The 72,089-nt window shown below is 45.2% G+C and overlaps 1 pseudogene; it reads right to left on the bottom strand.

Annotated features, from left to right (window-relative positions):
• Nucleotides 1-21,072: 21,072 nt before the first annotated feature.
• LOC115324079 lies at nucleotides 21,073-65,499 on the bottom strand (annotated as a pseudogene).
• Between the last annotated feature and the right edge of the window lie 6,590 nt (nucleotides 65,500-72,089).

The following is a 72,089-nucleotide window of genomic DNA, read 5'->3' as shown; positions in this document are numbered from 1 at the left end:
TTTTACACATGTTCCTAAACACGTTTTTCTGTGCTTGTGTAATGCATTGAAGGAATGCGTTTTATTTTTATTTTCTTGAGCACATCTATTCATGAAGGTTAAAAACCCATGCCAGGCTTTTTTTTTAATTTATAAATATAGGGTGACCCAAGCCGGGCTCTATCTGAAATGGACCGTGAAAATCGACGCCTCCACGTAGCAATCGAAACGTTTTCGTCAAAGGTGTATTTCGCGCGTCGTTTTTTTCTTGTATAATCGCAAAGCGTAGCTGTCTTTCTATAAAAAATGGAGCCAAGAAACTTGACAGGGTCTACGGCGGGCAACGAGGCAGACGACCAAGACCAGTAGCGGGGTGTGTTTCGCCTTCGTATTGTAGATGGCGCTACCTCCTCATCGCGACGGCTTACTGAAATGTACCTTTGGTTAAAGAAAAATACATGCAAACAATAAAAGGAAAACTTAAAGTAAAAAGAGATACGTCTGCTCAACGTCGGCACGTTTGCTGCCAACTGATTTCGTCTGCTTTCTTCAGCTGAACGACTGCACCTTCGGAAGCTGCTCCCGATGCCATCTAGCAATACGAACGCCAAACACGGTCCGCCATTGGACTTGGTCGTCTGCGTGGCCGACGGCTGTAGACCCTGCCAAGTTTCTTTGCCCTATTTTTTTTTACAGAGAGAGAGCTGCACTATGTAACTTTACAAGAAAAACCAACCTGCGAAATGCACCTTTGACGAAAAGTTTAGTGCTATGTGCGGGCATAGATTTTTAGTCGATTTTAGATGGAGCCTGGTGACTTTGGGTCACCCTCTGTACAGTCATTTTATTAGCACATATTTTCCTCAAGGTCACAAACCCATCCCTATTGAAAATAATTCTAAAGGGCCCATCAGCCTTGAAGGATTATGGGACCGCACAGGACTTCAAAACCCTTCAAAAATACCCTTCAGGTATACCCCTCAGAAAAAACCCTCCAGCCCCACAGCCCATCAACCCAAACCCCTTAGCCCATCAACCCTTTAGACGCCCAAATGACTGTGAACCATAGACAAAAATTCAGTTCAAAACATTTTTGAAAATTTATTGCGGACATTGAGTTTTACATGCGTATTAAAACTCAAAAAGACGATAAAAAACAACGCTTGTTCAAACCTGGGCGCAAGCAGCTGTCTACGAAAGAGATCATATCAAATAGGAACAACTGACTTCTTTATCAGAACGAAAAATATATTTCGAAGTACTCACAATGCCGTTGGGTAAATTCCTGATGTACAGTAGTTCAGCTAATAAAACGGAGCAGGCGCACCTCACGTACACATACACAGTCTCAGTAAGCACGTTTAGCGAAAAACACGAACTCGCAAGCAGATCCCGTCACCGTTGAGAAATTCCGAGCACAGTCACGGTTTCGTCCACGATGTCGTCGGGGCGGCGTCTTCGGAGTATTTTTCGCTGGCTGGATTTTTCTGAGGCCGGTCGGACGAAGATGCGCAAGGAACAAGGCGGGACAGCGGCCGTCATCCATCGTCCCAGGACCCACAGTGCTATGATCCCGGTGCGCAGGCACTACATGCGGTGGGACGCTGATCCCGACTGCCAGGCTTGCTGCGAGTAGGCCGACACCGGCCACCATCTCCTTGAATGCGCTGAACACGCTGGTGCTCGAGCGGTGCTGAAAGCGGCCAACGCCGTACTGGGGTTCACCTGCGGAACCAAGAAAGAAACGGCACGGATTAAAACAGACCAAGGGGCGAGCCCTCAAAGCAGTGCTTACCTTTCTGGATGTAGGAAACGGTCCGTTCCAGATCTCCATGGCGGGGAGAAACAAACCGCCCACGAGCGGAAAGAAAATGGCTATAGCGGCCTCCTGACTTCTTCGGCTTCCTCACACCACTCTCTCCCGCCGACCATTGGAGAAGCGTGCTGTCCGGAACTGGCGGTATTGCACCCTCTCCCCATTGCCGGGGGGAGAGAAGCGCAGTGTGTGTGTGTAGGCATTGTAAAAGGGGGGGCGGGGGATTTGAGTTGCCTGTTCGTGTTTTTGGCGACGGCGAAAAAAAGAGGACTTCCGACTCTGGTGAAAAGCATTATAGTTTTGTTTATTTATTTTTTTTTTCTTTTTGGGGACCGTCCCCCGCGGGGAAACCGGTTCCCGGCACGAGTCGCTGCCGCTTCGCCCTCGGACGAAGCGGCAGCGACGCTGCGCTGGGGAGGTCCCAGCGCAGCGTCCCTGAATTAGGACAACGCTCCCTGCTCTCGGCTTGCCCTTTATTATTATTATTAGTGCAACAAGTAATGCTTGTTCGCCTCAAAACGCCGCTCGGCCAACAACACTCGGCCCGCGCCTTGTCAATTCTCCACATGGGGTGATCGAACCCGTAGCCCCCTTGGCGACCGAACACCCGGGCAGTGACAGACGGGTCCAGGAGACCACTCTTATTTGATAGAAGAGCGGTGATAAAAATCTGACTGTACACACCTACGATCGGCATTCCCCAAGTACTTATTTTTTTCCCGGCGCGTACAGTAAGCAGCTATGTTCTAAATTTGCGAAATGTGTTTTCTCCACCTAAGCCGTTGCCCACAGACATCTCAAGAAGCCTGAAGGTTTTCCCGACCCCATTAGAAAAGTTCTTGATAGGCTTTCAGACATTTCAAGGCATTGTAAAGGGGACTTCAGACATTTCAGGAGAGCCTCTGACGGGGCCAACGAACCCACCAGGAAATATCAGTGCACCTTTCAAACATCATAAGAATTCCTGAAGTCCCTTTCACACCCTTTAAAGAATTCCTGAAGTCCCCTCAGAGCGATTTTCAATAGGGGCTGCATGGGCACAAAGCTGCTGACCACCCTGAGTTCGAAAAACACACAAAAAAACTGAAGTTTTTATTATTATTTTTTTTGCGGGGGGGGCTGTCCGGAACTGGCGGACAGCCCCCCCCCCCTTTTTTTTGGGGGGGGGGGCTTTTTTACACATGTTCCTAAACAAGTTTTTCTGTGCTTGTGTAATGCATTGAAGGAATGCGTTTTATTTTTATTTTCTTGAGCACATCTATTCCTGAAGGTTAAAAACCCATGCCAGGCTTTTTTTTAATTTATAAATATAGGGTGACCCAAGCCGGGCTCTATCTGAAATGGACCGTGAAAATCGACGCCTCCACGTAGCAATCGAAACGTTTTCGTCAAAGGTGTATTTCGCGCGTCGTTTTTTTCTTGTATAATCGCAAAGCGTAGCTGTCTTTCTATAAAAAATGGAGCCAAGAAACTTGACAGGGTCTACGGCGGGCAACGAGGCAGACGACCAAGACCAGTAGCGGGGTGTGTTTCGCCTTCGTATTGTAGATGGCGCTACCTCCTCATCGCGACGGCTTACTGAAATGTACCTTTGGTTAAAGAAAAATACATGCAAACAATAAAAGGAAAACTTAAAGTAAAAAGAGATACGTCTGCTCAACGTCGGCACGTTTGCTGCCAACTGATTTCGTCTGCTTTCTTCAGCTGAACGACTGCACCTTCGGAAGCTGCTCCCGATGCCATCTAGCAATACGAACGCCAAACACGGTCCGCCATTGGACTTGGTCGTCTGCGTGGCCGACGGCTGTAGACCCTGCCAAGTTTCTTTGCCCTATTTTTTTACAGAGAGAGAGCTGCACTATGTAACTTTACAAGAAAAACCAACCTGCGAAATGCACCTTTGACGAAAAGTTTAGTGCTATGTGCGGGCATAGATTTTTAGTCGATTTTAGATAGAGCCTGGTGACTTTGGGTCACCCTCTGTACAGTCATTTTATTAGCACATATTAGCCCACGCCAGGTTTCTTTTTTTTTAATTTATAAATATACTAGTCATTTTGCTGCCTCATACTATATGATGGAAGCTTTTTTTTTTTTTTACTAAGGTGTTCGATTTTTTACAGTCCTTTTCATTACACAAGGAAAAAAAAGGACATTAGAAAGAGCTGTCTCTTGGTAGGGTATTTTTTTGCCTAGTATTGCTAGTCATGCTAATTTTTGCAATATGCTAGTCATGTTAAATTTTGGCAAGTACTTCAGTGCCAAGATGGCAGTATTTTCTTTTGTATACTTGTCATGTGCAATTGTTTTTATTTTCAGTGTTTTGTAGTTATCAAATAAATATATTTCCACAATGAAAGTGAATTTTTGTCTACAGATTCCTGGTCTAACTTTTTTCCGTAAAATGATGTTGCCTGTTAAAGCATGCCTGAAAGTTCGAGCATATCCAGCCTTTGCAGGCATCATTACCGTTTAAATTAGGGTTCGACATGATGCTGCTTCTTTGGCAACACGGCTTGCTTTTCCCAAATAAAGGTGCGAGACTTTTCGGATGAACTGCAATATTTACACCTTTTAGCTGTGCATGGGAGTAAAAGGTCTGCAGTATTGAATACCTTTCTGTTCTGAGAAGATGCTTCGTGCAACTTTTCAGACGAGATACCAAGTTGCATATTGCCGCGCGCAGGGCTGAGAAAGCAACGCTCGGTCACGGACCCCCAGAAAGTTCCCGTTTATTCATGTGCCGCACGTAACTTCTATCATTTATCCCCGCTTTTGTTTTCTAGAAAGTGCGTGTTCATTCTCGCCCCGATCACCCGACGCCCGAACCGCTTTCGCCGAATCTTCGAGATAGCGGCGCACTCTAGATAAGAGGCCGCCCGCGACCTTGTCGAGTCAGTCTCGCCCTAGCGCTCGATTCTGCTGACACGCCGACTTCGACGCCCGCGACGCTCTGCTTTCTTCTGTCTCCTTCTTTATTTTTGGCACAAGTTCGCCACATTAAACGTTTATTTATTCCTGTTTATTTCTTGTTTATTAGTCACCACCCGTGACATTTTGGTGGAGGTGCGGGGTACCGCATGCCCGTGCAGCGTTCCCCTCCAAGGGCCCGCAGCACAAGTCCGATTCCCGGCTTGGTGAGAAGACCATTCACCGCGGAACCTGAACCTCGGACCAGCCGCCGCATAAAGGGAGAGGATCCTGAGTACGGTCTGCTGCCGGACAAGCCGAGGCCCAAGACGACGGCGATGGCCAACCAGTCGGAGATCCCGGCCGCTTCTGCCGTCGTATACTTGCCCGTCGCACCCCGGACTCCGACGCCTTTCACCGGGGAGATCCACGAGGACGTTGAAGATTGGCTACAACGTTACGAAAGAGTGGCCCGCCATAACCGATGGACACCGGAGCAGTGCCTTCAGAACGTCTACTTTGCTCTGGAAGGCACGGCACGCACCTGGTTCGAGAACCACGAAGCGTCCATTGCGTCGTGGGAAGAATTCCAGGCCGAGCTGCGACGGACCTTTGCCAACCAGCACCGACGGCAGCGTGCCGAAGAACTCCTGCGAGCGAGAACCCAAGGGCCGACCGAGAGCGTCACAAGCTTCGTCGAAGACGTTCTCCACCTCATGAATCGCGCCGACCCAATCGCTCCTGAAGAGAAAAAGCTGCGAGTTTTGATGCGCGGCGTCAAGGAGAACATCTTCGGTGGCCTTGTGCGGAGCCCGCCTACCACCGTCGAAGCTTTCATCGCCGAAGCAACCAACATCGAGCGCGCGCTTCAGGCACGTGCTTCCCACTTCCAGCGACATCCAGGCGTCGGTGCACCCGCACCGCTTAACGGCGAAAACACTGCGGATACACCGGACATCCGGGAAATGATCCGAGAGGTTGTCCGGGAGGAACTGCGAAAGTTGCTGCCAACTACCAACCGTCCGCCAGCCCTTTCCATCGCCGAGGCTGTCCGAGAAGAAGTGCATCGGGCGCTCCAACCAGAGGTTCCCGTCACCACGGTGGCACCGGAGGAACCCATGTTGAGCTACGCCGCGATGGCCCGACGACCGCCGCAAGCCCCCCGCCAAGCCACGTCGCCACCCCGAAGAGACGCCCCAACGCCGCATTACCCCCGACGACAGGAAGAGCAAGGGCACGTTCACCCAGAGCAACCTGCGCCGAGGAAGACAGACGTCTGGAGGACGGCCGATCGACGCCCACTGTGTTACCACTGCGGGGAAGCTGACCATGTGTACCGCCGATGCCCATACCGACGACTCGGGCTGCGCGGATTCCACCCAAACGACCCGCGCCCCCGGTATGGTGAACGCCCTCGGGAGATCGACGAGTATCTGCGACGACCCCAGTCCCCCGAGCCTGCGTCCCGCCGAGAGTTCCGATCGCCTTCACCACGACGTCCAGCTTCGCCGATGCACCGACCCCGACGTGAAAGCCTGTCGCCCCTCGCTCCACGCCGGGGAAACTAGGCGCGGCAACCCCTGGAGGTGGAGTTGCCGAAGACGACCGACGCCAAGATCCTCCACGAACGTCGGAGGGCCCCCACTCGAACGCTACCGGAGACCGAAACGACGCTCCTGAAACGGTGTCCAACAACCTAAACGTCATCATCGACGGCCACGACGCATCGGCACTGGTGGACACCGGAGCAGACTACTCAGTCTTGAGTGGGAGGCTCTCCCGCCACCTTCGAAAAGTCACGACGCCGTGGGATGGACCGCAGATACGAACCGCCGGAGGACACCTCATCACGCCTGTTGGAAGGTGCACCGCTCGCGTCGAAATTCACGGCGAGACGTGTCCTGTGAAATTCGTCATTCTACAAGACTGTTCCAGAGACGTCATTCTCGGCATGGACTTTTTGTGTGAATACGGCGCCGTCATCGACCTTGGAGAAAACAGATTGACGCTGCGGACACCTGTTCCGCCTTCAGAGAAACTCCAAACTGCGTCAGCCGCCGTCCGAGTCGCTGCCGACCACGTGAATCTGCCGCCGCGATCAAGTGTTGTCGTACCCGTCGTGACCGATGCAGCTACCCGTAGCGAAGTTCTTCTGGAAGGCAACCTCCAGTTGCTCCTGGGAAGAGGAATAGGCGTCGCACGAGGAGTAGCCGAACTTCAGGATGGCCGCACTGTGGTCCTCGTGACGAACTTTCGGAATGAAACGCAACACCTCACAAAAGGTGCAGCCGTTGGCCACGTCGAGGATCTCCGAAACTCCGCCGAAATCGCCGCCATTACTGATGAATCCTCGCCACCTCAGCAAGACGGTACGTCGCCAGCGCAACTCGACATCGACCCTAAGCTTCCGGACCCGAAACGACGGCAGCTGATTAACCTCCTCGCCGAATACCGTGACTGCTTTGCGACGTCGTCGAAGGTACGCCAAACAGCCGTTGCGAAGCACCGCATCATTACCGAGGACGACGCGCGCCCTGTGCATAGATCACCGTACAGAGTCTCCGTTAAAGAAAGGGAGGTGATCCAGGAGCAAGTTCAAGAGATGCTGAACGACGACATAATCCAGCCATCAAGCAGTCCGTGGGCCTCTCCAGTCGTACTGGTTAAGAAGAAGGACGGAACGCTTCGGTTCTGCGTGGACTACCGGCAGCTGAACGCGGTGACGAAGAAAGACGTCTACCCACTCCCCCGAATCGACGACACGTTAGACCGGCTGCGCCACTCTCGATACTTCTCATCGATGGACCTGAAGAGCGGCTACTGGCAGATCGAAGTCGACGAACGGGACCGAGAGAAGACAGCTTTCGTCACGCCAGATGGGCTGTACGAATTCAAGGTGATGCCCTTCGGACTGTGCACGGCTCCAGCAACTTTCCAGCGTGTTATGGACACCGTACTGGCAGGACTGAAGTGGCAGAGCTGTCTGGTCTACCTCGATGACGTCGTGGTGTTTTCCAGCGACTTCGACGAGCACTTACGACGACTCCGAGCTGTTCTTCAAGCCATACGGACCGCTGGACTCACCCTCAAACCGTCAAAGTGTCGGTTCGCCTATGACGAACTGAAGTTTCTAGGTCACGTGGTTAGCAACGAAGGCGTGCGCCCAGACCCTGAGAAGACTCGCGCCGTCGCGTCATTTCCAGCGCCGACAGACAAAAAGGCCGTGCGAAGATTCCTTGGACTTTGCGCCTACTATCGTCGCTTCGTTCGGGATTTCGCACGGATTTCCGCACCGCTCACAAACCTCACGAAGGACGCCGAGAGGTTCGAATGGGCCGAGGAACAGCAGCAGGCATTCGACGAGCTGAAGCGACGACTCCAGACGCCTCCGGTTCTTGGACATTTCGATGAGGATGCGGACACCGAGATTCACACTGACGCAAGTAACGCAGGACTTGGCGCGGTACTAGTTCAAGTACAAGAAGGCACCGAACGAGTCATCGCCTACGCAAGTCGGACACTGTCCAAGGCAGAGAGAAATTACTCCACGACTGAGAAAGAATGCCTTGCGGTCGTCTGGGCAATCACGAAGTTTCGTCCGTACTTGTACGGAAGCCCGTTCCGCGTAGTCACGGACCACCATTCGCTCTGCTGGCTTGCGAACCTCAAGGACCCGTCAGGACGCCTCGCTCGATGGAGCCTCCGGCTACAAGAGTTCAACATGACAGTGGTTTACAAGTCAGGACGCAAGCACAGCGACGCTGACTGCCTGTCCAGGGCCCCTGTCGAGACACCTTCCGGCAGCAGCGACGACGATGATGACGAGTGCTTTCTAGGGGCAGTGAACACCGATGACATGGCACGACGTCAACGAGACGATCCGGAGCTGCGAGCCTTAATCGAGCACCTAGAAGGGCGCGGCGGTACCGTACCCCGTGTTTTCTCACGAGCCGTGTCGACCTTCGCCATTCGACAAGGTGTACTCTACAAAGAGAACTTCGGGGACAACAACTCGCCGTGGCTGCTGGTAATCCCGACCGACCTTCGAGGGGACATCTTTCAAGCATGTCACGACGACCCGACATCCGGACACCTTGGATACAGCCGGACACTGGCCCGCATTCGTGAAAAGTATTACTGGCCCAAGCTCCCCAAGACCGTCCACCTGTACACACGATCATGCCACGAATGCCAGCGACGCAAGAAACCTCCGACGAGGCCGGCCGGACTCCTGCAGCCTATTTCTCCTCCAACTGCACCCTTCCAGCAGATCGGAATGGATCTACTTGGTCCTTTTCCGCCTTCGACGTCGGGGAACCGCTGGATCATCGTCGCCACAGATTATCTCACACGCTACGCCGAAACGAAAGCTCTTCCTTCGGGGACTGCTGTGGAAGTTGCCAAGTTTTTCATTGAGTCCATCGTCCTCCGGCACGGCGCTCCAGAAGTTCTCATTACAGATCGCGGATCATCGTTCATGGCACAACTGACCCAAGAAATCCTCCGACTCAGTCATACCAGCCACCGTCGTACAACTGCGTACCACCCGCAGACCAACGGGCTGACGGAGCGACTCAACAAGACAATCGCCGATATGATCTCTATGTACGTCGACGTAGAGCACAAGACGTGGGACGAGGTGCTGCCCTACGTCACGTTCGCCTACAATACGGCGGTTCAAGAGACCACTGGATTCACCCCTTTCCAGCTGGTACATGGTCGGAAGGTAACGACGATGCTGGACGCCATGCTGCCCCATGAGCCATCTGACAACGAGAGCGACGACGCCCAGGCGGTTGCTCAACGCGCCGAAGAAGTTCGCCAGCTCGCCCGACTCCTGATTCAAGACCAGCAACGCGTCGACGCCGGCCGCTACAACCTTCGTCGCAGGGACGTCCACTTCCAGCCCGGAGATAGGGTGTGGGTATGGACGCCCATCCGTCGCCGCGGCCTCAGTGAGAAATTGCTGAAGCGCTACTTTGGGCCCTACAAGATCATCCGACGCCTCGGCGATCTGAACTACGAAGTTCTACCCGACGGAACGCGCCCATCTGCAAGACGTCAGCCGCGACCCGAGGTGGTGCATGTCGTCCGGCTGAAGCCGTATTACGAACGATAGGACTCTCCACTCTCGTCGACGAGTGAACTGTGGACTGTGAACTCCGGCTAGCAATTCTGGTGTCCTTTTTTTTTTTTTTTGTTTTCCGTTTTTGTGCTGCATCGGGACGATGCACTTTTAAAGGGGGGGATAATGCCGCGCGCAGGGCTGAGAAAGCAACGCTCGGTCACGGACCCCCAGAAAGTTCCCGTTTATTCATGTGCCGCACGTAACTTCTATCATTTATCCCTGCTTTTGTTTTCTAGAAAGTGCGTGTTCATTCTCGCCCCGATCACCCGACGCCCGAACCGCTTTCGCCGAATCTTCGAGATAGCGGCGCACTCTAGATAAGAGGCCGCCCGCGACCTTGTCGAGTCAGTCTCGCCCTAGCGCTCGATTCTGCTGACACGCCGACTTCGACGCCCGCGACGCTCTGCTTTCTTCTGTCTCCTTCTTTATTTTTGGCACAAGTTCGCCACATTAAACGTTTATTTATTCCTGTTTATTTCTTGTTTATTAGTCACCACCCGTGACAATATTCTACCTTTTCTGAATAGGAACCTGTTCAGTGCTGCAAACTTTTCACTCCTATTCACAGCTGAAGGACATCACTACTAGTAAATTTGTCTCTTAAAAGTGTCAAAAGTCATCCACAAAGGGACGAATGTTACTCTCTTGCGTGACAGCAGAGTCCAACGCTGGGGCGAAACTGACTGCGGCTTGCCACGCGGAGCCCCTTTTGTACACGCGTCGGCTTCTCGAAAAATCGACGTAAAAGGTTCGGGCATAGAACATTCTAACCTCGAACATGCAACAGAGTTCTCTAATTTACCAGAACAGTAAATTCCAAGAATAAATAACAGACGTGTCGCGCCCAGGAATCGAACCCTGGCTCTTCGCGTGGGAGTCAAGCACGATAACCGTTAGGCCACGGCCGCGCTGCCCACTTGGCCAGCTACGCGCGCGGCTATATTTGTAAAACATATTGCTGCAAAAATGTTTGGCTGGCAGCGGACAAGTTTTTCCAACGATAGATGTATTATTCATTATGGAAAACTCCGAGTCTGGGAACAGATAAAAGAATGAACAAGCATACACACTGTTTTAAAACACAGCTATATACTGATTTTATTTTGAGATCCTAACATTTATACAAACGTCCACCCTCCCCGAACGTTACCAACCTCCTAGCAACAAGATTTCAATGAACACAAGAAACAACATCCTTTGCCACGGGGTTAATTTGAACGACGTGTTTTTGGTTTGGGGTCACTCTACAAAAAATCCTCAGCGTGTGGTTGGTGGTTGCTCTATTCTGAGATTTTTAACCCGTAACTATAAACATTCATCCTGCAGTTTACTGATACGCTCCTAAACTGTAGACCATGAAGAAAACGCGCAGCTTTTTAATTGTATTCTTGGGACCAACCCAACAATAGGTATTATAACTCTGTCGGGAGCAAATAGTACCTATTTGAAATCCTATTTAGGCTACCTGTGTTTTTCTGCACATTGTGCGTTTGAGTGCGTCTCTTCCAAATATTTCAATCCTTCAACGACCCAAAACGTTCTCCATTCATCAGGGGCCATCATCAAGTAGGCATCTCTTTGAGTCGCCTACCTTGATTTTTTTTAGGGCGCAGCTTTTAGGCCTCCGTTTCCGGCTCGAGCGGCGTCGCCGTCGGCGTAACCGCTCGTTGCATGCAACGTTCACGCAACGTGTTGCATGCAAACGGCGTAACAGCGCGTTGCATACCTGTTACATGCAACCCGCGCATAGCACGTGTGGGGACCCTCTCCCTGGCTCCTCTGCTCTCCGTGACCTTGCCGCTCCCTGCCGCCGTACTGTCGGGCGCTCCTTCGTTCCCCGTGACTTTCCCGTTTCCCGTCGCCGTCCTGTCGCGGAACGTCCGAGCTCTCCGGGAAGAACGGGGCAAGCGCCCACTCACCCAGCGCTGACGTCGGAGGATCGGCTCGCAGCAAGGTTCCCGATTGGACGGTCGGCGGGACAAGGACTTGGGAAGGTCTTAAGAGGGGAACGGAGACAAAGGAAGAGGGCTTGGGGCTGCCGACTTCACAAGGGACCGGTCATGGAGGCGAGCTCGGACGGCGCTGGACGCTGGCGCGGGGAAAGTGCGGGCACTACGTCGAGTGGCGGACTCGACAAACGGATCGGACAGCGACCCTGGACGACGACGTCCCCATGACGCGGTGTGGACGACCACCGCTGGGACTCGGAGAAGCTGCTCGGGCAGCGGACTCTCCCCCGGCCTCGCTGATGACCGTCCCCCGATCCCGAAACCCCCCAAGGCAATGAGTGAGTGATTAAACCCTTTTGCCGAGAGCGAAGTATTGCAGTGTCATATTCATCCGGAGACAGGGTTTGTGGGAATCGGAGCTAGAAGAAGATGCCCGCATAAACTGGCGCCCAACGTGGAGCCTGATTTTTGATCAGGCAGGCATTCCGATTCCTAACCTGCTTCCGGTTGAATAAGGGCACTGTTTCGCGCTCTTTTTGGGGGTCACCTTTGTTGCGGGAGCGCCGCACGAAGTTTCGTTGCGGGCACGCCGCTCGCAGGTTCTGGCATGATCGCCTGCCTGACGAGGAGGCGCGGACCTTGACCGTTGTCTTTAGGGATTAACCCTTTGTCCCAGTTAGTCAGGAATTTACTTATTCCCCGTTGCGAGACACGCCATGAGAAATTGCTGTTCAGCGCACCGTTCGATGCTGGCAGGTTGATCCTGCTACGCAAGAGCGCTCTGTGCGTCGAAATTACCGCACCCCTCGAGGCCTGTAGCGTCGGGCCTCCCCCCACCTACGCCTCCGGCCGTCCGCGTCCGCTGGGTAAGGTGCCGGCTCACGCTTTGGGGGATGTGATGCGCCTAACCGCCTTTGCTCGCGTATCGATGTGATGCTTTGGAACGCTTGTTACCGATCGGACGCGTTAGAGAGGCATCGCTCTGGGTGGACAACGCTCCCATTGCGGATGGCGGTTGCATGGACTGTGTTTGGAAATTATTCCCGCATTGCATTTTGTCCGGGAGGAGACTAGCGTCTCGGTTTGACCGCATGCTAGCTCCCAGTTGGCCTTGCTTGAGCTGTCGGCGCGGTTTTGAGCGTCGTTAATTGACAGCGTTTTAAGGTACGGGATGCGCTCTTGTGGTTCCGGCCAAGATCGCTTTGAACGAGTACCTTGTGGCCAGAGGCTACATTTAGGGGCTGGGCCCACTAAATTGTGCCGGATACGCGATGTCGGGTGCGCAGACATTGGAATGCAGAAAACCACAGAGTTTTCGTGTTCACTTATCAGTGGCTTCGTGTAATGCTCCGTGGAGTCCAGTCTGACGCGATGGGCATGACCCGTGCGTATCTGGTTTTAGAGTCGCGAGGTTGATTCCGTTTAATTGTGCGCACAGTTGGTTCCGGATCCTCACACCGCCATATCGAAGGTTGAGTCTCCCGGCGGGAGTTACTCTTTAATTTCGTTTTCTCCGTTTCCGGAGGAACGGCGGCTAGCGCGCGCTTTGCGCTGCCGCCGGATACAGTACGGCTCTCGGCCGTGGTTGGGTTCGCGTTGGGACGCGAGGGCGTAGAGAGCGTAATTGGTCGTGCAGAGGCCTGGATTAGAGATAAATTATAAATTTAGGGGAGAAAAGACAGCTAGGTGGGGAAAGAGCTGTGCTCGTGCTGTGGAGAGCTGCACGAGGGAAGTGGCGGTCTTGCGAGGATGTGACGAGTGGTTCAGAGTTTTATCCTGTACAGATGCGCGGTTGGCCCGGAAAAACGTACGGTTCACGTCGGCGGGTACGTGCCCGGGAAGCCTAGAAATTATGGCCGCGGCATGGCCGTCGGCGGCCTATAACTGTTGTGCGTTGGGTCAGCCCGTCGCTGTACAAACTGCAGCCTTTGCATGAATGGGTAGCGGGTGTTGGAATGCGGCGGTAAATGCGGTAGACACTTCGACGCTGCGGAAACTGTTTATGCAGAGCAAATATAGTTTATTAGCTCGTCCATCTCCAAGACTGGCCGGTTAGATTATTTGGCATTTCGGTATCGCGCTTGTTGCGCGGAAGTTGAGAGGTGCGCGTGTGGGATACTTGCATTGTTCGAACCCTGCCAGCCCTCACAGTCGCAAGAAGACTTTTCAGTCATGCGGCGCGTTGACTTGGCTGGGGGCGAGCTTTGTGCGTAACCTACTGCGTTTGTATGTGGACTAGGGTGCCTACATGTTCCCCCTCCGCTTTAGGGTGGCGCCAACTTGTTACCCTTTCCCAGATCCTCTCCCACCGCCATTTTGACCCACTTCTTATTTCGCTAAACGTACACAACGTTGAGTTTTCGTAGTTTCGACACACCGGCAACACTGTGAGGCCACTTCCGTTTCCGTTCATAAGAGGAGTCGGACGAGTCGGAGGCTCAGCGGGATGGCGGTCGTCGTGGCTGTCGCTCTCTTTATTCGGGTGTTTCATACTTTGAAGTTGCGAGCAGGAAGTATGCGTTGCGTTTATTGAAACGTGGGTCCCCTCGACAAAATGAAACGCAACAGACCGCCATCGCACGCCGAAACCTCACCGTCGGAACGAGAGCGGTGGGCGCTCCCTAGCCCTAACGAGGATTAGCGGAGTAGCGCGAGCGCACGACTGGCGAGTGTGACAAAATGGTCGACGAAACAGCGGAGGCTGCCATGGTAACGAGGTAGGCAACACTGGTTTGTCGGCAACACGTATCACAAACGTTGTCGCCACCCTAAACAGCGGAGCGGCGGAAACATGTAGGCACCCTAATGTGGACACGTTGCTCGATTCGAGAACGTTGAAGAGTCGCGAGACGCGTTAACGGCGTACCTTTATTGCTCAATCCCGGCCGGCCTTGACATCAGCTGGAAGACTTTTTAGTTATGCGGTGTCGGGGTTTGGCCGGGGGAGAACTCTAACGTGCGTCGATGCGCTTATCGTGGTTGTCGAGCCCGTGCGGGGTTCGGTGCGGACCGCCGTTACGCGCTCGTCGCTCCTGTTGGGTGGTCGCCTCCGAGCAGTCAAGCGGTAACGTCTGGTACATGCCCAAACGTTACGGACATAGCCGTGTAAATAGGCTGTCCAATGAGATCTGCTGTTCGCACGATCCAGGTACTGTTCCCTTTGTACTGGTGTAAGTGGCCGGTACCACGGAACAACGGCCTCTCAGTAAGGTGATTACCCCTTCTGATGAAGGCGTGCTGCGTAGCTTGGCTCTAGCGTGTTTGTAGCTCGGGTAGCGTGAACGCCGAGTGCATGAGTGCCCGTCATGGGTTGTTGGCAGCGTGTTCCTTCTGAGTCGCACCTCGCGAACGGGACTGGATTTGTGACCGTTTCTGTTTTACGGAAGGTTATTCTTAGTTTTTGAGGTTTTGTGCGTTCTTCGCGAGTGTGTTGGAGATTAATATTGTTGTCAGACGTGTGCGGTCCTGACGCTCTGGTAGATTGCTTACTGTTTTAAAACAATGCGGTTGAGTTTGATAGGAGCAAATGTTCTATAGTGGGCGTATGTACGATTTGAGTATACAATGAGTGCTCATACTTTTTAGTTAAGGAATAGTTTTCCTCTTATGTACCTCTTGAACGTGTAGCGTGACGTTCTTGATGATTGCCTGCCCGTTAGTATTGAGATGAAAAGTTTTGTTTTTATTTCGTGGCATGTCCAACGATCGAAAGATTTTGGTTTCGTCTCGCTGTCTGATATAGCGTGCCGCTATTCGTTTTTGCGCATTTCGCTGTCTGTTACATTAGGGACGGAAGCGAACTTTAAGTGCCGGCGTGTTGTGTGTGCCTGAGTGCCCGTCCGTGTTGTGAGCTGTGGTGCTCCGGACCAGTTCGTGGACCGTGCTCCGTCGGTCACGAGCTTCCCAGTGAATCAACGTTCGCCGCTGACCTGCTTGGTTTGATGCCATCATCATCATCGAGGGTTCTCGTCGTCATCGGCGACACTCAGCTGAACGAGCTCCCTGCCCAGGGTCCTGGGGACCACGCAACCTCAAGCCTCCCGGGGTCCGAGCCTTGAGGGAGGGGAGGTGTGGGGACCCTCTCCCTGGCTCCTCCGCTCTCCGTGACCTTGCCGCTCCCTGCCGCCGTGCTGTCTGGCGCTCCTTCGTTCCCCGTGACCTTCCCGTTTCCCGTCGCCGTCCTGTCGCGGAACGTCCGAGCTCTCCGGGATGAACGGGGCAAGCGCCCCCTCACCCAGCGCTGACGTCGGAGGATCGGCTCGCAGCAAGGTTCCCGATTGGACGGTCGGCGGGACAAGGACTTGGGAAGGTCTTAAGAGGGGAACGGAGACAAAGGAAGAGGGCTTGGGGCTGCCGACTTCACAAGGGACCGGTCATGGAGGCGAGTTCGGACGGCGTTGGACGCTGGCGCGGGGAAAGTGCGGGCACTACGTCGAGTGGCGGACTCGACAAACGGACCGGACAGCGACCCTGGACGACGACGTCCATGACGCGGTGTGGACGACCACCGCTGGGACTCGGAGAAGCTGCTCGGGCAGCGGACTCTCCCCCGGCCTCGCTGATGACCGTCCCCCGATCCCTAAACCCCCCAAGACAATGAGTGAGTGATTAAACCCATTTGCCGAGAGCGAAGTATTGCAGTGTCATATTCATCCGGAGACAGGGTTTGTGGAAATCGGAGCTAGAAGAAGCCCGTACATGCAACGCGCTCGCAAAGCTTGCATGCAAAGCGTTGCATGCAAGCGGCGTAACCGCGCGTTGCATAATGAGCAGTTTTCCATAATGACGTCACGAGGGTTACCCTCGTAAGTGTTACGAGGGCTACTCTCACGAGGGTCATGAGGTTACCCTCACGAGGAACACGAGGGTTACCCTCAGGAGGGTCACGAGCGTTACCCTGACGAGGGTTGCGAGGGTTAGTTACCCTAAATAGGGTTACACTCACGAGGGTCACGAGGGTTACTCTCACGAGAGTCACGAGGGTACGTGACCCTCGAGAGGGTGTGAAGAAACTAAATGCTCAATAGGGCGAACTTGTGCCCAAAACAAAAATAGAGAAAGGCTAGCGTCGCAGGCGTTGATGTCTGCAAAACAGCAGGATGGAGCATTGGGCGAGACTGACTGCGGCTCGCCACTCGGAGCCCTTTATGTACATGCGTGGACTTCTGGAATAATCAGCGTAGAAGTTTCGACATGTAGAGAAAATTTAGGCCTCGATCAAGCAACACGATTTTCGAATATACCAGAACACTGAATTGCAGAAATAAAAGATGCGTCGCTCCCAGGAATCGAACACTGGCTTTTCGCGTGGGAGGCAGGCACAATAACCGTTAGGCTACGCGCGCTTTTTTTTTTTTTTTCTTTATTGCCGGGAAAAAGAACACACTCATAGGCACACTAGAACATACACGAGAAACAAATGGCCCGCCTTGCTATGGCAAGCGTCCTGGGGTTTAAATTTTTCGCATGGTTACGAGTACTTCAATTTGCGGAAGCCACTCGGGAACACTTTCACGAGCCTTGACGAGTTCAAGAAAAGAAATAATGCTCTCACGGAAGTACTCCTGTGCTTCTCGTGCGTCACCGTCAGCGTGGCGCAAGGCCATCCGCGACCTCCAAATTCCGTGCAGACACAGTAGCATCACAAGATCAAACGGGACGCCATCATCGTTCTCCACAGATAGATACCTGATCCCGTGGGGCTCGAGCGGTAACTCTTTTTTCAATGTGCGCTGGAGGACGTCCCAAAAAAAGACGCCATCCCAGTACTCTAGGAAGACATGTTCAATCGTCTCCGGTTTCTTACAAAGAAAACAGTGAGAGCCCCACGGGACTAAGAGGCCCTTATCCTCCATCCACGTTTTCACCGGTAGAGTACCGGAGTGCAATTTAAAGAAAAACGTTTTAACACCGGGTGGCGCTAGCATTCTTTTCACCCTTTTTAAAACGTCCTGACCCGGGCTAGCGGAGTACAGAGCTCTGTACATAGGAACAGGAAAAACAATGTCGCAAACATCTTTGTACAATCTTTTGCGTGTCACTTCACTCAAATATCTGTGAGAAAAACGAGTTAATAAAAAACGGCATGACATCACCACTTCTTTAAAGTACCCATGTATACCCCCAGGCAAGTAGGACGAAGAAATCACAAACTCGGGCAAAACCCGGCCCAGCCTTACTTGAAAAACAGTGCGTAAAAAAGGATCGCCAGCATCTCGAAAAAAAAGAAAACGGTTAACTACTTGACGCAAAAAAAGGTGCGACAAGCTGAGTCCGCCCTCGCGGACGCGCCGGAAAAGGTTCATTCTGCTCGTTTGCGCTCACGACGAGCCCCAAATAAAAACTGCAAAAACACGGTGAAGTTTCTGCACGTTCACTCTAGAACAATGCAACACTTGCATTACGTACTGCAGCTTGCTTACAAGAAACAAATTGCAAACTGTGGTGCGCGCGAAAATAGAAAAACCCCAACAACTCCATTTCTCGGCTTTGTCGCGGAGTTCACCAACTTGACTACGCCAGTAAGGCTCGCTATCGCGGTAATATTCGAGAGGTACACCCAAATACTTAGTAGGGGTGGATACCCACCTTATATTCGCAAACATGCTTGGTGTTACACCCCAGTCCCCGTGCCAGAAACCAAGACATTTGTCCCAGTTAACGGCACTTCCACTAACACCGCAAAAGCGCTTAACAGTGTCCACTGCTTCGACGACGCTTTCTAGGTTGGCACAGAACATAGCAATATCGTCCGCATAAGCCAATACACGGACTTCGGATGAATTTAGTCTAAAGCCAGTTATTTTACTATTTTTTATGATACTTAAACAAAATGATTCTATGTAAATGCAGAAAAGCAATGGTGATAACGGGCATCCTTGGCAGACAGATCGCTGTACATGAACACGCTTCCCTACCGACTTATTTACTATTAGCCTAGTAGTACAACCACTGTACGCCATGCGCACACCCTCCCGTATAACTGATCCGACGTTGATATGATCCAAAACAGATAAAAGTACATCATGTGGAACCCGATCGAAAGCTTTCTCCAAATCTACATGCAACATGGCTACGCAACTCTGCATGGCATCGCAACACTCCAAGACTCTCCGCGCTTTATGAATATTAGTAAAAATAGTTCTTCCCTTTATTCCGCAGGTTTGATGAGAACCAACAATTTTAGTTATGACGCTTTGCAGCCTGCTGGCCAAGATCTTCATCAGTATTTTGTAATCAACATTAATTAGACTTATGGGTCGATAGGATGCAACATGCCGAAGTTTAACTGCGTCTTGCGTTTTAGGAATGAGGACGGTATGAGACGTTAAGAAGGAAAGCGGAAGAATGTTAAGGTCGAAAGCTTCGTTGAAGACATTTGCTAAAAAAGGAGACAATATATTTTTGAAAGCTTTATAAAACCCTGCACTTAGTCCGTCCGGCCCCGGGGACTTCCCGGGGTTCGAAGCTTCTATTGTCGTCTTAACGTCCTCGCACGTGATGGGACCTTCTAAAGCTGATTTTGTTGTATCGTCTAAACGCGGCATGCGAAACAAAAATTCACTTTTAAACCCTTCAACATTAACGGGATTGTAAGAAAATAACGTGCTGTAATAATCGAAAAAAGCCCTCTCGATTTCCATACTGTCGCTTGTGACTGTCCCGTCCTTTTCAATTTCTGCAATTTCATTACGACGTGCATGCTTTTTTTTCCATGCCCAGGGCTCGCTTAGTAGGCGCTTCACCCGCTATCAGTCTGACGGCTCTAGCTCGTATCAGGGCACCGCGATAACGTTCCCTATCTAGCAACTCGAGTTTTTCTTTCAAAGATAAAATATCGTCCTTGAACGCACCCGGCAATCTGCATTCCTCTTCCACCATCGCCTGCAAGTTTGAGCGCATTAACTTCTCATTTTTCTTTTCTTCATACTTAATTGCACCAGCTCTTTCCAGGGCAGTCATCTTGATGGCTTGCTTAAATACTTCCCATTTATGGCCATACGCAACTGATTTGTCTTCATTTTTCATTTGTTCTACCGCAGCTTGAACTCGATCCATAAAGTTTTCATCTTTCAGAAGCTTTGCGTTTAATTTCCATAGTTCCCAAATGAACACTTTTTTCAATTCATTTTTACTGCGAATAGAAAACTCAACTAGGCAATGGTCGCTGGATGATACAGGACACACCCGATAATCGCGAAAAAGGGGTATTAAATCTAACGACAGATACGCTCGGTCTAAACGGGCGTGACTGACCCCTTGAAAGTGGGTAAAATTGACGACTCGCCCGTTGCGTAAACAGTCCCCAACATCCTCTAAGCCGAATTCAATAAATAAATTATTTAAACATACTGTACTTGAATCAACATAAGGTGTAGGGCTTGTTTTGTCGCTAGCCGAGCATACGCAATTAAAATCTCCAAGTAAAATAACTAGTCGCTGGCAGTTACAATAGTATCGTACGCCCTCGAAAAATGCCCTCCTCTCCTCAACTCGGGTAGGCGCGTACAAACAGATTACCCGCCATTCAAGGGAAGAAAAATCACACACCACGAGACGTCCCGAGACACAAGTGGTGACGGACTGTCCAACTGCCCCTATGCTCTGGCGTACCAACAGGACACACCCCGCCGAAGTCCCTACGGCGTGGCTCACGCAAACGTCGTAACGGGTAGTGAACGGCCGCACCATGCGCTCGGTCTGGTCCTCCCCATCGACCTTGGTCTCCTGAAGCGCGACAATGTCGAGGTCGTGCTCAACTACAAGGCGGTATAATTGCCGTTGCTTCCTACGGTCCTCGAGCCCTCGTACGTTGAGAGTCGCTAGTCGGACAGGCTTTTCGATAGAGACCATGGGTTAAAAGACCCAGACCAAGCGCACGGTGCTTACCTTCGCAGGTCGACATCGGACGGGGCCGCCCTCCGTCACACCAGTTCACGGTGTCAGCTTGTCACGGCGCCTCGACGCCGAAGATCGAGGCTTCGTTAGGCTACGCGCTCGCTGCCTACTTGGCCAGCTGCGCGCGCGGCAATATCGTGTAGTCGTCATGCAACTATATATACATTGAAATATGTAAATCAAAACAATACCCATATTAGTGTTTGCAAAGCGAAGATTGAAAACAACAATAATATTATTTCTGAATAAAGCATGCATATTTACTTCAAACAAATGTTGGAGACGCCTAGTATATGGGAGCCATATTACATCAAATGGACACATTTGTACATAAATAATTATGTATTTATTTTCTTGTATTACATGAGGAGAGAATATAGATTAACTGAAGGGTCATCTGCAGACAATGACTTTTTTGGCGTTATTGATTCTTCGAAATGTGTTTATTCGTAAACATAATCTACAAAAAGAAAACAAACAGTAACGTGTTTACATTGTGACATAATTAGACAAAATAGTACTTGATAACAACTATAAAAACTATGTATTTTAGTTAATTTTGACATTTCGTTGAGGTGTTTGAGGCTTGTCTAAGTGAGGTATTTTTATTACTGAACTGTAAACAAAGAGTTTGTTCAATAGAAAACACTAAAACGATATTATGTACCACAGGCACAGCCCAAATGGTGTGTGTCGGTATGAAAGCAAGAATAACCGGTAACACATTTGCAACTCTCCCCGCTTATAAAACTTCTACCGATTCGTATTTTTCAATGCATATTCAATACCTCCTTGATTATTAAATTACGGAAGGTTCAACTCCTGACATTTTTTTCTAGTACTTCTCTTTTAAGAACCATCAAAAATTGTGTTATTGTCCCTTAATACGATGAAATATTTTTTTAAGTAGAGGTGTTTCAACTGAATTAACTGGAATGTCTATAAAAAGTCAAAATAAGTACATTAAAGTTTTGTTTGACATTTAGTTGCAACTTTCAACGAAAGTTCGGACACCCAGTCTAGAGAAAGCAATTTCGAATATACAATTGAAAATCGCGCTTTAACGATAATTTTAAAAGACGCATATTCGGTTGATTAAAAACGCCTTTGGAACTTAATGTAAGTATCCTTTTGGTTTTGATTTTAAATGGCCTTTTATAACAGGACTATATATTGTTGGGAGCCTATAATCTTGACAAATTTTCGCGAAACGCCAGTTATGTTAATACAGAATAAGTTCAAGTTAATAGTTTTGTTGGCATGTTAATAATTTGGGTACCTTTAAGATAACAAAATGGTTAAGTACTAATTAAATACAAAATCATGTTAACAAATATGTATAGGTATATTTAGTTGAAAACTAAATCACAAAAAAATGCATAGAATAGTTTTTTCATACCCTTGTAAATGGGAAGGACGTAGTAGTAGTCATAATCAGCCTCCAAATTTTTGTACTGTATGTTACATGTACTGAAATGAATTATTAAGAGATAGTAAACCACGCAATTATCTGCATTAGTATATCCTCCACAATATGAGATATGATAAATACCCCAAGTTAGCGGCTTCACTGCGCTGCCGGCCTTAATCAGTTTTATAAATTATTAATACAAATATTTACATATTCACAGTTACAACTTCCCAAATAAACCATACCTAGTAGCTGAAAAGAGAAGCAACAACAAGCACGCTATTATATGACATGTGACATAAAACTTATTCCCCTCGTTAAATCCAAGACTTCAAATTTTATATAGGTATTTACAATCTACTGAAAAAGAAGAGTCGCAGCAAATCTCACTTCCTATTAACACAGTGTCATATGTCTTGTATAAACTATAGGTGACTTCATGCTCAATTATTAGGTATACCTAATATGCACATTTGCTCTCAGCTATCATCGTCATGTCAGTCGGTGCGTTTTTTATGCTAGGTTTTGTGGATCAAAAACTTGCTTTAACATCTCTTTTCACAATACTTGCAACGTGTATTTCTAGCATCAATTGTTTTCTTGTTTTGTTAGAATATGCAAATAAAATAAAAGTGGCTGCGAGCTTGTGTATAATAAACTATTACCAAAGCAAACATATTTCTTCATGAAGATGTATTATAACCCATTTTGATGGGAATCCCATTGTTTCTTCTTTTATGAAATATTGATATTGCTTACTGTGTGCGGGATGTAAAAATACACACGCACGAAGAATGAATCGAATGTAATAGTGCTGCCGCTGTTATTTGTGCAAACAAAGTGTTCATCGGGGAGCAAAGCAAGTATTACAGCGAAAAAAGTCACTGTTCGTTACACGCCGCCAAAATTGCTCGAGATAGTACAGCTGAGTCCTCGACACAACTTTACCATGCAAGAAGACGAGGAGATTGCGCTAAGGGCTAAATGGAAGACAAAAGAAACTGGCCCACTCTAAAAAAAGTCTGTGAGCCTACTTTCCCGCACAACACTCGCAGAGCCAATCAGCGCAACGTACGGAGGCAGCTCAGCGAGTGACGATGCCGAAACATATGTTTACACCAAAAAAAACGCAGTCTGACTTGTGACATTAAGCAACGCAAAACGTCACGCTCGCATTGCTTAATGTCACAACTCAGACTGCGTTTTTTGGTCTAAACATATGTTTCGGCATTGTCATTCGCCGAGCTGCCTCCGTAAGTTGCGCTGATTGGTTCTCCGAGTGTTGCGCGTGAAAGTAGACGCACAGACGTTTCTTAGAGTGTGGCACTACGTGGAGCGAGGTTTCGTCTGCTTCTTGCGCAGGGGTTTCAGTGGCGTCAAAACGGCGAGATCTGACTGACTTTGTTTGGAAGGATAGTGGGTAGACCTCAATCCTAGCTGCATGACAAGCTTCCTTGAGGTCTACCCACATACTTCTAAGCAGAGCCAATCAGAGATCGCAGTTCTGACGTCACCACAACCCCTGGGCAAGGAGCAGACGAACATGCGCTTCGCATAGCAGAGCAGTACAAAAGAAGTCAACCAAAGTCGGACTGATAAATGTGGGAAACAAGATTAAAAAAAATCTTAAAAAAACATTCGAGCGCTATTCCACTAATGAATACAGAAGTTGAATTTGAGTGAAAAACAAGGCGATAAGTATTTCGAGTTAATTAGTAGACGTACATCACTAGTTACCTTTACTAAATCGCCACTTTTTTACCGTAATTAAGTGAAGAAACAAATGAGCTCTAAATAATACATTAGGGTCCTTTTTTATGCTTTGGAGTAAAATCTACACCAGGTGCGTTAGAAAGTCGTGATCAGAAACTAAGAGGGCGTCTCCAGTTATTAATATTGATTACTTACTCCAACAACAGATTTCGTTGATTCTTGTTCAGGCTCTTCCAGTTAGAAGGAAGGCTGTAAGATCAAAATGCTTTTGAGTCATATTCATTTAACGTGACTATTGCGTCTGTTTAAATAATGAAAAACTGTCTCGTGGACTATAATAATCACGTGGCAAGTATTAGTCGCGGTTGAGTAAGCATTCGGTATTCGTCGACCGCATGAAGGGCTTAGTTGCCCCGAGCGAATTAGAACGCTATCAACAAATATTAATCAAGCGTTGCGACTAGTTTAGCCAGTGTTCAGCGAGTGATTAGCTGCTCAGCGCCATGGACAATTCCCATTATTGCCAACAGTCAGAGCTAATGAAGCACTTACGGTGTTGAAACACCAGTGGACCCAACAAGAAAAAGGATTGTAGCACCAAACATATGGGAAATGCACATACTGATCAAGCTTCAGCGCACGAGTCACTTATCTTTTCCAGTCAGCTTCGCTTCTTACTCCTGAATAGATAATAACCCTTTAGCGCCGACCAAGTATGTGCTCTCAAATATTATTTTTTCGGTAACTTTATAATCGCTACTTATTCGTTTAGCAAGCGAATATTGGATGCGCCACTAACTTTGAAACGCTTCAGCCACGCCTGGTGAATACGGCTGCTATTGTCATTAGACGTCGAATCATTGTAGAAGGTAGGAAGCTTGTGCTGATGGAGGGATAACTGAAGCAGCTCCCTGTTGTTCTCCCCTTGTCTGTGATTATAGTGTTTACACCAGTTAGCTTAACCAACTAGTGCATTTATAAAGACGAAAATCTTGCCTACATTTTTTGTTTTAAATTATAAACCAACCTTCAAGTGAAAATAAGCTAAAAATTACAGCTTTGTGTAAATCATCGCTTCTTTAGTGACGGAGAAGAGAAGCCAGCTAGTCGTATTTACAAAGGGTTCCTTCGAAAAATAAAATAAACATACATGACGTACATAGTATACGCTTTATATTACAACACTCATTTTGAAATAGTTTAACGTGTGTTTTATAATCATAACAAATATTTTTGCTGGCCGGGTGCAGCAAGCAGCGCCCGCTCCTGAAATTCTAGAAGATTAGCGCTTACTCTACCTCAGGACGTAACTTTTATCATTTCGTCTTAGGTTCTTATTCTCTAAAGTTCCCGTTTATTCTCCCCCCCCCCCCCCCCCCCCAACACTCAATGCTCGAACTTTCGGGGCCGAAGTTTGGCGGTGCCGACGAGCAGCCCATGACCTTCTCGAGTCAGAAGAATAAACGCGAATCTTCTAAAATTTCGTGACCGGGCGCCGCTTGCTCGGCCCTGCTCGCGGCATTATCTCGCCGTCGATGATCCCCCCCCCCCCCCCCCCCCCCATCAACCTCAGTGCCACGGAATGACGAAAGCTAAGGTACCTTTTTGCCGAATAAAGCGACTGCTTTTTCGACGACGACGAAAGTGCGCCAAAAACATTTGCGAAACATCGCATCGTTACCAACGACAATGCGTTCCCTGTGCGTAGACCGCCCTATCGAGTCTCCCCTAAAACAAAAAGAGGCGATTCATGAACACGCGTGGGCCTCTCCAGTCGTGCTGGTGAAAAAGAAGGACGGAACACTTCGATTCTGCATAGATTGCCGGCGGCTCAACGCGGTGACGAAGAAAGAGGTGTATCCGCTCCACGGCATCGACAACCCCCTGCACCGGCTGCGCCACTTCTCGTCGATGGACTTGAAGAGTGGCTACTGGCAGATCGAAGTTGACGAACGGGACCAAGAGAAGACTGCTTTTGTCACGACCAATGGACTGCACGAGTTCAAGGTGATGCCCTTCGGACTGTGCATGGCGCCAGCAACTGTCCAGCGTGTCATGGACACCGTACTGGCAGGTCTCAAGTGGTAGAGCTGTATCATTTACCTTGACGACGTTGTGGTATTCTCTTCCAAATTCGACGAGCACTTTCGACGCCTTCGGGCCGTTCGTCAGGCAATCAAGACCGCCGGACTGACGCTCAAGCCGACGAAGTGCTGGTTCGCCTACGGGGAACCGAAGTTTCTAGGCCACGTTGTGAGCAACGAATGTGTTCGTGCTGACCTTGAGAAGACTCGCGCCGTAGCGGCATTTCAACCGCCCACCGACAAGAAGGCCGTCCGAAAATTCCTTAGACTTTGCGCGTACTACCAGCGATTCGTTCGGGATTTCAAAATAATTTCTGCGCCGCTCACGCGCCTCATGAATGACGCCATAAACTTCGAATGGGGTGGAGAATAAGAACAGGCGCTCGGCAAGCTAAAGCGACGACTCCAGTCGCCGCCGATTCTCCGCCACTTCGACCAATCAGCCGAAATGGAAGTTCACACGGACGCCAACAATACAGGACTTGGAGCGGTGCTGGTTGAGCGACAAGAGGGTGCAGAGCGCGTGATCGCATACGCTAGTTGGACACTGTGGAACGTGGAGAGCAATTACTAGTCGACCGAGTAGGAATCTCTGACCGTCGCCTGGGCCATCACATAATTCCGCCCGTACTTGGACGTGAGTGATTTTCGAGTGGTCACCGATAACACCACTCTCCGCGCTGGTTAGCGAGCCTGACTAGAGAAGGTCACTGGCAGCTCCTTATCTAGTCTGCGTCGGCACCGCGAATATTAAGCCCGGAAGGTTCAAACATCGAGCGTTCAAGCGAGAATGAACAGGCATTTTCGAGAACAAGAAACTAAGATGAAATGATAAAAGTTATGCCCTGAGTAAGAATAAACGCGAATCTCTTTGAATTTCGTTACCGCGGGCGGGCTTGCTCGGCCCTGAGCGCAGCAAAATTTGTATCAGAATCGCCTTGTGTGATTTTGCGCCATAAACGTCATTCATATTGTCAATATTACGAAGTAACAAAACGATGCATAACTGAGAAACCTAAAATTTAATCGGGCGCGCTTGTTCCAAAAACAAAAGGAATTACTGGTATCACGGGAGTCCATGTTGGCATAGCCGTTCGTTCAAGCGCTAGAGAAAAGATTCCTCGATGCAGCGCGCTGCGGATGCTTTTCTGCACACCCTATTATACTCAAGAAGGTTGTAAACTAAAACACACGATGACTGTGCAAAGACACTGAAACATTCTAGTGAAGTAACGAACAGAAAAACAAAACTAGACTAGCAAACAAGGGTTATCCACGTGAGAGCCGCGTGTGCAGTCAACTTGGACGCGCACAATTCTCTTCTTCTTTATTGCACTTGGTACTCCTATCAAAGCCGAATCATTTAAGGGCAAATCAAGCAAACAAAAACTGCAACAACAGTAGTTGTTTTCTTGCATCATGCAGGTTGCGACAAAATGAAGTTCGCATTTTAGTCGGGCAGCCCCTCGAAGTTAATACCCTTGAGGTAGCGAAGTTCTGTAAGATTCAAAATAGTGTTTCAGAAGTTTCTCTCTCAGACTGGAGCGCCAAAACAGACTCCAAACTGACACGCGTTTCTCGTACTAAAAGTGAACGTTTCGACAACAAAACATTGTAATATGAGAGTGGAAATTGTTTTGAACTTGGATTCTGTCCTTTGCAACATGTCGGACTCCCCTCGCGCGTTGAGAAATCAATTGACCATCGTGGTTGGCGTCGTCGATCGGCTTGTGCGGTAGCATTGCGTCGAGCATCGTGGTTACTCTCCTACCGCGAACCAGCTGTAACGGCGTCATTCCAGTAGTTTCCTAAACAACCGTGTTGTTCGCGAAAGGTAACCTACGGCACCATTTCATATCACGCATTGTGCTCTACGACTATTTGCACCGCAATTATGTCAGGGATCGTCTTGTTTAGTCCCCCAGTCAATCGTTTAGACTGCGAATAGTTTGCGGTTGTCCCTCAATTGCCGGTGTGGCTCAAATGAAGAACCTATTGCCTGTTCTGAGCCATGCAATCTAAAAAATGCTGTAGCCACGACACCCCTTGTCGCAATACATCCGCAAACTTTAGCACAGCCGCCTCGGTGACTCCGAGGCGGGAGCTCCGGCCTACGGATCCACAGGTAGCGGGTTCGAATCCCGGCCAAGGTGCCCGCAATATGACGGAGGCTTATTGCGGAGAAGGCGTCGTGTAACCGAGCTTTCGTTTGCACGTCAAAAGATCCCCAGGTGGTCCAAATTAATCCTCAGTCCTCCGCTGGGGCGTGCCAGATGCCCGTCGTACGTTTAGCACGTAAAACCCCCAAATTTGACTTTTTTGCAAACTAGAGTTTGACGTACAAAGCACTGATGACGTCGAAATGACGGCCCTAACATTTATGAAATATAATATCTCGGCGTACAACGTTCCCCTAACCTATCATGGAACCTTCATTTTGAGGGTACCATTAGCAAAGCGTCTAAAACTCTAGGATTTCTTTAACGTTCCTTCTACCTGGCTCAAAAAAAAGCAACTAAACTTCTTGCGTAAACCTCTCTCCTAAGATCAGAGTTGAAGTACGCGTCCATTATTTGGCACCCTTATCACATCTATTTAACCAGTAATATTGGGGCATTTGAAAATAAAGCCGCCAGGTTCATAGCTAAGGATTACTCCCGATATTCAAGTGTGACTAACAAAAAACATTCGCTCAACCTTTCGCCACTTCATTGTCGAAGTCCTATTGCGCGCATGTCTTTCTTCCATAAGCTATGCCATCGTTCATCTGCTCTCAGAGATTCATACATTCAGCCCCCTCATCATGTCTCAACCCGCTTAGATCACCCCTTCAAAGTACACCCCGTTTTTGCTCGCAACAACCTATTCAAAAATTTTCCCCTCCTCTTCACTGTCTCCGATTGGAACAGCCTACCCAGAGATATTGTGTCGATCACCTCAGCCCAGAAGGTTACAAAGTCCCTAACCAATGTATAATAATGCATGTCGTTTTTGCTTGCCTAGTTTTCTGTAAGCGTTTTGTGTGTGTGTGTGTGTGTTTGTAAGTATATGTTGCGCTAACCTCATCATTTTTTTTTGTCACTAAGTGCACTCACTACCTTTGTCGATAACCCCCCCCCCACACACACACACACACTTTGTGTAATGTCCGAAAGGGTTCTTAGAGTAAAAAAAAGTGTCGGTCGGTCAGTCCGTAGCCACTAAATGACGTTGAAGAAGAGGCAACCGGTGCCAGGGATCAAACCCCGGTTACCGGTGTCGAAACCGAGTGCGCTGCTCACGGAGCTATGGACTCAGCACGCTGGAGCGGGAGGACCAGAAACAAGGTGTGTGATAAAGCGCGAGGAGCGGAGATTGGTGGAAAGGGAAAGAAAAAGAGTAGCAGAAGCAGGCGGTGCAGAAAGAACACGGGAACGATGAGGAGTAGAAAAGGCAGAAAAGCGCGCTTCCCCACTTTAAACACCGAGAAAATTCAACGCAAAGCATATGTACGAAAGAGAAGCGCGCCTAGCGTCGCAAGGAGACAATAGTGTAACGTAATATGTTTTTATACAAAACCCTGAACTAAGTACCAACTAAACTAAGAGCCCCACCCACCTCAGGCTCTGAAAAACTAAGGGTAATCTTGCCCTAGGCACTACCCACCTTATAAAGCTAACAGTTTTAAACGTATTCGGCAGGATGATCAAATATGCAGTCACTTTTTTTCCGCCACTGCAGTGTCCATGACTCGAAGAAACTTTGCTGGTGCAGTGAAGTCACAATTCAATCACATTGAACTCGCAGAATTTTTTATAATAATGAAGGTTGTCTTCTCTCGGTCTCGCTTGTCTACTTCGATGCGCAAGCATACACACTTCTGATTTACCTACTTAAAAGAACAAGAGTGGCGGAGTCCAATAAGGAAGGGTGTCGTCGATACAAGCGGTTAGTGTGCGTGAGGTGCTGGGTCCGTAGCTCCTGCGTGCTAAGTCCATAGCTCCGCCCTTTTTGGTAATCTTATTGAGTCGCTTGTAGTATACCTCAAAATTGCAGCATTATTTGACCTACACATCTGGGACAGCCGACAAGCTGTTGGAAGGCTGAATGAAGCCGTTGTTCCGCATCTCTTGTACCTGCTCCTGGATTACTTCCCTCTCTTTAACAAAAATCGTAATGCGTTTCTCGGACTGGGTACGCATCATCATTAGTGATTATCCGGTGTTTAGTGAGTGTCGTCTGGAGAACCCACGATGAAATCGTGAAGCAGTGAAGAAGTCGTGCAACTCGTTAATTCGCTTAATGAGCTCGTGCCTTTACTGTGATGACAGCATCGGGTCAATGTCAATCTCCAATAGTAAAACCCTTTTCATTCCCTGTACACAGGACGCTTCTGCTACTGCGATCTCTTCGGTTACGTTACTGAACGTTATTCCAAGAATAACGTTCCTCGACTAGTTCTACAGCACGATTCACATCAACGGATACGTCTCGCCCATGATTTCTGCGTGAGCACCATGCACCTGCCTATGGCGTTACTACATGACCACCGGCAGATTTGCTTTGTATACCATCCCACCGCATCGTCACCTTCCGAAAACATCAAAAGAGCTTCCCACATAAAACCGAATAATCCGCAGTGGTGTCGATGAGCGCCCTTTACGTCGTGGCCGTCGATGACAACCTTGAGATAGTTCGACACCGTTGCAGATTCGCCGCTCCGATGCGTGCTGTAGGCATGTAGCTCTCAAACTTAGAGAACGCCCATGAGGAGCGAAATGGTATATTTTTTTCGGATACCTTCCGGTTGTGCGTTATCAGGCTTTTTCGTGTTGCTCGTGGATGCTAATTGGTAGATCTACAAAGGTGGATATAAATTTGTGAATAAAGAGCAAGAAAGCTACACGAAAAGCATTGTTAGAGTTTTAATATAACACTCAACGCACGACCTCTATTTTTTATTTTATATTTTTACATCGGAGCTGTTAAGGGCTCGTTTCCCCAGTATCGTGTCAGTCAGCAAACAAATGATGACACGAAACTTTGGACAGCTACCGTCATCTGAGAGCGACGGCGGCAACCAGACAAACGGTTTTCCGGTTCTCTGGTTGCCGCCGTCGCTCATAGATGGCGTAACCTCTCCAGCCTTTCCACTGTGGCTTGCCGACTTGCGACCGGCCATTACTTCATTCCCACCCTAGTGCAGCTTCGCTGGTCTTCTTTCTTCACCAGAGCGGAGAGGCTGAAACTTATTTAAAGGCATTGTTCTCGCGGATAGACGCATGCTGACACACACTAGTAAGATAACGTGGCTGGGCCATGATCGAATGCTGCGGTGCGACTTTATGCTCATTCCAAGCATTACATGGTCGGGTCTTACAAACGTGCTCGAAAACCCTGGCCGAAAAAAACAGCTTCGGTACATCCTCGGTGATTTTGGTTTATGGAGGTCCGCTTCTGTTCCTTCACATAAGTTTTGTTTATGGTTCTCTAAAAAATGCCTTGCCGCACCATCATGTGGAAGATAAATGCTCTGGAGCCGCTGTTTTCCTGGCCATGCTTTTTAGCGTGCCAAACGTTCATTTTGGTAGAGCTAGTCGTTAACATTCACGGCGGGCGACAGGCCTCAGGCAGGTTCAGGACAGAGTATACAACAAAAGGAGTTTGGTTTGGTCATGTCTGAGAGAAAAAATAAATCGAGTAGGCTTTTCCCTGAACGGGGCGGCTGGATCCAGTTTCTGGTTCCTCAAAGACTTATCTTCCTGCCTCACTTCAAACTAAACTTGGCTGACGTCGTTTCAATGCGTACGCTGCATTAAGTGCAACACCCGCACCTCCACCAGAATTCAGCGGATGACAAATGACAAAATGATGAATAACTTTAAAAAAATGGATTGAGCTTGTTTGAAAAGGTAATAATATACTAACTTGCTTCGTGGGTTTTGTGTCAGCGTGAAAGCGGGATCGAGCGTTCACGTAAGATTGCCTCGACGCAGCGCGCTTCAGCTACTCTGAATAAAGCCGTGCACTAGACCTTTTGTAATCTTCAATAGACAGAAGTCTAATTTGCGAAACGCCCTGCCTGTACTCTTACGAACTACTTATTTGGTTTAGATCACAAAACATATAACAACTGCCTGAGAAACATCACTCGCCAATTGCTGTCTTATGTTACAAAATAGTGATAACAAAAATTGAAACTCAGCATGCTTTCACGAAGTAATTTCTAAGAAATTTTCTGCTACAATGTTTTCAGCGCGATTACTTTAAAAATAAAATAAATAATTCTGATTAAATTGCAAAAATAAATTGCATACAACGGGATTCTAAAAAACACTGCTCCACTCTATTAAATTGGCTGCGCTGATTCAAATAGCTTTTTTGTAAAAGGCGTTACCGGAAAAAAATATATCATCATCACTGAATGTGTATCCGGCTTGGTGATATTAAATAAGGAAATAATCGTCACGTTGAGACTAATTATTATGCAATCTCTTGACTAATATTAGCCGACTCCAATACGCATGCAGGCAATAAAGACGGTATTCATCTGCCGGTATCCTTTTTGTTTAAAAAAGATCCGCGAATTAAATTCGAACACCCTGTATGTTACAAGCTTTTGAAGTGTCATCATCATGAGTGAACCAGCTTTGTCGTAGAACCCGAGTTGATATTGTCACGGGTGGTGAGTCGTGACCAATAAACAAGAAATAAACAGAAATAAATAAACGTTTAATGTGGCGAACTTGTGCCAAAAATAAAGAAGGAAACAGAAGAAAGCAGAGCGTCGCGGGCGTCGAAGTCGGCGTGTCAGCAGAATCGAGCGCTGGGGCGAGACTGACCCGACAAGGTCGCGGGCGGCCTCTTATCTAGAGTGCGTCGCTATCTCGAAGATTCGGCGAAAGCGCTTCGAGCGTCGCGTGATCGGGTGAGAATGAACACGCACTTTCTAGAAAACAAAAGCAGGAATAAATGATAGAAGTTACATGCGGTACATGAATAAACGAGAACTTTCTGGAGGTCCGTGACCGAGCGTTGCTTTCTCAGCCCTGGGCGCGGCAATATAGTTTTTTTTTTTTTTTTCACAATAAAGAAAATTGAACCGATAAAACAAGTGATCGTCATTTAGTAAAATGAAATTACGAGTGTTGATGAATCTCGTTTACTCACCTGGTTTTAACCATCCTAAATAAGAAATTGCCGCTTTTCTTAGTGTCCACTAACTTGTATTGCATAATAGCGGGAACAAGATCCTAGCACAAATCCTTGTGTTTTGAATAGCCTTGATATAAAACAATGCAAAGGGTTATATTGGGCTTACTTATATGTTTTATGGCACTTAGTATTGACTAAGCGTTTTGTAGCGTCAGGCGTAAATTCGAAGTCTAGATAAGGACGTGCTTCAATCATTATATTTTAAAGTGAGCTCTAAAACAAATAAACAGGTAATTACGACGCCCCAGATACAAAACTGCATTATCAACATTTCAGGTGTATTTAAAAAATATCCGGGCTGTGTAGGCGCCGAATAATTATAACGGCTTAACCAGGTATTTCATGTTGAAAACATACTATTAAAGAAACTAGTGGCCTTTAATTTTGTTTGCATCAAAATATTAGACCAAAGGAATGCCTGTGCGTGCTTTTCATAGCTAGTAAAGAACAACTCATGCACTTGAGCACATGGATAGGTTGCAGTGCGGGAAAACAGTCCAAATATGTGTGCACAAAGTTAACCGCACAACACATTAAACACCTTAACACCCACAAAACGTTTAAACCTTAAGCATTTTTTTCACTAGAATTACGTTGTTACTTTTTAATAACGGTTTACCTTAACTAGATAGTTTCAGACTTCACTGTTAGTTCATAGATGGTAATTAAAAAAAATTATTTCTTTATTAAATGCTAACTACAGCGTTTTGAATGTGGTCATCAAACTGAGGACTTATTAACAAAATTAAAAAAATAAAATATCCTAGAAAACAGATCAACAGGTTTTTTTTTGAAATTTATACTAATCTATAGATAAAAAGCTGCTGCAAGTGTGGCGGACCTTTCTGCGTTGTATTGTCGCGAAATTGCGCTTGCACGAGTGTTTTGTTTACCTTCACTAAGTGTTTACCTTCTCTAAAAGATCGTTCGTCTCCACGCAACGGCTCATGTATTGTACCGGAGTCGGGGCCCCGTATGGGGGCGAACATGGATGCTGTAACGCTACCCTTAGTTCCCAGAACCCCGAGTGGGAGGTGTTTTGATTTATGCATGTCTGCTTTTGGGATCTCTACTTCGGAGGTGGTTTTGCTCAGTGTATAATTTCTCTTCCGTTGTACGAGTTTTCTCTTTTTCTAACTGATCTTTTGAACTTCGTACGAAAGGTGTTTTATCTTGGGTATGTGCTTGGTTTTGTCATGCTAAATTTTGCTTTGCGCTTCGAGCCTTTTGATTGGTGCTAAGGAAACACCTCTTGATTGGTCCTTCCAAAACTTTTTGAGCTGTGAACTGGAGGACCCCAGAAGGCTGCTGAACTATCAAGTTCATCGAGAACCTCGTTCACACCACGTCATCAGCAGGGACATCGACAGCGGCAGCTATAAAGGAGCTCCCTTTGCGACAGCGCGCCAGTGGGCATGGAAGCTCTGCAGCCATGAAGTTGCTCATGTTTTTCGTCCTCCCGCAGGTTAGTAAACAAAAACCTTGCCATTGTTTTAAATCAGACAATGTTTGCCTTGTTATGCTTCCATGCCCCGAAGCTTGTATTGAGTCTTTTAGAGTTCTGCTGCTGTTGTTGTCTGGTGATGTTGAGCGGAACCCAGTTCCCATGTCAAAACCCCAAGAAGAACAATTACTTAGCTTACAAGAAACTGTCGATAAACTTAAAAACAGTCATGCTATACTTCAACAAGAAGTAAACCTTCTAAAAGAAAAACAAAAACAAAGTGAACAGACAGTTTCAATACTTGAAGAGCGACTTAACAAACTCGCGAGTGAACTCGACGCACTAAAGCAGAAGGATACTAGTAGCGCCGCGACTACTGAACCCCAGCTTACTGCAGCCTTAAACGAACTATCTCAGCTAAAAACACGTTGCGATGATGCAGAGGGCAGATCCCGTTGCTGTAATCTTTTATTTTTTGGCATCACCGACGCAGACAAGGAAACATGGGCTCAGTCAGAGTGCTTGGTCACTAGTTTGTGCTCCGAAAAACTAAACGTGAAAGTTGAATCATCTAGGATTGAAAGGGCGCATCGCCTAGGAGCATTCGACCCTCAGAAATGTCGCCCAATAATAGTAAAGTTTTCTTCGTTTAAAGATAAAGATAGCGTTCTTTCATCAGCCCACAAGCTTAAAGGTACTCGCGTAGCCATCAGCGAAGACTTCCCAATTTCTGTCCGGCTCGCACGCCGTCACCTTCTTGATTTTGCAAGGCCAAAAGGCACCCCCTACAGACTGCGTCATGATAAACTTTTTATAAATGATAAGTGCTACGTATTCGATGCCGCTCTTGGCGCCGTTAAAGAAAAAGACACATAGCCACGCCAGCGCTTCTTCTCGTCGCCCTCTAGAAGTCGACCGGCAAAGCACCATGTTATCACTAACATATCTTCAAGTCATTCTATCCTATTTACTAACATTAGAAGCCTAATACCAAAGAGAGACGAAATAATTTCAGTAATCGAAGCGTGTAATGCCGCTTTTGTTGTACTTACAGAGACGTGGCTAAGCCCTGATATATGTGACGTTGAGCTATTTCCCTCGCAACTAAACTTTCGAGTGTATAGATCTGATAGAAAAACTAGAAAAGGAGGGGGCGTACTTTTGGCCATAAAAGACCATATACCATCACGGCTAATACCGCTTACCACTGACCTAGAAGTTGTTTGGGTGTATCTTTGCACAACGCCTTCCGTAATAATGGGTGTGTGTTACAGGCCGCCGGATATTAAAAGAGATTTTGTTATTGAGCTGTATAAATGCCTTTCTGAACTCGCATGTAAATATCCTAACGCTTTAGTTACCCTTTTTGGTGATTTCAATTACCCAAATATTGACTGGTCTTCTATTTGTTCTAGCTGTGCATTTTCTCAAGAGTTTATTGACCTTTGTTTAGATTTTAACCTATCTAATGTTATCACTCAACCCACTAGAATTACCAATCGCTGCAGCAACGTACTCGACCTATGTTTAAGCAATGACCTTTCACTCTCCAGCAACGTCACATACTTACCCAGCATTAGCGACCATCTCGTCATTGAGCTAACATTCTCCATCACTACTCCTAAGAAATCACGTTATTGCAAATTCATTCACGATTATGCGAGAGCCGACTACGCATCTATCAACACCAACCTCGAAGAATTTTATCACATATTCTCAGTCAACTTCGCAGAAAGGACGGTCAATGAAAACTGGATTCTTTTCAAAGATAGACTAACATCCCTAATCAAACGTTTCGTTCCACTCACTCGAATTATATCCGATAACACTAACTCTTGGTACGATAAAACAGTTCATTGTCACTCCAACAGGAAAAAAAGAGCTTATACGAGGGCAAAGGCTCATAACACTAACGCATCTTGGAACGCCTATCACGAATGCGCTAGGGCCTACAAATCCGCGATTCATGATGCCAAATCCAAATTTTATACTCATGACCTCCCCAACATTTTAACCAATAAACCTAAAAAGTTTTGGAAAGTAACTAACCCAGCACTCTCTCTTCCATTACAATTCGTTGACGAGTACGGCCTTCCACTTTCTGACGAACATAGTGCTCTTGAAACTAACAACTTTTTTAGCTCGATCTTTACCAATGAAGACTTGTCAAGTATGCCCAACTTGTGCCAACCCCTTCATCCTCCTATGAATCCTATCATGATCGACCGCTCTGGTGTACTGAAGGCCATTGAACAGCTGAAGGTGTCTTCTAGCTCTGGCGACGACCAAATAAACTCGAAAATATTAATAAATACTAAACACGTCTCTTCAACTTTCCTCTGCGACATTTTCTCGCAGTCTCTTCAACTTTCTGAAATTCCATGCGATTGGAAAATCGCTAACGTCATCCCCGTTTACAAAGCAGGTGATCGCCAACTAATCAACAACTATCGCCCCATCTCGCTCACCAGTGTGTCGTCTAAACGCTTAGAGCATATACTCTATTCTAACATAATAAACTTTCTAGACTCCCACAGCCTTCTTTTCGAGCATCAGCACGGCTTTCGAAAGTCATACTCATGCGAAACGCAACTAACAGCTTTTCTTACTGACGTTCACTCAAACTTTGATTCTAATAAGCAAACTGACACCATATTTATTGATTTCTCCAAGGCATTTGACAGGGTCCCTAATCAACGTCTCTTACTGAAACTTAGAAATATTAATATCCATCCCTCAGTCGTCAAATGGATCTCCGAATTCCTCACAAATCGCACCCAGTACTCATCTATTAACAACACCAAATCTACCACCTGCACTGTAACCTCCGGCGTCCCCCAGGGAACCGTTCTTGGCCCCCTTCTATTTTTAATATACATTAATGATCTCTACCTCAACATCTCCTCTTCAATACGTCTCTTCGCCGACGACTGTGTAATTTATAGACCTATTAATTCAAACCACGATAATCAAATTTTGCAGAATGACCTCGCACTTATAACTCAGTGGTGCCACAAATGGCAAATGACTTTAAACTTTAATAAATGTAAATCTCTATCATTCACCCGCAGTTCACATGTTTCATCCTTTTCTTATCACCTTTCCACTATCCCAGTTGCTACCTGTTCCTCATATAAATACCTAGGCGTTCACCTGACCTCTGATCTGTCATGGACTACTCACATAAATGCTGGCACTGCCGATGCTAACCGTACTCTCGGATTTCTTCGCCGTAACCTCAGACTAGCTACACCTTCAGTAAAACTACTAGCTTATACGACCTTGGTCAGATCTAAACTTGAATTTGCTTCATCCATATGGTCACCATGGCAATCATATCTAACTAACAACCTTGAATCCGTTCAAAACAGAGGTCTTCGTTTTATTTACTCTGACTACTCCCCATACACTAGCATATCAGGATTACGCAAATCAGCTAACCTTGACTTACTTTCTTTACGTCGAAGGGTGTCACGTCTCACTCTTCTTCACAAAATCTTTTACCACAACAACCATCTAAAAGATTCTCTACTATCACCTCCCTACCGTATTTTCCCTCGTTTTGACCACTCATGTAAACTGCGCTCAATTACTTCGTCATCTGTCTCCTATAAAATGTCGACTTTACCATCTGCTATTGACGATTGGAACTCATTACCTGACCTCATTGTAAACATGACTGACACTAACAAGTTTGCTGCAGCCGTTAACCTCTTTCTTTCTGAAATACAAGTATAGGTTACAGCGTGTTTTTTTTATTAAATATTTTTGTTGATGTTTTTATTGTGTTCACTCCCTTGTATAATGCCCCCTGGGGCCCTCAAGGAAAATAAATGATGATGATGATGATGATAAGCGGCCACCGAAGGGCCGTAAGGAACTTGGCACCCAGATACCAAGCCCTGGACATCACCCATCTTCTGGAGGCCAACCTGCACGTCTGACACCCTTTGGCTGTGGAGTCTTCCGCCCGCTAACTCGCAAACTTGGGACCCCTTAGGTCTGTAGAGGAATTCGGCTCGCCCGCCTTTGTGTTGATACTTGTTTGTCGAGTTTGGCTGTGGTCGGGGCACCCGCTGAAGGTGTGTTCGAGGAGGAGGGCAGGGGAAGTCGCCAGAGATAGAAGTATTTCCCCCAAAGTGGAGTTTCTGATGTGTGTATTTAACTTTATGTAAGTTCTTTAATAAATCGTTATTTGGACTAACCGAGCCAAGTGTAAAGGCCTCATTTCTACGCCACAGTATAACGGATGTTTTTCTGGCTTTACAATATTATTCGTGGTGTATGTATGTCTACAGAGCCGGATGTTATTCAACCTTAATGGGTTTCTGGTGTCTCAGCTGTAGACGAGAAATTTCAAAATTTCGCCATGGCAATACAACCGCTAGCCTGGTATTCTTAACATACACCACACGGTAGTGATACACAACCGCACTCCGGTGCGATGCTCCTCCAAAGAAAAAGGGGCAGGGGTGGGGATAAAGCACAAATCCTTGGGTTCTGGTGCGTAAGCTTCCGCTACACCTGCTCCGAGCTGAGATGCGCAACTCCACTCAGCCGCCAATTTCACGGGTTTTTCTATTAAACAAAAATCGTATAGTCTAAAAGCAGCTTGTATAATTAACCTTGTTCCTGATAGATTGATGCGAGATGAACTGAAATAATACAATTCGAACAAAACGATCACCAACTTTTCGAGTATTTGTGATGGAAAAGACTCAAGTCTCAAAATAAGCGCTTCCTGTGTTAAGACGTCAGCCGCTTGTCTTTCACCTTGTTATGAATATTCAGTTTTTCGTCGCCTAACAGATTCCACGTGATGAGTCACAGCATTGGAGAAAAACATTATTCAAGTGATATTTAGTTTTAGCAAAATTATAGCCATTTTCCTTCGTCGAGTGTGGTTAAGGCTGTAATGGAAACACGAAAAACTGGGACGACTAAGAAATCGAAGGTCAACATATGTTGAAACCCGGTGGACTATTCTTATGTTTTCTAAGTCCTGCATAACAGAAACTAAGTTTTTGTCAATCTTTAAAGCGGTCAAACATCCCAAAGTTTCATTGAAAGAAGGTGGTTCTGTTTCTCAAGTATATAATAATTGGATTTAGCCACCTCTGATGTAAATTGAGTTGCGCTGCATGTGGTGTTTGTCGTATGGGGAGCGTCATTGGCCGCAGTTGCGAACTTTTGTAGGCATGCCATATTTCTCAAGAACGAGTATGACGGTTTTCCATGGTTGACCATGTTTTTTGCGTTAGGTATATAGCTTTTTGAAGCCATATATCCACTTAATATATTGAAAAGTATTTAAAATTTTTTTAATGAGAACACCAATAAAATTATGGGTCCAATTTTGAATATTTATTTTTGCCTCTCACTTTGTAAGACAACCATTCCATCAAACAAATTCCTGTGTACAAGTTTTCTTATATCGTTAAGAACGTTATAGCCCATGATAGCCAGATGTAACTACAGAGTTCTAACTCATAAAACTGCATCGAAAATATTGCTATCTAAGAAATGTCAAAATTAGTGTTGTAAACAGTGCATTATCAGAAAGGACCAATTAGGAGTGTGTAAAAGTCTGACATACCCCAATCTGCCACGAGAAAGTCCTCCTAAAACCTCAAATTAAATACTACTGTTTTGAATTATGTGGTTCCCCAGGTACAAACCAAGAGAAATGCCTAACTTGGCCCAAGTTTGGCAACCTTAGGGGCCGACCTTAGGCTGAATAAGCTAGGCACTAGGCAAGAAAATTTCCTTCCTTTGTCTAACTTCGCCAATTTTAAGGGCATAACTTGCGGCTAATAAGGTTTTGCTTCAATCCACTAGTTAAAGTCAAACTACTTTTTTCAGATAAATTAGAGAAATTCAAATTCTGGCTTTTTCTGCTTCGTCGCGTATCTGCCGGAAGGCCGGACACGAACCAAAAAAGGCGAGTAAAGATCGAACAACTAGCAATGAATCCTAGTTCTAGAATTTGCTTGAGAAGCAAGCCCAATGGGGCCAACTAAGATCCCAAACAAACAAGCTGTGAAGCCTAAATATGGCATTTTGATTATTTGGGGCCAAAGTTTCCTGTCTAAAACCGCGAGCCAAACAGTAAAACCAAACTCTGGCTCTCCTCTGGAAATTTAGGTCGGAGGTACCCAGACTCTGAGCAAATATTATCAGGTTAGGTTATACCTTACCCTCTTTTGGCTTTTTGATTACTAAATTGACTTTCGAAAATAAAATGTCAGTCCAAAACACTGTGTTACTTGGTGGTTTTGTTTTAAAGCGTTAGTTAGGTTCAAAGTACTTTTCCCTTGCTCTAAATAACTAGAGAAATGTCGAGTCAGTCTCTTCTCTGGTGTGTTACTTGGTGGTTTTGTTTTAAAGCGTTAGTTAGGTTCAAAGTACTTTTCTCTTACTCTAAATAACTAGAGAAATGTCAAGTCAGTCTTTTCTCTGGTATGCCACACAACTGTCAAAGCGCCGAACATTAGCCAAAGTTCAGGCAATAATCAAACAACCAGTGAGCGAAGCCGTAAAGACTTACTCGACAATTCCAGGCCAAGATACCCAGGCTCTGACAAAACAATATCAAGTTTAATTGTGCATTGCTCTTTCCTGGCCCCAAGAACCTATTTTCACAAGAAAAAAAAATTTGCCCAAAATATTTCTTTAATTGGGTCACAACCCTTCATTTCGTAGCTACTGATCCAAATTGTTCTAAAACTTTTTTTTTGTTTATGTTTCATCTCCATAATAATGGCGTTTATGTCTACTCAAACGCGTACCTCTATCAAAATGCTTCTGAAAGCTGTTATGGGTACTATATATGACAATATTTACATCCCATAAACGTGTTAGCCGATAAATAAAACCAAGATTTATACTGATTTTCTATCAAATGCTCACCTGGTCCAAGGCTTAAGTTATTGTCATAGAGTGTGTCCCTGAAAAAAAACAAAGAAACGTTGCTATTTTCACGTAACAAGATATACCGATAGAACAATAATAATATGTTTCAAAATGTTTTTAATATATACTACGTCTAGAGGCTTGGAACCTAGTTAAGATGATACATACCGCTCTTACTTTTCTCGCGTATGCGCAGGAGAGAAACCTACAGCCGTCTAATAAGAGTCTCAGAGCATTTGCACGCACAGAAGTGCACGCATATACAATAAAAAAAAAGTCCCGCGCCAGTTAATCCCTTCCAGAGCTATGCAGTCACGTCAAATACTTTAGCCCCAATTGTCGCTGTACAAAATATTTTGTATTCATATTTTTATATTATATTATTATATTCCAGAGCTTTGAAGGACTAGCACCACCAAATTTGACCCGCGTAATATAAGCGAAAACCCGAACGAGTCTTTTCTAGGAACCGGAGTACCTCGATAAATGTCACGTAGCAGTGCTGGCAAACTTTTTATATTAAGAGCCACTCGAACAATAAGTAACTTCTGCTTACGTTTTCTTGTGTTACTTCCTTAGTCACCATAGCATCCACGCTTCGTTTAACACGTGTAAAGGTGTTCATTGAATCGACTGCCAGGCTTCATGCATGCCACGAATTTCCCGGTGACTCCCGGTTGCAGCTCGATATAAGTCAATTTTAAGCTCCCATAACGTAAGAGAGCATAACTAAAACAGTTTTGTGCGAACTGGCCTTGTTATCTCAATCACTATTCGAAATATCCGCAGCTGAATATACAGAACGGCTTCACTAAACACTACGAAGTGAGTTCTTATTATATTTATTTCATCCCACACTCACTCCACCACAGACATCTTTTTTTTTATTCAAGTGTAGACCTGCACTTGTGTGCTTGTCTTATGCGCGAGTACGTATTAGCGCGCTCTTTACTTTTGTACGGTTGGACATGTTCCGCGGAGAGTCCATTGCAGTGTCGCAGGGCTCTGTTTATTACTCTGCATTGGGCGGAGCAGAAATAGACCGAGCCGCGGCACAGGACAGGAGGTTGTAGGTTTTGACGGAAACGCTTACAAACCAACGAACTATGATTCGGTGACTTGGAGAAGCAAGTTTCTAAGGCGAGAACGCGTTATAAATGTATAACCAAAACTTCAGTCTAAGTTTATGTGCAGAAAAATATTGCATTTTGTGAGCGTGCAAATGGCATATACTACGACCTCTGCCCCCCCCCCCTTCCCCGGCATTTTTATAAAGGCAAAGAAGATAGCGCGAAAAGTGATACACCGGTTTTTTACAAAATTATATCTTTTTTCTTTGTAAAGAATGCAAATATAACACTTTTACCCTATTATCAGCGATGCAGAAAAACGCGCCATGCCTTGGTTTCAACTCCACTGCCCCTCCGCCACACTTCAAACTATGAACAATAAAGCAACTAGCCCAATCAGCGAGATTTATACAAACTTGACATTATTCCAAAAAGATATTTCAAGCTCAATCAAGACGTGATATGAATTAGAGCTCTTAATCTGTTTTCTCCCGTGTTATGGGATCAAATGACATGATGCTTAGTATTTTACATGTTAGTACACCGAAATAATGAATTTTAATTTTATGTCGCATTCCATACCTCCTCAAAATTTGCGAGTTTCTCCTATTGATATCGGTGTATTTATAATTAACATTAAGAATATTTTGTTTTTCTTTATTTACCGTACTGGGTGATCATTATGTGTTTCCTCATAAGCAGTACCTTTCTTATTAAGTGAGGGAATTGAAAGATGTTACACTCAAATAAGAAATAAAAATCTCCACTTTCATAGGACCACATAACCTCTCAATACAGTCCCCACTGGTGGCGATGCACTTCACCCCTATATACAACCCTCCGCATGCCGTCGTAGATTATTGAGGGTGGCTGTCGACGAGACCAACGCCGCGCCGGGGAAGCGGCAGTTGCTAGATGTCTTGCCTCGTTCACCTTACAGCCACAGCCTCACGCCATCAGAATCTTGGTTATTTTCAAAGCTAAAGTAATATCTGGAGGGTACACGGTTGGAGTTCGACGACGAGGTTACCGATGCAGTGCGACGTTGGTGTCGTGAACTGCCGCCCTCAATCACCTACGACGGCATGCGGAGAGTAGTGCACCGGTAGCGGAAGTGCATCCCCGCCAGTGGCCACCAAACTGGAAAGTTATGTGCTCCTGGGGACAAAATAATCTAAATTTTTATTTGAATATAACACCTTTCAATTCCATGACTGAATAAAAAAGTTACAGCCTAGGAGGCAAAACTTATTGATCACCCCTTATCATTACACGGTGATTCAAAGAGAGGCCAGGCTCGTGAAATCGCCCGCAAAACTCGGTTTCTTAACCTATCGCGCAACGACTTTGTGCAGCATTGCCCACATATGGTGCATTTTTCTTTCTAAAATTTGCAAACAGCGAACTTGCCTGAGGAAAAAGTAAAGAAAGAAAATGTCTTAGTTTCTATGGAAACGCAGCGACGCCACCGGTCTTCAAACAACACAGCGCCGTTTCGCACGGGAGACAAGAGTTAAGTGGGGATAAATGGCGCAACGAACGCCGCCAAAGAACGAACACACGGCACCGAGAGCCGGCGTCTTTACCAGACGGTCTTTTCGACTCAAAAGCGGCGCGCGTTCCGCAGGCGGCGACAGTCGCAGAAACAAAAACAGGCGCGGTAACAACAAGGAACTGCAGTTCCATGTCTGCTAAAGACGCCGGCTCTCGACGTCGTATGCTCGTTCGTTGGCGGCAGTTGGCGTCGCGACCGCTTGCGCCATCTCTCGTCTCCCGTGCGAAACGTACCGTGTTGTTTGAAGACCGATGGCTTCGCTGGGTTTCCATAGGAGCTAAGCCTTTTTCTTTCTTTACTTTTTCCTCGGGTAAGTTCGCTCTTTGCAAATTTTACAAAAAAAAAAAATGCACCATTTGTGGGCAACGCTTCACAAAGTCGTAGCGCGTTAGGTTAAGAAACCGAATTTTCAGGTCGATCTAAGGAGCCTGGCCTCTCCTTGAATCACCCTGTAGATCGAATAAAATAAAGATTAAGAATTTTATAACAAGTCTTTCGCAGAAAGGTACGAAATCAGGGACAGAAAAAAGTGCGAATCTAATTAATCGGTCACAAGTTAGCAAAATTGTCTTCACGTCTTTTTTTTAAATATATATTCTACCGATGTCATATTTTAATGGCATCAATAAAACGTCTGATTCGAATGCTCTACTCACCTTGTAAGAAGACATAGAATGTCAGGATTGTAGGTCTGAGTGAAATATCTTCGGATATAATTTACAACCGTATCAGCGTGCATATATCCGTTTGTCGTCCACGTCCTAATTTGCCTCAGAACTTCATCACGAGGCTAAATAAAAAATTAACGATATGGTTAAGCACATATATACTAAAACCGCCGTAAGTGTGGCGTATGAAAAAAAGAACAGTTTGGTATTTTTGTAATAGCACACTTACGATATTGACGTCTGAAATTTCAAGTGTTATGTTCATGCCCAAATTCTTCTTCAACTTGGCTTCGGCCTGAACAGAAATGTATAACTCAATAGGTTAACTAATATATAAACAAATATAAAATAATTATTAGTTATCGTTTTAATGTTTAAGCTTGTTAATTTGTCATGCATCATATGTTGAACCAACAGAATATATATATATATGTACATATAGATAGATAGATATATGCACTTGTTAATCTTCCCTCACTCCCAATATATATATATATATATATATATATATATATATATATATATATATATATATATATACATATATATATGGTATTCCATGATTATGGTGCGTTTTAGGGAGACGAAATTAAAGAAATAAGCATGTTCATTGTTTAGAGTAAGTCAGGCTATTCCTTGTAGTCTGCCTAATCAACTAATTAATTAAGACCACTTCATGAACTTTTCAAATATTCAATTTAGAGCAAATGATTCTGTGGCAAAGTTGTAAAGCGTCCTCAGAAACATTCAATTCAGCGGTTTTTATCAAGAAACCACTAACACTCTTTATTTTTCAGGACTTTAAAAAAGAGATAGCAAATTATGAAAAGAACGCAAAAAAAACGCGAATATTTCGACAGCACCCTGTCAACAGTGTTCTATTCAACATACGGGTCTAGTTTATTCAAGCCACAGCTGAGAGCACTGCAATACAAGGCTCTCAAGGGCAAAGTCAAATGTTTTGTTTGTTTTGTGTATTTTTTTTTTGTAATTTGCGGAATTTTTTGATGCCCAGAAACACGAACTATGTTAGAAAAGGGTATTAACCGCTGAAAAAACACGAACCGAGACACAAAGACAACGAAAAAAAGCGCACTTTTAACTGAAATATATTCGATAAAGTACACGCTATTATTCCCTACGGGAACGCACACTCATCCATCAATCCCCGCCCAGCTCACGTTTTAAGTACTCATGCTCGTCTGTAGGTAGGGCCAGTGACGTTTCGCTGACGCACTTGTTTCTTCTAGCCCTAATCTCAAAGCCTCGTGTAGTTCGCGTTGCACCCTGTTTTTGCAATTTGCCAAAACTTTTGTACTGTTGAACCGTCTTCTGCAATGAACGGCATGATGCCCTGACAGTGTGGTCCTGGCGGAAGCTGCGTGTTCATGGGCTCTACAATTAACGCATCTGCCTGTTTGCCCTAGATAGCTTAACCCTCTCGTCATCGGAAGTTCATACACGACCACCGTCGTGCAATCTGTGTGCTTGTTCTTATGCTTAGTGTTGCACGGGTCTGTGATCAGCTGGGGATAACTGATTCTTCGGCATAATCGCGACACCTTATTAGGCGCTAAAAACACAACCGGAACAATGCAACACTGAGCCACCTTTTTAAGATTGTGTGTCACGCCGTTCATATATGGAATAAACACCCGCCGTAGAGGTCTTATCTCGCAGAGTGGTTTCTCTGATAACTTAAACTCCGTTATCCAGCTCCCGGCCACCTTGACAAATGAGCTCATTGGGATTCAAGCCCCCCCCTCCCTCCGAAGGCGGTCTACCTAATGCCCCTGAATAAGTAATGTAGCAACGTCTTCTCCCTTTTCCTCTGACGCGCGCATACTTTTATCTTTATGTTTTGCTTCTTTACACCCGCGCGTGCCACGCGTCGACTGTATACCGCCGCCTGGATCGGCCCAAGATAGCAGACAGCCTTCCTACACTTGAGTCACAGCGGAGTCGAAGGCTGAAAGATACGCAAATACATACACACAGGCTAAAAGCGCACTGTCACGGTCCACCAGCCTCGAAGGATGGGCTCAAAGAAAGAGGGTGAAAGCAGTGACGTTGTACAGTCGTCGTTATTTGATGAGCGTCATGAGCTCATAGCATGCACTGCACTCCGACCAGCATGGCATTTCTTCTCCCCTTCTCTGATGCGCACACCTATTATTTTTATGTTTTGCTTGTTTACACCGGCGCATCGACTGTAGCTCCGCCTGGTTTGGCCCAAGATGGCAGGTGGCATTTGTCAAAGGATGTCGCTACTTTTCCGTATAAAGGGGATTAGATCTACCAGTCCTACAAAGCTATCCTGTGCGCCATGAACAGAGGACTTCTTGAGAGAAGCTTTTAAACAAGAGCACGCGAAACCTCTCTTTACGGGCTTTAAATGACAGGAGTCATAAGGAAGAATCTCCTTTTTCGAACTAGGTGCATATACTTCCAGCAAATATGCTCCCCTAAAAAACTAAGCATGAGGTCGAGAAATTGTTTATCCTATCTTTAGGTTTCTCATACGTGAAAAACTATCCGTAGCAATATTAATTAACTATCTTAAGCAGCTCTGTCACCACACAACCTGAGGAACCGATTGTGTATCCGAGGATGAGAAAATCATCAACGTACCTAAATACGTTGTATCTGCCATCACTCTTCATCTATTTCTCCGAGATAGCCTTTCCCCGTCAATCCACACCACAAAGGTTTTGGCAAAATACAAAAACAAAGTGTCACGCGAGCTACACGAGGCTTTTGAGATTACGGCGTGGGGAAACAAGTGCGTCAGCAAAACGTCACTGGCCCTATCTACGAACGAGTATAAGTACTTAAAACGTGAGTTTGGCAGGGGTTCATTGATGACTGTGCGTTCCCTTGGGAATAATAGCGTGTACTTTTTCGAATAATCTTTAGTTGAGAGTATGCTTTTTGTCGTTGTGTCTGTCTCTCGGTCCGTGTTTTTTCAAAGCTTTATATCCTTTGCAGTGTGCCAACTCTTCCATCTATGCACATTATTACTGTGCTAGACGTTCCTTGATAAAAACCACTGAACAGGATGTTTCTGAAGACGCTCTACAACTTTATCAATGAGGCTTCTGATCTAAATTGAATATTTCAAAACTTCATTACTTGGTCTTGATCAAATAGTTAATTCGGCAAAGTAAAAAAAAAATATTCTGACTTGCTCTAACCACTAAATCAAACCTCAAACTCAATCAAACCACACCACTAAACCAAAGAGATATAACGCAGGGGAAGCATTTGCGGAGTTCTGCAGGAACGCTTCAATTGAACCCGTTTCTAGGTTTCGGTTTCTTGTCGTAGCCCGTCTCTGAGCCCGCGGTCCTGATCCCCAGTGCCTGAGAAGCGCGACGCACGCAGGTACGCTCTAGTTCCCCCAATTCTACGAGGGAGCCCAGGGGGTGGCGTCGCGCCACGACCACCAGGGAGCAGGACCGCGGCCGAAAAAATGCGCTTCGATAAAAAACCGAAACCTAGAAACGCGTCCAAACTGGGCGCTTTTTCAGAAGGCCGCAAAATTCTGCCCCTGTTTTATGTCTTCATAGAAAGAGTTCATTTAGTAGTTTTCGATGACGCTGAGCAAGCTTCTGATTGAAACCATATGTCTATTGTTACTAATTAGAAATGTAATTAACGAATTGTTGTTAAACAGCCGACTGATCGTTACGACTAGCCCCTACACTATTTCCCCCTGGCCGTTTAACTCGCCTGCACAAACCGCATGAACGTAAGTTTCACGACTTCATTTAAACGAATTTGTTAATAAAAAAAACTCCCAGTATATATATATATATGAACGAAATTCGGGTTTTTTTGTGGCGGGTTCGAATCCCAGCCGAGGTGTCCGCAATCTGACGGAGGCTTATTGCGGAGGAGGCGCCGTGTAACCGAGCTTTCGGTTGCACGTCAAAAGGTCCCCAGGTGGTCCAAATTAATTCTTAGTCCTCCGCTGGGGCGTGCCAGATGCCTGTCGTTGGTTTGGCACGTAAAAACCCCGAATTTGACTTTAAAATTCGGGTTTTTGGGTGCCTCAGCAACAAAGGCCACAGGGCGCCAGAATTATTACAAATGGAATAGAAAAGACAGATTGATAACAGAGTCAGCGATCAAAACGCAGCAAAAAAAATCTAGAAGAGGTGTATATGGCAATTATTCTTCAAGGACTCATAAACCTTTGTATATGGCATGAGAAGTTCTTCCCCAAGCAAAATGGCCAGATTAAATAGAACATGCTAATGGTAAAACAATGCAAAATGCTTGCGGCGTTCACGATCATATTTTGAGTAGACTAAGAGAATATGTAGAATAGTTCCAGGTTCAGAGAAGAAATCACACTCAAATGCCCCTTCCCCTCTTAGAAGATGTCCATGAGCGACATGCCTAAGTCCAATTCGCAATTTATAATCTCGTAAAAGCGTTTACAATGCCTACAGCTTTTCCATACAGTTAAATTAGCTTTGATGAAGAGACGTTTATTGTGATTGTCAGTTTGCCATTCATCTTGCCAGTTCTTTGTTATCCGCCTTCGTAATTTTGTTCTACAATCAGCAGCTGGTATCGCTAAAATGTTAACGCTGCAATCAGCCGAATCGCTCGTCCTACCTGCTTCGATATGTCGCCTAACCCTGCGGTCTTATTAGGATGCTTCTCGACAACGTATTCGATGTGCACCAAAGCTATCAGTGTTCGAAAAGTCCTACTCGTATATCGGCAACAAGCGATTCTTCAAAGAAGTCAGGAATTCTTGCGGTTTGGTTGGGTTCGGCAAATGACAGCTTGTGCGCCGCATAGTGTTCAAACTTCCAAGGAGCCGTTCCCTCTCGTTTTTGTGTTTGTGTGGTTGTCCTGCTTTGACCGTGTCGACGTATATCACGGATTACGTCTTTAAGTCCGCTATTATTTATGGTAAGTGCGCTGCAACCTACCTGTTGTCAAGGATTAACCGCTCTTCTACGCGTACTCTTTAAGATTATCTATAGAATTATGCAGCGTCTATTCCCGCGGCAGCCGGGAGAATAGTTTCTCCGAAAGTCTACCTTTATATTATAGAACTGCCTCGGTTCTTGTTTTCTTTGCAATATTCTCAGTTGTACAAAAGCTTAGAGTGCCTCTCACATTTCATTGATCGCTTGCACATTTGTACTTGCCTACAGAAGAGGTTGTAATAAACTTCAAGGAGAATTGAAAACAACCTTTTCTGTCTGTTCTCCTGTCCATTTGCAAGCACCTACACGAGCACATTTGTTCTACGTGTTTCCTGGACGTTATAAATAGGTTTATGAGTTTCGGGACGCCTTAAATAAGTTTAAGATAACCAACCTTCCAGACCATACCCATTTAGGGCTAGCGTATAATTTGCCTATCCGAATGGCACGCTCAAACGTGAGGTCACGTTTCAGGTTGAACGGGCACCCGCATGAAACGGCCACCTGTATCAAATGAGCATCGGAAACAAACGGGTACCGTTTTAAACAGGTACCGTTTCAAACGGGTACTCGTATCCCAGAATCACGTTTGATCCAAACGGATTGACAAGTTTGTCACCCATTTGATTCAAACGGGTCGACCAGTTTGCCACCCGTTCGAATTTCAATTTTTTTTTCATAAGGTTGTTTATTCTGAAAGGTGAGTTCATATTGTATATTTTGTATGATGGATTGAACAGGAATGCTTGGCAAAGATTGAATTCGTAAAGAGTGCTGAACACTAAGAAACAACCTGCGCCTGTCAGGAGACCACTTTTTGCTTCTGCATATAGACTAGGCACCCATGACGTACGGAATGCCCCCGTTGCAAGCCGAATACCCTGGTGGTGGATGGGGTCCAACGTCTTGAGAGTTGTTGCTTCGGCTGAACCATACACGATACAGCCATAGTTCAAAGTTGAGCGCACAACTGCTCTGTCAACGCGCAAAAGACGGAAACGGCCGGCACCCCAGGACTTGTGCGAAAGAACTCTCATAATATTTAGCTTTTTTCTGTCACCTCAATTTGAACGACTTAATGTGTGAACCAAAAGTCAGCTCTTTATCAAAGTGACACCGAGAAACATATGTTCGGCTCTAACTGGCAGCACTTCCTCTGCCAAATGCAGCGAGGTGACAGGAGACAGGCCTGTTTTTTGGGACAAACAGACAAAAGTCTTTTCTTTCTAAAACTTTAACCCGTTTTAATCGGCCCATAGTCATCTGCAATTGGCGCTCACAAATGAAGAAATTGCAAGACACAAACGAGATCTCAACGTCGTGGACATATAACAAGTGCACAATATTTGGGAGTATCACCTGTGACAAAGAATTGATTTTCAAAAGAAACAATGCCACACTCAGGGCACAGCCCTGGGGGACACCACTCTCCTGAACAAAAGAAGCAGAAAGTGTAGTTCCTCTACGGGCTTGAACGGTTCTATCTTTTAAAACTTTGGCATTGCAGTTGAACATTCTTCCCTGTATACCAGCGCGTAGAAGATCTTGTAAAATACCATACCGTCAAGTGTCATTGTAAGCCTTCTTGAGATAAAAAAAAACACTGAAAGGTAAGTTGTCTGTTAACAAAAGCTTCTCTGATAAGAGTTTCAAGGCGGACAAGCTGACCAGTTGTAAACCTTGGAGCACGAAAAACACATTGAAAACCACTTAAAAGACTCTTCCTTTCTAGAATAAAAATAGGCCTGTTGTTGACAAGTCTCTTAATAGTCTTTCCCAGACAACCAGTCAACACAATAGGGTTGTAACTAGAGGTTTTATATCTGTTTTTAATGTCTTTAAAAAGGGACTATAATGAATTTTTTCCACTTATTGGGTAGCTGCCCTTCTTTCCATTGGTGATAAAAAATATAAGAAAAAATCAAATGTTGATTCAGAGAGGTGGGTTAGTGAGATTTAATTGACTCTATCAGAACCTGGGGCAGAAGGCTCTGATCATGCACGAACGTAACGTAGCTCAGAAAGTGCAAAAGTTGGTTGTACTCTTCGTTGTTGCTGGCAGCAGCAACACGCCTAACCTTCTGTGCCGTTCCCTTGTGACTTAATATGTTAGTGCTGTAATTTCCACATCCTGATATTCTTTGGAAATGCCTGCTCGAAATGCTAGCTTGCTCTTCCAGCGAGGAGGGGGTATCACCGTCTGGTTACGAAATTAAGGGAATTGAATACTGACGGAAATCCCCGTCTATTTTCCTGACCAAGTACCAGGCGACCTTGACACGTGTGGAACTATTAAAGGAGGAGGCGTAACCAATCCAAGACTTATTTTTTACCTGCTTTCAAACATAGCGTGCTCTCGCACGCCTCTGCTTAAAGAACAAGACATTTCGAGGAGTTGAATATCGATGCAGAATTCATCCGAATTTATTTTGTGTTTCCTTAGCTTCGGGGCACTCATCGTCCCACCAAGGCTTAGGATGTTTAGGCAAAAAGCCTGTCGTTTGGGAAATAGTAACTCACGCTGCCTCTATTAAGATTGTTGTGATAGGGTCGTTTACGTCATCGACAAAAAGCGTTTCAAGGATGTCATGGTAGAAACAGCAGTATTATGAAAAAGCTCCCAGTTTGCAGGTTCAAGCTCCCCCCCGGGAAGGACGCGACGGCAACCTGGGCAGGAGTTGCGTTGGGGCCAGGTGAACAGGAAAATGATTGCTGGCATATGGGTTATCAATCACACTCCACTGAAAAAAGGTAAATATATCCCGGGTACAAATGAAGATTGATAGAGGAAAAAGAGCGGTGAGCTGAGCTGAAGCATGATTATAATGCAATTAAATGGAAAGGTGTTGGTTAGTCTGTGTTAAGCACAGAGAGTTCCCTTAATGAGACAAAACGTTCAATCACTTTTCCCCGACGGTCCAACCGTTGACTCTCCCAAAGAGGGTTGTGTGCATTAAAATCCGCAAGTATAAGAAAGGGTTCTGGAAATTGATCAAATTGATCAACCAACTGTTCAAGATCTGCCGCTGGTAAAGGAAATGAAGATGGCATGTACAATGAGCAAACAGTAACCAGCCGATTAAGTAAAATAGTACTGTAGCAGCCTCTAGAGGGGTGGCTAGAGTTACTTCACAGGCTGCAACATCACTCTTCACAACAATTCTAACTCCTCCTGAAGAGCTAGAGGAGGTTAAAAGATCCTTTCCAAAAAGTTGAAATAACTTAAAAATTTCGTATTCGATGGTCTTAAGTTCGTTTTTGAAAGCCGAGTGCTCCTGGCTCATGTTTCTGAAGCAAAAAATTTATATCTTCTCAATTTAAAAAAAAAATTCTGCCAATCTATTGCATAAGGCTCCTGGCCATAAAAAAAAAAAGAGGACTGTGCGTTATGGTCCAGTGATCCTGGTTGTTGTCCTTTTTGGATCACTTTTCTTGCATGGGTTTTGAGGCCCTCCCTTGGGAGGAGGCACATTCCGTCTGCGACGGGGTAACCTCCATCTCCTCTACTGATGCCTCCAAGCATTTCGTACGGCTCGGTGCATGTCCACCTTTCTTTGGTGGGTTCTGCCACCCACCCTGAGAGGAGGCATCTTCCGTCTGCAACGGGGTGGCTTCCTTCTCCTGTGTTGGTGCACCAGAGCCTTCACTATAGCTCGGTGCAGCAGCTGTCTGTGCAGCTAAGATGGAACGCCAGGGAGTTGCGGTCTCAACCTGGGATCTGGGAACTTAAGTGGTTGCGCAAGCTGCGAAGAGGACATTTGCGTTCCCACAGTTGCCCTAGGCGATGCAGGTCCCCTGATCACTGCCTCGACAAACGAGCGTCTCTGAAAAACAGAGAGGGGTCGCTTCGCTTCAGGGTAGGAAAAACCCTCTTTCACTTCCAGGGTTAGAATTTATTTTTCTTTCTTGAAATGATATTAAAATCTGGAATACGCCGGGTGGTTCCGCTTACAGTTAACACACCTGGGATCTTCGTGGCAATCATCAGCAGTGTCCTCGCTGCTCCCACATTAGCACATGTCTCCCGACCACGGCGGGAACGCGAGCTGTGCCCACACCGCTGGCAACAGAAGCAGTGGAGATGGTTTGGCACGTAAGACCGGACCCTACAATTCAAATATTCTGCTTTCACAGAGGACGGTAGGCTATTTAGTTCCAAGGTGAGGATGATTTGCTTTGTAGGGATTTCCTTTCCATCCCTTTGGATGGTGATACGTTTGGCAGCGACAACGGCCTGGCCATGCATACCTTCAAAAATTTCTTCCATGGAACATTCCACGAGGTCATCCTCCGAAATAACACCACTGACGGTGATAGGTGTCTTGTGAGCAGACACGATTACTTCTATTTCCTGGATATGGTTAAGGCAGTGCAAAGCCACTGCCTGTTTTTTTTTTTTTTCTCGAATACCTCTATTGAGAGGTCTGAAGTAAACATCTTTTTGCAGTTAAACCTTTCCACTAAGAGACTTTTCAGCACCTTCGCAACAAGAAAAGGTGATATCTTAGACAGTGGCTTGGATGCGTTATCCGCATGAACTACAAAAAATTTGGTGATAGAGTCAGCGTTACTTCGTGAATCCGAAGGAGGAAACTTTTCTTCGTTGCGGACCCTTTTTAGGGACCGATCAGAGGTCTTGTCTTGCTTGGAACCCATATAAATGGGAAGGAAAGTTCAGTGCCCGGGTGCACCGCCCACCACGGAGCCCAACAAGGGGGGTGAGTAATGGGCTATAGCAAGGAGGGCATGGTTGACACAATTACTCTACCAGTGCTGCCCGGGTACTATACCCGAGTGTGGTTGCTGGGACAGGTCATGTTTCCACTCAAGGTTGGCGCTATGACCTCCTAAGAAGTTGAAAAAGGAATGAAGGGGGTGTAAAATAAAAGAAAAAAGAGGTGGAAGGAAATGTGAGAGAAGGAAGAAGAGGGTAGAAGAGGCGACTGGCTGAATCATCCTGGTCGGCCAAGCGAGGACACCCGTCTACGAGACAGGGGCCAAAGTGGTATATTGCCTCGGCCGGGGGGGGGACCCAAAGAGTCCAAACGTACACGGGGCTCAGCTTAATAACAAGGGTCCCCTTTTTACCGGACACGGGTTAAGCCACGCACAGCCAGGCGTAATGGGCGAACCCACATGGCACCAAGCACCTACTAAAGCTAGTGCCCCTGCGTGCGGGAATGGTGGCCCTCATGGCTGCGGTCCTTGGTGAAGCTACTCATCAAGCACCTAGCACCTTGAACTTGAACTTGAACTTTATTTCAGCAACATTATGCCGAGGACACCGGACAAAAAGTTAACAGAAGCTAGTTTGACTGGGTCCGGTGCCCTTGCATGTACACGGAACACAATCATATTTAAACAATCCTAAATATTTCTTACAATATTCAAATCAAACAATTTAAAACGTTCCTATAAAATTTTAAAATCACCGACACTAGAGAACAATTTTTTTTTTAATTTAACAACACAAAAAGTACGCAATGTTTTCTTAGTTATACAATGAATATCGACGCGGTTCATTACAATGTTGTTAAGCAATGTAGGTAGATTATGAGCAAGAGACTGCGCTGTATAATTTGTACGGAAATGGGGAACCTTCCAGAATTCTCTACGACGAACATCGAAGACTGATTCACGCTTAGTCAGGTTTGCTAGCTGTGACAAAAAAGCAATAAACTCCAAAGTTGAAAAGGCGTAAGAAAATAGCAAACGATAGTCATAAATACAAGAAAATTTCATAATATTGCAGCTCAAATATGATGGTTCAGCATGTGTGTCGTACGGAACATTAGCAATGAAACGAATAATTTTTTTCTGAAGAATTATTAGTTTGTTGACGTTACTTTTGGTCGCTGTGCCCCAAACTAAATGGCAGTGGTTGATTTGTGAGCCGAACAGAGCATGGTAAATTTGAATCTTAACTTTTGTAGGCAAAGGAGAGCGACAGTGACCGATAATGCCAGCTACCTTTGCCAGTTTGTGAGTTAGAAATTCTATATGATGATCCCATTGCGTAAACTCTGAAAAAATTATGCCTAGCGTTTTATGATGACTTATTTTTTCAATTTCCCAGTTTCCAATTTTAAGAGCATAACTAGCATCAATATGTTAATTTTACAGGTCTAAAAACAATCGCTTTTGTTTTGGTAGTATTTATTTCGAGGGCATTCTTTTCTGACCATAAGATAAACCTTTCTAAGAAAACATTACCTTTAATAATCAGTTCATCGATATTCGTCGCAAAAATAACATTACCTAAGTGCAGGCGCCCGCAGGGGGCGCCTGCACTTAGGTGCAGGCGCCCCCTGCGGGGCTCGGGGTACGTGGAAACTGCATTCTCCAAACAACTGCTTTCACAGGGGCCCCCTGCGGGGGACATATATATGGACATATATATGTAGATATATATGTATATATTAATATATTCATTCTTGCCTGTGCCCATCATCTATTAAACCGCAATGTGTTGGTTCATGACTATAGAAGCAAACATAAAATAAAAGGTTAAAAAGCGCGAACAAACCAGGACAATAAAGAAACACGGACGACAGGACAGGCGCCTCTCTCTCAACTGGTTTTTATTAACACCAATGTCACCTATATATACACATGGCCCAAACCACATCGAATTCAATCGCGACAATCAGAGCCAACCTTCCAGAAACACCATCTCACTCTGGAGCAAATACAAAGACGGAGCGCTGACGCAATTGTTTTCTTTCTTTTTTATGTAGAATGCCTCTATAATCTCCCTTTCCGTTTTTTCCTTTGCCTTTCTTAAAAACTTTGTGCCAGTCAGGTCAGGTTTACATCCACATCGCCTACAATGGTCAGCGAGATGGCCCCCCGCGTTGTTGCGCACACACAAATTATGTTCACGTGCTCTATCATTGAAGCAGCGCCCAGTCTGCCCAATGTAGACTCTATTACAACTAAACGGAATCTCGTAAACCACATTGGCGACGCACGCAGTATATTGCACCGCGTGTTTCTTGGAGCACGGTGCCTTTTTCTGCCTTGTCAACATCGGACATACCCTGGCAAGTTTACACGGTGCAGAAAAAAACCACGTTAATGTCGTATCTACCAGCTACCTTTTTTAGATTATGAGATACGGTATGCATGTACGGAATGACTTGCACTCGTTTCCTTTCTTTACGTTCCTCGCTGCCTTTTTTACTTCCTTTTAGCTTTTGAAGAAGGCTCTCACAACAACTAGAGATTAGATTAGGGGGGTACCCCGCGTCTGTTAACCTTTTTGATTGTCGTTCAAAACTGATTTTCATCTGTTGATTGCAACTTTTTTCCAGAGCCGCACTTAGACATGTCAAGGCTATACCCCTCTTTACCAGTTTAGAGTGAGCACTTTAAAAAAACACCAGGCTTTTCTTAGCGCGCGGACAATACTGCCAACAGATATGTTCTTCAGTAAAAAGGATCAAAATGTCTAAAAACTGAATGTGGTTTACGAGATTCCGTTTAGTTGTGGCAGAGTCTACATTGGGCAGAGTGGGCGCTGCTTCAATGATAGAGCACGTGAACATGATTTGTGTGTGCGCAACAACGCGGGGGGCCATCTCGCTGACCATTGTAGGCGATGTGGATGTAAACCTGACCTGACTGGCACAAAGATTTTAAGAAAGGCAAAGGAAAAAACGGAAAGAGAGATTATAGAGGCATTCTGCATAAAAAAGAAAGAAAACAATTGCGTCAGCGCTCCGTCTTTGTATTTGCTCCAGAGTGAGATGGAGTTTCTGGAAGGTTGGATCTGATTGTCGCGATTGAATTCGATGTGGTTTGGGCCATGTGTATATATAGGTGACATTGGTGTTAATAAAAACCAGTTGAGAGAGAGGCGCCCGTCCTGTTGTTCGTGTTTCTTTATTGTCCTCGTTTGTTCGCGCTTTTGAACCTTTTATTCAGTAATAGACCAACTAGCCCAAACCCAAGTTTTAATGCAAACATAGAACTGAAGCTGCGTAGTGTTCATTCAAGGCTAATCTGAAATAAATAAATGCAGTATCTTAGCACTGTCACTGAGAACTATGGACGTGACGAACAATGCAACATGTTACGCATCATAAATATAAAGTAGTACTACGAGTGTTTACTTATGCGTCACAAAAGCTTTCAGTATGGGACAGCCCATAAGCGGCTTACTGTTCGCGCCTCACCGTTCGAGGCCATACGTGGACCTGTTAAACTCCTAAGTGGCTGAGCCAGAGTGTCGCATTCCTTTCTCTTCCGTTAAAACTCCACATTGGAGCATAAGAGTTTCACATATGGCCAAAAACGTAGCAAAACGCTGTGGAGAAGTAACGGCCTTTCGGGACGTAGAATTTTAGGAAGAACATGTTTTTCGCACCGCGTTCTCAAAATTTCCATTTACATCAAACTCACGAGCAGGAGGCTTATTCACACTTTTAGCGTTATTTTTTCCAGTTAGACGGATGTGAAATATTCTTTTTTTTAATGAGGCGAGCGGCCTTTTAAAGCGGTCAACGGCAAACGGACCCCGACTACGCAGCCTATGTATGTCTGCTAAAAAAAGTTAAAAATATAATGAGCGAATTTTAGTTGATTAGGGTTCTAATTGTTTGTTTATGCTCGTTTACTGACGTCCAGCGTGGTCGATAATTTTAGTTAATAAAAATTATGTTTTCATGTCCCGTATATGTTTTTCCTGAGATTGATTTCGTCTTAAGAAAAAACACCCATAATAGAACGGTATGAAATAAGTAATACAGTTGACTCTAGTCCATTAAATGCGGAAATTCCTGCGAGATTTTACAAAAATATTAAACCAATAAAAAATTGTACCACACGTTCGAGTAACAGTTTCGGTTTAAGTCGTCTTAGCAGATAGTAAAAATTGTTTCTGTATTTTCTTTTCAGAAGTTATTGTAGCATGCTAAAACACTCTCCAATAATTTTTCTGTCTCTTGTCCTTCTCTTAGCATTCTGGTGGACATGTTACCTGATTTGTGACGTTCGTCAGCCATTTTCCGACCTCGGATTCCGAGCTTGTATCTTGTTGCGAAAACCCATCCAATTGGAAGGCAATAGTAATGGTCTTGTTAGCTATATATTTTGATTAAAAGAAAGAGATAGCATATTGTGAATTAAAATATATCTTACATTATATAGTAATTCTAATTGGCATTTATGTTCGAAGTTTATTAGGATTTAGTTTTAACAACGCCAACTTGAAAGAATATCTGGCATTTATTTTAAAAAATCACCTGCATTTGTGTACTCCATCATAAACGAAATGTATTTTCGCTTTTACTCTAAATTCTCAAGCATTTTTTACCACCTCCTTACACTTAGCAAACAGGAGAGCGTCAGTTTTAAAAATCGTCTAATAACGCATCTTTGCGTTTCCTAACAAAATACGCTGTGGAGTGCACATGTAAGCTGACAATTTGAGAGGATTGTGAGCTTATAATATGCCGCATAATTATGTTGAATATCGTGAAAAAGTACTTAGGTGCGTCGGTCTTCAGACACTCCTCTTTTCCTAATGCAATATTTTGTGTGAGTAATTGGAATCTGTCAGTGAACATTAGGGGGGTGCCCAAAAGTGGCATTGTCTATGTTATTTTTTCTTTGATATTGGTGTCTTGTCATGTTCAAGGTACACAAGCTCCAATGCCTCTTTGTGATATCTGATTTTCATTCGTTCAAGGGTCAAAAATCACTTTGAGAGATCCAATGCTATATTTCTACATAATGCGAATCAGCCCACATAATGTGCATAAACAAATATTCCTCCTAAAAGTGTATCTCATAGAAATACTTAATAGAACCTGACGTGTTTTTATTTTTACGGAAACAATGCAGATGTTCTCCAGTACGTCTCTGGCTGCAGACACACGCACAGAAATATTTATTTTCGAAGTGTGATTATTATTGCATAGTGCCATCGTTATATACAATATATTTACGCCATTTACCGCCACTATGAAAAGGGGAGTGGTATACTTCCGGTTCTCCAATGTTTAACTCGTGTTCGAGTGGGTGTACTAGGACTCTTGGTGCTTTAGCGAACGATTGCGTGAGAGCTGCGCTCTAGAGGTGCCCCAGTGTTGTGTTTCTTTTTAAGTTACCGATGTTCACCGGCACAAACAAATGTCTCAGGTGAGGTTTCTGGAGACGCCTGACGCCACCAACACCTCCAAAGGGCCGCCGAGTTTTGGTGATCGAAGAAAGGCGGCGACAATGCTCGCCCACATCGAGGTGTTGACGACAGGCGGCGCAAACTCAGGAATGAGAGGATGCGGCGGAGCACCGATTTGGCCGACCATCTTTGTACAATGAGAGGTGCAAAACATTTCATTACGGCACGTAGAAATGCAAGATCAATCGAGCTCTGAGAAAGAAACGCTGAATACCAGTGCAAGCAAGTAAAACCATTAAAAAATTGTATATTAAAGACTCGCGACTCTGTAGTGCACCAAAAAAGCTGAAACGAAAACACGCAGGAAAACACACTTATAAACAAAAGCGAGCCTGGAATAAAATAAAAGCGGTTGCTCGCATTCTACGTACCTGCCAGATAATAACATTAGCTGAGGAAGATATCAGCTAACAGCAGTAAATAATCTCTCGCTTGCCGAGTGACGCATAAGTCGTAAAGCGACTCGTCTGCAATTTTTAAATTTGTGAAAACAAAAATACGAATCGTATATAAAAACATGAATCGAAAAAAAAATTGTTGCACGTTTTCTAATTTGTCAATGTTCAATACTCTATAAGGGTCACGAACCTGAGAGCCATATTCAAATACAGGCCAAAGAGGGTTTTTTATGCGCTGAGTTTTATAATCAAACAGCGAGTGCTTTAGATAGCGCTTCAAGTATCAAAGTTTACCGTATGCCTTACGAACAACAAAGTCAACATGTAGATTCCACTTCAAATCAGCCGAAAAGATCACACATAAATATTTGTACGTAGAGACGCCTTGCAAAGGGTTGTTATTAAATTGATTGGAAAAACTGAGCGCGAACATTTTCTAGAGAATATTATTGGCACACTTCCCACCATTGAGGGGCGATTGCCAAGTCGTGCACCACTCAGACAGCCTTTGCAGAACTCTGTTAAGTAATTGTCGATCGTGAACATTTTTACTTCGCTAAACAAGATGCAATCATCGACATAGATTTTCGGTGTCTGGGCGATTATGTGGCCATGTACCATCGTCGTCGATGGGCTGCTTGACTACTACTAATTGTTCAGACAAAAACACTCCAACTAAACTAACTGCAACATAGACGTCTCTAAGCGTTTATTACTTTTATTTTAAAACACTATAAAGCAACAGGTTTTTAGGGATTTTGAAGTACCGATTTTCAAGAGTATATTGCAGGAAGTTTGAAGAATATCAAGGATGAATATTGTTTTTAATTGCCAAACAAAATGATTACTCTTTCTATATATAAAAAAAAACATTCTGGCGCAATACACAAAAACACGGACAAAAGCTGAGCGGTGAATTTTTTTTTTTTTTTTGTGCAGAACGTAAACGAAGTTAAAAATACTCTTTGCCGCAAGAATCAGTTAGAACACTTAATTCTGAAATGCGTTGATGCCTTAATCCTCAAAACTTGTGCAAGAGGACAAGTTTGTCTTCTTATTTTCCTTGAAATAAAGGAATAAATAAAATTAATTTACCTAATCCAATGCACTACTAGGAGGGATTTCAAGATAACAACTTTTACGTCATATAAACGTGTATTATTGATTCCTGTGGCCCTCAAAGTTGTGTCTACACGCAGTTAAAAAATCCTCTTCGTTGAGATTTTATACGAAAACAAAAAAGTACATTGCAAAAGCAAGATCCGTTCCGTTGTGTGGACATGTTTTCATACCAGGTATAAAAATGTATGAAAAACAAAAAAATAGACTTGACACCCCTATAACCGTCCTTATCTGAACACACCCAGAAGCGATGTGCATCTTTAGGTGATAAGAGGCGCTTGGGTCGACGGCGTGAGCGCTGTTCAGCTCAGAACCTTAGCCCTATAAAATAAAGCACCTCGATGAACCTTCTTCTACTGAACAGTAGTCTACTCACGAATTACAAGTATGATGTATGTTTACGACATGCTCTGATTTTAAGTATATGTACAACTTTCAGGGATAGTAGTACCGTGGTTTTAGAATCGCGCTCCCTAGCTGATGAATAATCTCCTTCAACATGAAGGTGCTTGCTTACTTCTTACAGGTATCAAAGTATAAGGTAAAGCCCTTATATCGCTCGTATTTCACGAGATAAGAACTACTTCCGCATCGCAGAACCAACCTTGTACTACTGTTCAACTGCGATCATCCGGCCATTTTGATAGAAAATAGTGCGGCACCTAGAGGCCGTTAAAGTTGCGTTAGATGTTCAGTACAATTTGCAGCGTCTGACTTTCAGAGGATTTTATGGGGAAGAGAGTCTTGAGACGCCTTCGGGACGACAGGTTCAAAGCACATCGCTCTGCCATTGCGGACGTTAAATCACGCGGATTCCATGAGGAAGAAAACGTGCATAAACTAGATCGCTGGAGAACGGTGCGCTGCAGTAAAAGAAGCTGCCATGTGGCACGCATGCTGGCGTATCTTTACCAAGTGCATTGCAAGTATTAAAGAAATCCAGACGGCGGCCCTTTTTTCAACATTTCTATTATAACTTATTCTTAGCGTGGAATGAATAAAATATTGTGAAACTTTTACGTAAGAACGATAATTTTTGTTTTGTTTTATCTTTTCTTTTGTGGGCTAAATTGAACTGCGTAGGCAGTGATATTTTGAAAGTTGTGAACTGTCCCACAGTCTTTGGCTGCGATCGAACCCAAGGTGGAACGAAATATAGCCGACAGCCTCCGAGGTATCCGAAGGGAAGGGACTGGGAAGGCCGCCGCCTTGTGAACAAAAAGTACCGTGCCTTTAGGTTTCAGACGCTTCACCCTGAGGGTATTCGAGAAAATAGCCGCCAGTTGCGGAAATAAGTGTAAACATCTCTCGTATTCCGCGGCGGCCCAATTTGATTTGGCGGCAGCGAGTTTGATGCAAGTGTAAACGTGCCATTAGGTGCTTATTGGGTTTTGTAATCTCTATAATCGAGTACCAAGCCAGTCTTGAATCAGTGGAATCGCTCACGCTAGGCGACAGTAGCATGAGAGCTAGGTCGATCATTCGGTGAACATGGGTCGTCACTTTGTTTTCAATTGAAGTCTGTATTGACAGCAGTGTTCGATTCCGCTGGCGGTCGTCATCGGTTAAATCTTGCGAATATAACAAAAACAGCTTGCCTTTTTTGCTTTGCGGAAACATTTTCTTTAAGAGTACTTCATTTTTTTTGTATCATAAAGCAGAAAGGTATCAGAGTAAGAAGAAATTGAAAACTCTGAGTGATCACGTTTAAGATTACTTAGATTTTAAACCATGTTCTAACACCTCGTCCGTTATTTACAAGTACGTTTACATTACTGGCCCCTAGAAACGTTTTAAGGGTGTGTATAAAAGTGCATAAACTCTTTAATTGTTTTTTTTTTTCTTAGTCTATCAGGAATTTTTTTTTTAATAATCGCTGTTTTCTCCGTCCAAATGAAGCACTCGCCAAAATAAAATATATACCTAAGTACATCAGCGGGTGTCTCTTCATAGACACCGGAAATGCTCCAGTCTAAATATAAGATATCTAGCGCCAAATCGGCCATACCAAATCGCTCGTCGATGCACTGAGCAGTGTAAAGTAGCGTAAAATGTGGGAGGCGTGCGTTTTCGTTCAGATGGAAAAACAATTTCGTTGAATGGCATATCTCGCTACAATCCTCTAGAAACAATTGATTGGGTCGCAATCAAAGCTCTTCAGTGTTCTTCAGGGGAAGCTCTTTTTGCTCGTTACAAGTGGGCAAATTTTGCGTCTCTGATTAGGGCAAATAGGAACGAAGATAGACACAAAAAATGACGCCACAACTGCCTTAACTACAATATTTCTTGTTTTTATATTAAAATCCACTCTAGAATCAGGTGCACAGTAAAATAAGACTTTATATCAATCGTCTTGCACCCCTTGCACGGTTACAACAAAAGCGCACCTAAAGGCACTTTTTTTTTCCAGCGGTATAACGCCCTTAAAACAATCGTAATACAAAAAATACGTGTAACACTGCTTCGTTTGAAAATTAGTCGCATTACAAGATATTTCTGTTCCTTATTGATGTCAAACATCATTTAAAAGGCAGTCCATGAGTCATTCTCTCAAATATACATTATGATTGTTTATGTTTTTAACCTGTAGTTTCATACATTTTCTCATGGAACCTCATAATCACCAAGGATTCATTAAAAGTACAGCCTTTTTTTAAACGTTTAGAGCTCACCGCGCGCGTGGCCGGATCGGACTCGCTCTCGTGCAGCGGCGCTCTTATCATCGGCGCCCGCGGGTTGCGAAGGTTGTGGGATCAAGGGGGAAGTTCACTGTTGCATCGCGCTCGCCTTGATAACTAAGTGCAGAAAAATAGCGGTTGCGCCGTGCGTCTTCCCTGCGCACGTTGCCTCCTACTACAGTGCGGAGGAGCTGGCCCGGCCCTTAATAAATAACGCACTCCCAGCCGTCACAGTGACATTGCATGTTTGTTTTCAGTCTCCTTACATGTAACAAATTATTATGTTCTGAGCTAGATAAGAACATTTCGCCGCGTGTTCAGGGTCGACATTATGCACAATATTGATGTATTCATTGCACTTCTGCCTCGGCGCTGATTTGAGCGCGGTTTTTGCAGCAGAGTAAATCGATGTCAGGTCCAGCAGCTACCGGCTTTGGAGACGACAAGGCCGATCAAGAGAAATCCTACTTTCTTTGCAGGCACTGCTGTCTGTAACAGACTTCCCAGCCAGCAGCGCGGCAGAGGTGCAATAAATGCACTAATATTGTGCACGATGTCAACCCTGCACACGCGACGAAACGTGTTTATCCACAGCGGAACATAATAATTTGTTTAATGTAAAGAGAGGGAAGACAAATCCGCAATTTTACTGTGACGGCTTTGTAAAGCGCAGGGTCAGCGCACCATAAATTGCTATGACGGCGCCTCCGAACTGCAGCGGCACGCGACGAGAACAGCCAAGACGAACGGAACGGTTATCAGAGCGAGCGAGACGCGAGAGCGGAGTTCACCGTCGATCGTAAAAATCTCGCAGCCAGTGAGCGCCGACAATAAAGGCTTGTTCACACACTTGCAACCTGTTAGGACCGACTGAGACAAGACCGGTATTAAGTGTCTTGCGACGGCTTAGGACCAGCTCAGCAACATTGCCTCCAGTGCTAAGCTCTCGAAGGTTGCCTAAAACACGGTCTTGGTCCTTCGCGGTTGCAAGTGTGTCAACGGGTCTTAAGAGCGGCGGGGGCGAGCCCGCTCCGACCACGGGAACGAGCCCGCTCCGACCACGCGCGCGGTGCGCTCTAAAGCTTAAAAAAGATTGTACTAACCTGTTCTAGCAAAACTTGGGCCGTCGTTTTGACACAATCTCGGAAATATTTTTTTTTTTTTTTACAAGTTTTTGCTGCATGTGAATATTGCTAGAAACGACAACAGAGCTACTCAAATGTTAGCAGAAGTCAGTTGCCGCTGGGAACAAAGCATGTTCAATGGGCTTGAATCCTTTCCCTGCGTGATCACGTTTAAAGAATAACAGTGTTAGAATAATTGAGGGTATAAATTACCCACCTGAGTTTCGGTTCTTAAAAATCTTCAAAAGCCTTGCTTCAGCAGAAAACCATAAAATTAATGAGGCGAATGCCAGCGCTCCGACAATAATCCTCATGTTGGATTGTTTAGAATGGCAGAAGGCAAAGTATTTTGTTTACTTCATGAACACCTTTTTATGTATGTGCGATGCGGAAGACCCCAGACCTTTTCATTAGTAAAAGCTTCAAAACATGCAGCAGTTGTGGTCATTTCCGTCATTATAACGGTTTCTTTTGATCTGTTTGGTGTCTTTTGTTCGAATAATGACGTCTATTTAAAAGGAACTTACGTTGATAAACGTGTCCAGGCGGAAGTTTATTTCATATATATGAAAATTACTTCCGCGTTCGTTGACTTTAAAAGAACTAAAGTTTTAGATATATGCAGGTATCTTAAGCAATCCTATTTTATCCGCACCAAATCTATGGTACAAATACTCCTATAAAATAATTCAGTTAAGGAAATTTTAATATTATTCATCAAGTAATGAAGAGCTTGTTAACCAATCTATGTTTATACTACGAATAAAAAAATTGATGTTGGTGTTAGTATTACTTTGTCATGAGAGTCTAGCAACTCCCATGTTCTTCAAATACACAAAAAAGCGATAAAGTTTACCCATTTTGTTTTAATTTTTTTACTGTTTACACAATGTTCTTTAAGAAAAACGTGAAACCTACATCATTGTGGCTTGTGCATATGAGCTGAACGACGAGGCGCACACTACGTTAAAGAGGTAATGCTTCTAAAAGATGAGTAATTAACTAAGATTCACTAATTAACTTTTTATTAGAGGATATAGAACGCATGTTTAGACTGGGAAATTGAAGACAAGAGAAACATCTTATACGTATAAGAAATGTCTTGGTCCAATCGACGCATATAATCAAATAAGATCATATAAGATCATCCAAGAACCTTATGAGAACAATGTTGTATGCTCTTACATGATCGTATTTGATGATATGCGTTCCTTGGACCAAGAAATTTCTTATACGTATAAGATGTTTCACTAAAGGAGCCAGTCTTAGAAGTTCTGAATCGAGCGCGGAGTGCGAGCTATCCATCGCCAAAATTTACTCTGAAAACTGTCCCAAGTCAAAACCAAACTTTGGAAGCACTCCGGAAGGACAATCCCTGTTTTTTAGAGAGGCCCACTTGGTTATGACGACATTTCGTCACTTCTTTTTCTTTACAGCGCGAAAGAGTTGATAGCAGTAGGCGCTCCAAAGCTAAAAAAAAAAATGTGATACATCAACTTACAAACCATGACAATATTTTTTTTTCTTTTAGTGTTGATATTTTAAGCTATTTTAAAAGTGGAAAAATAATACTGAAGAGCCGCAATGGAAAGCAACTGGTCGCGTTCGCTAAGTTAGTTTAACGCCTCTTATGAACACCCTAACCACGTGAGAATCTTGTACGATGCGGGGGTTGTCCTTCCGGTGCGCTTTGGGGATTTGGCTTCGGTTTCAGAAAGTTTCTAGAGTAAAATTTGGCAATGGACAGCCCAAACTCCTTCCTCGATCCAGGATTTCTAAAAATTTGGCTAGCCTTCGACATTCACTACCTCCGATTTTGCAATACAAACATTTTCCCTAATCCTCTCATTAAACTGTTGTTTGGTGACTTTTAGTTAATTACTCGTTTTAGGCGCATTATCTCTTTAACATAGTGTCCGGCTGGCCGTATAACTTTTCTGCACAAACCGCAAAGCTGTACGTTTTACCTCTTTTATGAAAATTTTGTGAATAATAATAGAAGACAACTGTATATAATTGCCTATTTTTGTGATTTGTTTCAAAATTATTCACTCCTTAACTACTTTTCAAGCTAATGTAAAGTATAAGGGACTTTGAGTGCAATGGTCTAATATATTAGTAATTTGTGGACCTTAATTAACTTTAGATTATTTTTTGAAAATTCTTATATAACTTAAAATACCGTATTTCAAAAGCTGTTTGTCACACGTTCGAATAAAATAAGTAAGTTTGCCCGTGCAAAATTAAATAGGTGCCGTATATAAAAGGAGAAGTAATATCTGATTTACGTGTTTATTCAAACCAAAAAATAAAATAAAATATATACACGAACTATCACGGTACATCGAAAGACGAATAAAAGTGTGCATTTCTTTTGATCAATGCGGCTCAACCTAGGCACCAGCCGGTCAAGCGTGTGCATGCACAGCAAGACAAGGGGTACTAGGGTTTTTCTTCTACTCTAAAATGCCTCGAACACAAAGGTGTTCAAGGCGTCGCGCGGAGCGAGATGTCCCGTGACGCTCTCGGCTTCCAGCATAGGCTGCGGTGAATCCTTAGGTGAAACGGAGTATAGGCAACATGCAATGCTGTTTGGTTTGGTGCCATCCAGCGACTGCAACAAGAAATACTGGGTACCCCTGGGAGTGGCGGCTGCATTGTTAAAACGTGAGCTTTTACTCTGGTGGCGCCGCTTAGCCTAGTGTCTGAAGCAAGAAATACTGGGTATCCCAGGAAGCCGTGATCGCGAAACGTGCCAGTAGAGCGGAAGCTACGGCCCGGGCGGGCCAATCGGAACGTGACTGCGTATCGCCGGGACGCGCCTCAACTCCGGCGAAGTATCAGGATTTTCGCTGCGTCATGCTCCAATATGTGTGCGTTGCGCTCGTATACGTCGCGCATTTCGAAGCCTTCGGCATGCAATGTGGGGCTTATCGTTCGCCCTTTGCCAAGTTACAACGAGAGAGGGTATAACCGTGCGCTCTCACCCTGCTGGCGCCGCCTGGCCGTTGCCGGTTGGCTATGGCCAGGGGTCTTTAGGTGCACCACGCAGTAGAGGTTATACGAACGCACGCCGATGCTGGTTCTTCGTACAGAGTGTTGCCAGTCAGCAGTCATGCTGCACTGACCGGCAAGATGCTGCTACACATTGCCCCTCTGGATGGCTGCCAAACATTATGCTGTCCAAATGATTCACATAAACTCTTCCTCCCAGTTGAGCTCATGCTGCGCATAAGGCCTACGCGCTGTTTCCGTACAAGCCCTCACGAGCTGTGGGGAAAGGCGGAGTTTCTCCACGAGGTGTGGGTACTGCACGTGCGCAGGAAGCGCGTCAAGTGGACCGTTTGTTTGTGCGCATTGCCGATAGCAGCACCACCGCAGGGGCGGGACGTCAGCACTGCGTGTTGGTCTATACGTGCCTCGTCATTCAGTCACCGATTAACAGTTCGTTGATTTCTAAATTCGAGAAACAACCTGGGTCCCTACGACCATGTAGCGTGCATAACTATCGGAAAATTCCTGCGTTAGTCAAGCATACCGCACGAATAAATGGCATTGGTCACCAGCCGATTGAAATGGAAAATGCACAACGCCGTGACACAGTCAGCCATTCAGGATCCCGAAACTTTTCGTCCCCAAGGCCACTGTATCCTCTTATCTTGACTCCCTCTTTTTTTTTGCTTTGTTATTAGTCGCGGGATCCGACCCCGCTGCAGTACAGTGACCGTCACGCCCCTCTTTGCCATTCGAAAGTCATCACTCATCGTAGTTTTGTTTTTCTTTCCTTCCTGCTTTTCTTCAAAGTCCTTCCTCCCCTTTCCCGGTGATCGGGCAGGGAGTCAAGAGGCCCAACGAGTCAAAAGGTCCAATAATGGATCTTTTGACTCGTTGGATCTTTTGACTCGCCAGACACGAGTCAAAAGATCCAATGTGGGTCAAGAGGTCCAACGAGCCAAAAGGTCCAACGAGTCAAAAGATCCACGGCCAGTCAAGAGGTCTAACGAGTCAGAAGGTCCAATAATGGATATGTTGACGCGTTGCATCTTTTGACTCGGCAGACACGAGTCAAGAGATCCATTGTGGGTCAAGAGCTCCAATTACTCGAGAACTGCCGCTTCATATTGCAAAGGAGTCAAGGAAAGCCCCTAACCACTCTTTCCCTTGTCGCGGGGAGGCGTTGTAGGATAAAGACCAGTAAACGATTTTTGACTACATGCCTTAGTTTTTGTTAAAAAAAAAAAAAAAGGGTGAAACAGATTTAAGTTTGATGCGCCGCTAAACTACGCACTGTTTTTCGGTTTGCGGCCGGAAAACCGGCTCGAAGGCGGCACCAGAGGACATCCAATTTCGTGGCGCTGGCTATGGGAAGTGAGGAGGGAGCGCTTTTCTTCGCTTCGGGTAGATGGAGCCCCTTGAACTTTGCGTAATAAAAGTCAAGAATATCAGGCTTTTGACGCGCATGTTCACGTTTTCACGACAATAGCCTCAAATCGAGCAGACACTTACTGAGCTTGCTAACTCAATACACTTTCAACCAGTTCACGTCACGCGCGTAGTTTTCTTGGCCGGCACAAGTGGCTGCAGGACGGAAAATAGTACCCTTTACTCTTTTGCGATTTCTCCGGACACTGGCGACATTGTAAAAATTCAAAAAATGTTTTTTTTTCTTCCGTGGTTAGGTAAGTTGAACGAAAGTGACACGCACCAGATTCTATGAAAATTAAAATCATTTCACGGCCCCTTTAAAGGGGTTATGAAACGTTATCGGGTTGGAACGTTCATGACCTTACCGGTTCGTACTGGTCCCAGCCTGGCATAAGTATACTTACACAGACCGCCACATATTGAGAAACTTTTTTGTCGCGGTGTAATTGTGAAATCGCGAAGATAAAAAACGACTATTTCTTTTAATCTTGCCTTTGAAAAGCTGGATGACGTGATTGTGGAATCGAAATCACCCGACTGACGACAGACGAGCGCGGCTTATGCATGGATTGTGCAAGAAAACTGTGTGAGCACTCGACTTCAGCTCGTAACAATCAATGCCTCGCCGGACACTCGGCTAGTGGCCCGTGTCCAACCACTGCGGTGATGAGAATAGCCCAACTCTATTAATGTCTGAGTTCAGCACGCGTTCTCTACTTTCTCAACCCCAGCACGTGGGTAAGATTAACGTTAAAGGTATAGGATAGGCACCAGGCCACGTGGCTGCTTGTTCTGGCTCCGAGTGGAGGGGATGAACGATGCTCATATTTCTCGATTCTATCGGTGAATGCCATTGCCTAGAAAGAACAACTAAGGCAAGTTTATTCAGTTATTAACGTTAGGGGGGATTCTAAGTAGAAATGCAAACGATTTATTTTTCACGGGCTCAATATTTCGCGATGAAGGTCAAAGCTGAAGTTCCAGAATAATTAGCTGGTTCTAATTTTCGTGATGCGGTCGGATCTCAATATAGATTCCAATATGTTTACATTTTAGCGGAATTGTTCGCGGGACCTATTTTTCGCGCATTGTAGTCGATTCGCGAAATCCACGAAAATTCTGTCCTCGCGAAAATTAAATCGTTTAGAGTATTTAGCAAAAGTTGAAAAATCGTTTCAAGGCTCCTTTAGGATGCGCCCTAGATGGCCGCCTCGAAGAGAGGAACTCACGATATTTCACCGGTTCTTTTCGTGCAGGTAAGATATCGAACTTGGCCACTGGGAAAGCAATATCACGAAAAATAATTTAAAAAAAAGTAATTTAAAACATCTTTTTTTAAAGGCGGTATTATGGTAAACTTTCCATTTCTAATAAACTTCCAGGTTCGAGGTAGCATATGTCAATATTTGAATTAGCATTTGGTAAGCGGTTGCTGTAGTGGATCATGGGATGCAAGGTTCCAAATATGTCGCGAAAATGTGGAAGGTACAATGTTGACCTTTTCCTCGGCTTCATTACGTGCGAAAGAAATATTTCAGTTTGCATGGACAAAATTGACTAGGTGCCGTACATTAAAAGGAGAAGTAATGTAGAGTTTCTGTGTTTATGCAAACCAAAAAAAAAAAAAAATATATATATATATATATATATATGAACGAATATGTGCAGATGAATGAACCGTACTTAATCCAATGAATCAAAGAATCAAAGTTTCCAGGAACCCGCCGCAATCCTGGCTCCGCCAATTTTTGGCTTGCGGCGGGTTCCTGGAAACTTTGATTCTTTGATTCATTGGATTAAGTACGGTTCATTCATCTGCACATATTCGTTCATATCCTCCTCGGAGACCACGTACGATGGTGTGAAGTGCCCGTGTTGTATATATATATATATATATATATATATATATATATATATAGGTGAGGCAGAGTAGCTTGAGAACAATGGACCGGGAAAATGTAATAAGTCAGAGATCCGTACTTGCGGAGTTGCTATGCTAGGAGTTTATTGCATGTATTTCGACAGTTTCGCCGAGAGGCTCGGCTTCGTCAGGAGATGGCATATATATATATATATATATATATATATATATATATATATATATATATATATATATATATATATATATATATATCAGGGTGTCGAACCCGAACCGAACCGGTATTTTTTCCGGAACTGAACCCGAACCGGAACCGTTATATTGTTATCGCGATGAACCCGAACCGGAACTGAACCGGAAAAAAAAATAACGGTTACCGGCTTATGTCAAAACGGTTCGGCCACGCGCTGTTGACAATGAATGTGCTATCAATGCCATTTGTTTTTTAAGTGCCGTCAACTGACACACACCTCGCTTACATATTTTTCTTCTCCACTCAGTCTTAGGAATATAAACGCTGCATCCATGAATCTTGACAAACGCTGCATCCATGAATCTTGACATAGGGACCAGTATTGCGCTGGTCGCGGCTTGCACGGA

This window comes from Ixodes scapularis, unplaced genomic scaffold, assembly GCF_016920785.2.
Source record: "Ixodes scapularis isolate PalLabHiFi unplaced genomic scaffold, ASM1692078v2 PGA_scaffold4__175_contigs__length_147842914, whole genome shotgun sequence".
Lineage (NCBI taxonomy): Eukaryota > Metazoa > Arthropoda > Arachnida > Ixodida > Ixodidae > Ixodes > Ixodes scapularis.
The sequence above is the reverse complement of the archived record's forward strand: the minus strand, read 5'-3'. Positions and strand labels throughout refer to the sequence as shown.